This window comes from Ostrea edulis, chromosome 4, assembly GCF_947568905.1.
Source record: "Ostrea edulis chromosome 4, xbOstEdul1.1, whole genome shotgun sequence".
Lineage (NCBI taxonomy): Eukaryota > Metazoa > Mollusca > Bivalvia > Ostreida > Ostreidae > Ostrea > Ostrea edulis.
The window spans coordinates 7,654,154-7,726,242 of record NC_079167.1 but is presented as its reverse complement, the minus strand read 5'-3'; the positions used below and the strand labels follow the sequence as shown (position 1 = coordinate 7,726,242).

The following is a 72,089-nucleotide window of genomic DNA, read 5'->3' as shown; positions in this document are numbered from 1 at the left end:
CACAATAAACTATTAACCGCAGATACATAAAGTAAAATGCCAAAGAGTTTACAAACAATTTGTTAGTATATCATTCATTCCTGTATTGTACATTGTGTATCTCAAGTCCACGTAATTAACCAGTTGTTTTCACAAACATCATACTCTTAAGTGCATGAACTGATTATCTGCCCTGAATAACTTTACCTAATTAAAAGCTATGGCGATCACATTGAAATTCGAATCGTTCCAAAGTCAATATAATCTCGCCGAGACAATGTATATCCGTAAAACTATTGTCATATCCCCGGATTCGGGGTCGTCAGATAGCATAGACTTTTTAGCTCAATAAACTGAAAGTTCAAGTGAACGAACTGATCTAAGTTAGTCCATCGTTTGTCTTTCTGCTGTCTATCTGAAAATTTTCCACATCATCGAATTCTTCTCCCCAATTTTATCAATGGGCCAACTTCAACTTAACTTGTCATAATCATCGTTGGGTAGAGACTGTTCAAAGGAAGAATCATGCCCCCTTGCAAGGAGAGAAAATTAAGGAATACTAGTAATAGTCCATTGAGGCCAGCTTACAGAGGCCTTCTTGGTGAAAACCGGAGTTCGTCAGGGGTACTTGCTCTCCCCTTTTCTCTTCCTGCTCACTATTGACTGGATAAAGAAGACGTCTATGGCCAACACGACAGGACTCTAGTGGACACCCTTCAAGCACGATCTCGACTTTGTAGACGACCTGGCACTACTGTTCCATACTCCACAACAAATGCAGAAAAGGACCAATAACGTAGCATCCATCTCGGCGTAAGTAGGCCTAAACATCAGCGAGGGGAATACCTAAATCCTTAAGGTCAACACCATCAGCAGCGATCCAATCAAGCTGGAAGATGAGATACTAGAAGAGATGGAGTCCTTCACATACCCGGGAAGTGTTGTCGACAAGCTGGGCGGAACTAAAGCTGATGTGAGAGCAAAAATAGAAAACCCGGAGCAACATTCCTACAACTGAAGAACATATGGAATTCTAAAGAGCTGACTCTGCAGACTAAGGTCAGGCTGTTCAACTCAAACGTCAAGTCAGTTCTCTACGGGCTGAAACTTAGAGGACAACAGTGGCAACGGTCAAGAAAGTCCAGACTTTTATAAATTCTTGTCTACGAAGAATACTCCAGATCAGCTGACCAAAGGATCTTTGGTAGCGAACCAACCAATTCCCAGCAGAAGACGAGATTCTGGGACGACGTTGGAGGTGGGTTGGTCACACACTCCTTAAGCAGAGAAACAGAGGCCGGCCGAGAAACACCTTGCACCGAGACTTTGATGCTGATACCAAGAAAATGGGATGCACCTGGAGACAACTTGAGCAGAAGGCCCAGGACTGAGACGCCTGGAGATCTCTTTACGGAGACCTATGCCCCAGGATGGGTAGCAGGCATGAGTAAGTAAGTAATTTTGATATACTATAAGAGTGTTTAATCTTCTCCTTCAACAGCCTCTAAACCAGAAAAACCACAATATATAAAGATTTAAGTTTTTTCAAACCCTGAGACCCGGGGCAAGGGTGGGACCATAATAGATGTATACTTTTACGAAGCAATATATAGAAACATTAAAATATTTTTCTATGGAACCAAAAGGGTACAAATAAACATGCAAGCATCTTCGTGTAATTTAGAAGCAATTTTTTCATATCATGAACCTTGGAGCTAGGGAGGTCGAAAATTTACGAAGTAATGTATAAGAAAGTTCTTGAAATAATAACTTCTTCTGAAAGCCTAAAAGGAAACCGGTATGGGTATGATAAGAGGGTTTTGAGGTTTTAAATAGGAATATGTGTTCACAGGACAACTCTACTCCGCTTCATGTGATAGTAACCGTGGTAGCCTAGTGATTAAATTGATCGCTTTACAACTGGGAAGTCCCGGATTTGATTTTCGACGCCGCGTCAAACTTGAGACGTAGTGAATGTTCCTTCGCCAAGCGCCCGGCATTAGAACTGAGAATGAAGGATCTTTTGGATATGGCCTTAAAAGCGTTGATCCTGTGTCCCAGTAGGTGTTAACACGACAAAGAACCCTCACTGCAATGCAGCCCTGAGAATAATGCATAGGTCAAAGTCAGTGGCACTCCACCTATACAGTTGGTGACGTCTCGATACGAGTCGAATGTAATGTAAAACAACAAATGAATTCACAAAAGTATTCGAATGTATTTTGTAATTTGGATTTTGTTCTCTAAATCCTGGAAGGGGCCACAGTTAAACATTTTACAAAGGAATATACAATCTATCTCTCAATAATCACACGAACACGTTATGTCAAACGAACATGCAAACTTCCGATTATTTTACATCCTCACTTCCATCGCCAAAGTGAAACCACAATTAAGGTCTAATATTTTACATGGGGAAAATGCAACTGCTCAAGTGAGCGATGTAGCCCATGAGTCTCTTGTTTGATTGTTCCTTTACCAAAATCAGTTTACCCTACATGATTTCAGCCTTGTAGATGATGTGTCTGTGAAAGCAAATAAACATGGTTCTGCTGTTGCATATGATTTGCATTTTCCAGATCAATGGACAGGTTTTAATCAACTTGTACAGATGATGCATTATCTGATGCATACGACCATTGACAATTCGCATGCTGCATCTGATATATATTTTTCAGATGAGTGAACAACAGGTTTGTAAGTATTTATGTAGTTTTAAGTCTTATTCCAGAATTTTTCACTCATGAAGTGCCTCAGCATGGCGCTCAGCGCCGCGGTGCGTGTTCTTCTAGTGCCAACGCCTACCGTGAGAGAAGACTTCAGTTTTAGGTCATATCAGAAAGACCCGTAACTTTCACTTCTAATACCGGGCGCTTGGTGAAGGGACAGTCACTACCTATATATTAAACGTCTTAGGTATATGGCAGCAATGGGATTTCAGAACCTCTCATTTGCGAAGCAAGCGCCCAAATCACTAGGCTACCAAGATATTTTTCAGTAATGTCATGTACTTCTAAGTATATAATTTTGTTTTTAAATAATTTTATTAATTATTGAAATGATTATTCAAAATTAAGTGAGACAGTTACCTTATATTGCTTTTTTATTAATGAAAAATATTCCATTAGTATATTAGCTGTGCTGCCTGTGACTGGTTCAGCAACATTACAGCTCTCTCTCTCTCTCTGTCTCTGTCTCTCTCAGAGAGAATGGTCCAGTAACATAAAGGCTCTCTGTATAACTAGTACAGTGTAACATTACACCTCTCTTATATTGAGATAGTTCCAGTAACACTCTGTAACCGTGAGATTGGTCTAGTAACATTTCAGCTCTCTGTGATATTGAAATTGGTCCATTTACACTATCTGAAACCTTGAGATTGGTCCAATCACATTACAGCTCTCTGTAACCTTGAGATTGGTCCATTAACACTACAGATTTCTGTAACTTTGAGTTTGGTCCAATAACACTACCATCCCATGGGGATCCAGCTTAGAATAGGTTAATTAAATCTCCCAAACAAAGTTTGGAGACTTATTGTTTTTGCTTGGTTCTCGTTATTCTTTCGCTTCTTCTTTCGCTTTTTTTCTCGCGCCTAAAACTGTTCGACACCGTTCTCCGTAACCAGTTGATAAAAGTATTAGATATTCAAGGATATGATAGGCCAATGTATCTAGATGCGCAGAAATGTTTTATTTTCAGATTGAAGGGGGTTAGGATACATTTTGGGGGGATCAAATGGGGTTGGGGTTAAACATAGAACTCTGTGCTCTGTGGGGAAAAATTAATTCCAAAATTCAACAGGTATAACTTGGTAAATATGATAGGTAGAGTCATGGGTTCTTCAGAAGAGAAAAAGAATAACAGGGCCTACAAATTAGTATCAAGGTCAAGTGACTCCAGTGACATTGACCTCTGAACATGAACATAAAAACTGGTATAACTTTAAAACCGGGACTAATCGCAACATGGGATCTTCAGGAATGGCAAGAGGATGAAAGGACCTACAAACTAGTATCAATGTCAAGTGACTCAAACGACCTTGGCTTCTGACCTTTGAACATAAACTTGGCATTATTTAAGAACCAGGTCTGATAGAGATATGGGACCTTCAGGAATAATGAAAGAATGATGGGATGACTATAGTGACCTTAACCTCGTACCTTGGATCATAAACTTGGTATCAAGAACTAAGCCTCATAAAGAGATGGGATCTTCGGAAGTAATTAAAGGATAATGGGATCTACAAATTGGTATCAAGGTCAAGTGACTCCAGTGACCTTGAATTTCGACCTTGAACATAAATCTGTTATAGCTGTAAAACCAGGACTGATAGAGACATGGAATCTTCAGAAATGATGAAAGGATGTAGTGACCTACAAACTAGTATTTCCAGTGACCTTGACCTTGATTATAAGAACTTGTATAACTTTAGAACCGGGACTGATAGAGGCATGGGATAATCAAAAATGATGAGAGGATGTTGGGACCTACAAACTAGAATCAAGGTCAAGTGACACCAGTTTTACTACAGGAAAAACGGCGATTTTTTGAAAAATTTCAAAATCAATGTCTTTGTGATCTGGATTTTTCAAATCAAGTTGAAATTGGAATGGATTTTGTCACGGGAGAAACATTGTAGTACTCAGAAAAAGCCACTTTTATACAGCCAGCACTTTGTTTGAGAGACTTTATAATCGGTAGATAATAATCATTCCTTGTTGGTTGTATATGGTTTAACGTCTCGCTCGAGAATATCTCACTCATATGGAGAGTCAACATTGCCGATGAAGGGCTGTGAAATTTATGTCTATGCTCGGCGCTTACGACCTTTGAGCAGGGAGGGATCTTTATCGTGCCACACAGGACCTTGGGGTGTTTTTTTTTGCGGTTCCATCCCATTTATAATATATAGTCGCCTCTTACGACAAGCAAGGTGTACTGAGGTGTTTAACGTTTCTTTAGAATAAATTTATAAAATCTCTATTGCAGAATGATTAATTTGTTTCGTTAAGATATACTTTTGACTACAGAGCGACTTCCAGTTTACTGTTATGGAGTCTAGGATGAGCTGTCCAAGTGAGACATAGCTGGAAAACGGTTTTAGTTTGATATACATAGTCGCTAAATCGCCCAGCTAAAACCAGGATTATTCTTTTTTAGATTCCGTTGCCATCCTGTTGGTTTTCTTTTGTTTTTCTTTATTCTTTATTTTATTTTATTATTTTTTTTTTGTTGGTTATTTTAATAGAGGACGGTGGATAGTTTTTTCCGGATTTTTATTTCCTCTATGACATTGAGATTGGTCCAGTAATTACAGGTTTCCAGTAACCTACGTTATGACATTGAGATTGGTCCGGTAACTACCCTATGACATTGAGATTGGTCCGGTAACTACCCTATGACATTGAGATTGGTCCGGTAACTCTACCCAATGGCATTGAGATTGGTCCGGTAACTCTACCCTATGACATTAAGATTGCTCCAGTAACCTTACACTATGACATTGAGATTGGTCCATTAATTAACACTACAGCTTTCTATGACATTGAGATTGGTCCAGTAACACTAAAGCGCTCTGTGACACCTATTATCTTCAGAGAAGCGGACAGGCATAGCCTAAATCCACTTCTCTTCGCAAACCTTCAAGTTCTGTCCCCAAAAAATTATTCTGGAAACCATGTAAATGCCGGAACCGGTGACGGTTTACGCTTCGACCGACGTTTCGATTCAAATATGCCTGGATTTGTACGTACCAGAAAAATTTCTCAAAATCGAGGTCGATTACCTACATTGATTTTTTAATATGGTGTATATCAAAGCTTCACCATAAACATATATCAAAATTTAAAAATTCAATGGTCAATTTTTTTAGTATCAACCTATCAATCTCTACCTTAATCCATTTTCACATGTTCCCTGTCCCGAGTTTGAACTATTGTTGTACTTAAACTAGTTTTAGTTTCGAATCAGTTTAGTAAACTATTCATTTGTTTTTCGAACTGGTTTTGAACTAGTTTAAAACCAAAACTGTTTTTTTATTTGTTTTTACCAAAACTTAAACCAGTTTGTTAAACCAACTAAACCACCTCTGGGGGCAGTTTATTCGGTTTACGAAAGAGGCGGGAAATCAATCCAGCATGGCGATGTTGGAAACTTTTTCACCAACTGGCCATTTTATGTATTGCTTAGAAATTCTCAACAAACAATATTAGCAAGACGTTTCACGATACCAAATACTGTATATTCACATACTCCAAATTGGTCAGCAATGGCTTGTATTGTCATTTGAGTTGTTAGGTAGCGTATGAAAATGAATAATTGTTTTTTCATTGATATTATTGTTTTGTCTTTAAATTCTTCAAATATTGACAAGAGGGATGTAAAAGTATCTTGACTCATTCTTTGTCTGAAATGATGCTTGGTATACTGAGGAATTACTTCCTCAACATAAAAAGGAAATATAGGGACTCTGATCCGACGTTGGGGGACCAGGCTCATCAGAGCAGAGCAGATGGATGTTTGCATTTGGATTTGAGATAGCCCAACTTCAGGATCTTCCGTATCATCGCTTTCTAATAATGTATTATGAAGGATCAGAGATACACATGCTAGTTTTTGTCTTCTAGACGCCATATTTGTGATTTGAACTGTTCATTTGTTTCTTCGCTGTAAACCAAAGTGAATCCTAAACTGGTTTGAAAACTAGTTTCAAACTCATAAACCAAAACCTTATCCAGTTTATGAGCAACAAATTCGCCCATCTATCTCTATTGGCGGTAGAAAAATTCGAAAATCAAAGTCGGATAATTTGGAAAAATTCGTAAACTCTCGAAAAGCCTTTTGTCGTAGTTTAAAAGGTTCCTCTGGTTGTTATAGAACATGTTTGAATAAAAATGTAATGTCTTTCGGGAACTTAAATGCGTGTTTACTAATTTTTCAAAATTTTCCGACATCAGGTTTTCGATTTTCTTCAACCGCTAATTGAGATAACCACATAATTCAAACCCGGGACAGAGAACATGTGAAGATGGATTAACAACGAGTAAGTGTTGATTTGCTTGTGGCAGATGCATACATTAATGTTAAAGTTGTGGAAATAATTTGTCTGTTACGTAAATCCAGGCATATTGGAGTTGAAACGTCGATCGAAGTGTAAACTGTCACCGGTTCCGGCATTTACACGTTTTTCACAATTAAAGCATGAACATTTGCGAAGAGCCGTGAAAGTGGGCTTACTAACAGTCTGATTAAAATCAAACCTCTCACTTCGCTCGATATACGGATAGTCGCAGCGACTATCCGTATATCGAGCGAAGTGAGAGGTTTGATTTTAATCAGACTGGCTTACTAAATAGAGGAGTGGACTGGCCTAGCCTTCTTCAACTTCTCTATGTGAAATCGAGATTCGTCCTGTAATATTTACAAGTAACTGTAACGTTCCTATTTGATCCAGTCATATTAATGTTTAACAATGTTTTGTCTGTGATTAACACAATGCTTTTTCAGTGTATTCTATTTTTGATTTTTACATAAAAAAAATTAGCTAATAAAATATCTAAGTTGTTTGTATTATGGGAGGTATAAAAAAAACAAGAGGCCCATGGGCCACATCGCTCACCTGAGTCACCTTGGCCCATATCTGAAGACTTTCCATATATATTTGCATGTAAAACCTTAGTCCCTATTATGGCCCAAACTACCCTTTGCAAACTTGAATCTACACTATGTCAGAAAGCTTTCATGTAAATGTCAACTTCTTTGGCCCAATGGTTCTTGAGAAGAAGATTTTTAAAGCTTTTTCCTATATTTGTATGTAAAACTTTGACACCCCCCCCACCACTTGTGGCCCCATCCTTTTCTGACTCAGTGGTTATTGAGAAAAAGATTTCAACTATATATTTGTATGTAAAACTTTGATCCCCCTTGTGGCCCCATCCTACCCCCGGGGGCCATGATTTGAACAAACTTGAATCTGCACTATGTCAGAAAGTTTTCATGTAAATATCAGCTTTTCTGGCTCAGTGGTTCTTGAGAAGAAGATTTTTCCTATATATTTGTATGTAAAACTTTGATCCCCTATTGTGGCCCCTTCCAACCCCCGGGGCCCATGATTTGAACAAACTTGAATCTGCATTATGTCAGGAAGCTTTCATGTAAATATCAGCTTTTCTGGCTTAGTGGTTCTTGAGAAGAAGATTTTTAAAGTTTTTACCTATATATTTGTGTGCAAAACTTTGATCCCCCTTGGGGCCCCATCCTATCCTCGGGGGCCATGATTTGAACAAACTTGAATCTGCACTATGTCAGAAAGTTTTCATGTAAAAATCAGCTTTTCTGACTCAGTGGTTCTTGAGAAGAAGATTTTTAAAGATTTTTCCTATCAATTTGTATGTAAAACTTTGATCCCCTATTGTGCCCCCATCCAACCCCCGGGGCCCATGATTTGAACATACTTGAATCTGCATTATGTCGGGAAGCTTTCATGTAAATCTCAGCTTTTCTGGCTTAGTGGTTCTTGAGAAGAAGATTTTTAAAGTTTTTCCCTATATATTTGTGTGTAAAACTTCGATCCCTCCTTGGGGCCCAATCTTATCCCCCGGGGCCATGATTTGAACATACTTGAATCTGCACTATGTCAGAAAGTTTTCATGTAAAAATCAGCTTTTCTGGCTCAGTGGTTCTTGAGAAGATTTTTAAAGATTTTTCCTATCAATTTGTATGTAAAACTTTGATCCCCTATTGTGCCCCCATCCAACCCCAGGGGCCCATGATTTGAACAAACTTGAATCTGTATTATGTCGGGAAGCTTTCATGTAAATCTCAGCTTTTTGGCTTAGTGGTTCTTGAGAAGAAGATTTTTAAAGTTTTTCCTTATATATTTGTATGTAAAACTTTGATCCCCCCTTGTGGCCCCATCCTACCACCCGGGGGGGGGGGGGGGGCATGATTTGAACAAACTTGAATCTGCAATATGTCAGGAAGCTTTCAGGTAAATCTCAGCTCTTCTGGCCCAGTGGTTCTTGAGAAGAAGATTTTTAAATGACCCCACCCTATTTTTGTGATTATCTCCCCTTTGAAAGGGACATGGCCCTTCATTTGAACAAACTTGAAAGCCCTTCACCCAAGGATGCTTTTGGTCATGCTTGGTTGAAATTGGCCCAGTGGTTCTGGAGAAGAAGTCGAAAATGTGAAAAGTTTAACAGACAGACAGACGACGGACTTAAAGCGATCAGAAAAGCTCAATTGAGCTTTCAGCTCAGGTGAGCTAAAAAAAACCAGTGGAAAATGGTGTAACTTCAGCATATATATAAGTATATATATATATAGAGAGAGAGATAGATAGATAGATAGATAATCCCCGGGTTAGAATAAAATAGGTCCTCAATGCCCCTTACTTGTCGTAAGAGGCGACTAAATGGGGCGGTCCTTCTCGACCGCAAAAACCGAGGCTCCGTGTCGCAGCAGTTGTGGCACAATAAGATCCCTCCCTGCTCAAAGGCCGTAAGCGCCGAGCATAGGCCTAAATTTTGCAGCCCTTCACTGGCAATAGTGACGTCTCCACAAGGGCGGATACAGAGGGGAGTGGGGAGTCCAGGACAAAAAAGTTATGTATTTATTAAAGGTTCTAATAACACATGTTCGTGTTTATTTGTACCTGTAATTTATTGGGTAGTCTAATTGTCACCTTGTCAGGTGACATCTAAATGTTCATTACACGGATTTTAACTGACCACCGTCAGTGAGTAGAATTTTGAAACCATTCGAAGGCTCTTTTTAGTGCAGATAACTTATGCCCTACCCACCCGCCCTTGCCTTACTCGAGTATTTTGATTTATCATTAAATATTGTTTTATTTTGTAAAAAGGAAGAGAATACTGTGTGAAGAATTGTTTATGTGTATCAGTGTTTTTGAAATGAGTAAACTGCACGTTCAGAGCGCTTCATATCCTAAACTACGTGTTTGTGTTTATTTAATAAATTATTTATGTTCGTTAGAGTAGAACGAATAAGAACATAATAAGAGTTATTAAGTGAATACTTGCATGTAATTCCATCATTCAAATTTATGAACACTAGTATATCATTAATTCTAGGATAATAGTAGACAATTTAAAAGTGAAAAAGAAGTAACAGGAAATGCTAAGAATGCAGGATTTTGTACCATTTACTCCAGAGCTTCTGGAGGCCTGTGCGGTCCCCAGACCCCCAACCTTTAAATCAGCTTCTTTGTTTATCATTTCATTGCGAAATCAGGTCTCAGTTTGACGATTAGAAACTTGAGGAAACTAGTAGTAAATAACTAAACATTTTCATGCATAAAACTGTCTCAAGATCTCCCTATGATGTTATGTACACAAGCAAAGGGTGTAAATGGGTAGGGGTGTAGGCTGTGAATCAAGTGCTAGCCCCCCCCCCCCCTTTCACAAATTCCTGGATCCGCTCTGCTCCATATGAGAGAAAAATTATCGAGCGGGATGTTAAACAATATTCAATCAATCATACGTAATGAAAAAGACCAAGACACACTATGAACAGACTTCTAACTGATTTAACATTACATTACACACTATGAACAGACTTCTAACTGATTTAACATTACATTACACACTATGAACAGACTTCTAACTGATTTAACATTACATTACACACTATGAACAGACTTCTAACTGATTTAACATTACATTACACACTATGAACAGACTTCTAACTGATTTAACATTACATTACACACTATGAACAGACTTCTAACTGATTTAACATTACATTACACACTATGAACAGACTTCTAACTGATTTAACATTACACACTATGAACAGACTTCTAACTGATTTAACATTACATTACACACTATGAACAGACTTCTAACTGATTTAACATTACATTACACACTATGAACAGACTTCTAACTGATTTAACATAACATTACACACTATGAACAGACTTATAACTGATTTAACATTACATTACACACTATGAACAGACTTATAACTGATTTAACATTACATTACACACTATGAACAGACTTCTAACTGATTTAACATAACATTACACACTATGAACAGACTTCTAACTGATTTAACATTACATTACACACTATGAACAGACTTATAACTGATTTAACATAACATTACACACTATGAACAGACTTATAACTGATTTAACATTACATTACACACTATGAACAGACTTATAACTGATTTAACATAACATTACACACTATGAACAGACTTCTAACTGATTTAACATTACATTACACACTATGAACAGACTTCTAACTGATTTAACATTACATTACACACTATGAACAGACTTATAACTGATTTAACATAACATTACACACTATGAACAGACTTATAACTGATTTAACATAACATTACACACTATGAACAGACTTATAACTGATTTAACATTACATTACACACTATGAACAGACTTCTAACTGATTTAACATTACATTACACACTATGAACAGACTTCTAACTGATTTAACATTACATTACACACTATGAACAGACTTCTAACTGATTTAACATTACATTACACACTATGAACAGACTTATAACTGATTTAACATAACATTACACACTATGAACAGACTTATAACTGATTTAACATAACATTACACACTATGAACAGACTTATAACTGATTTAACATTACATTACACACTATGAACAGACTTATAACTGATTTAACATTACATTACACACTATGAACAGACTTATAACTGATTTAACATTACATTACACACTATGAACAGACTTATAACTGATTTAACATTACATTACACACAATGAACAGACTTCTAACTGATTTAACATTACATTACACACTATGAACAGACTTATAACTGATTTAACACTATCCTTTTATCTGTCCTTTTGGGTTTACTACCTTTTGTTCTCCCCGCACGCGGAAGGTCAGGGTTCGAATCCCGGCCGCGACAGACCTAAATCGTTAAAACAGGTAGTGGCAGTTCCATCGCCAAATGCTCGGCTTCTGGTGTGAATGTCACAGGTCCTCGGAGATGACCTTAAAACTGGATTTCCCATGTCACAGTAGGTGTGGCACGCTAAAAAATCCTCACTGCTTAAAGGCCGTTAGCGCCGAGCATACAATGCACGTCTGACATTGAAACCCTTCACCGGTATTGGTGACGTCTCCAAATGAGTGAAACATTCTCGAAAGGGACGTTAAACATGATACAATCAATCCATGACGTTTTTCTAATAAATGATAATAATGACCTTGCCCTGTAATCTTTAGATCCAAAATCAATATTCTTTTTCATTTTGTTACGCGTTTAAACAGTTTTCACTCTTATCGTGAATCGTTGCATAAATGTTCTCAACCTCGCACTGAAAAAGAAAATTAATGAAAGATAGCTGGTTACAGAAGGCAAATACTAACAAAGTAAATACGCGGAAAGAACATTATATTTTAATTGCATTGATTGTACTGCAGACAAGCAGTATTATAGTGCATTGATGGCTTGGTTATTTCTTCAGCCAACCGCAGTCATTGAAAACGTGGCTTTTTGGTATCTCTGTTGTACGTGTGCTAGTGCTGTATAATTAATGATAATTTTTCACGACATTTCTAATTCTGACAGTGTCAAATTGAATGAATCCAAATAATAGTTTGCTATCGTAGTTCATCTATGGCTTACCGAGTTTGGTTTTGAATTTTAATAATTTGATCCCCGTTAAAACTATCTGCTATTTGAACTAGGCGTTGTTATATTTCAAGTTCATTTCAAGATGAATGTTGGATAGGGTTTCTACACTCTCCGTGTCTTTTTACACCGATAATTAATTATTCATTATAAACCATAGGGGAACTTTACGCTCTTCATTGGAGCTGTTATGACATATTGAATCATTGTTCATTGCAAGTTTCGCCCCCTCCACGCCTATTTTTATCCAGACATATCTGGTGGTCGCAATGCATTTCCACATTATAATGCTAAGTCATTAGATCCCAGGGGTCATCCGTGGGGGTCATGGTCTTTCAAACGTCACTAGATAAATCATAGCACCCTGATAAAATCAGACCATTAAAGCGATTCTGTCAAAGGAACATATTTGTCAAAAAACATTGCACAATATGACAATATTATCTGTCTAATTGATATCACAGTCCGTCAGTGCAATCAAACCCTGTCCGGTAATGAGTATCTTTTCCTCACGCGAAAAAAGAATAACTCGAATTAGGCATGCGTGATCGTCTACCATTAAGATAATTGTAGCGCGGAATCCAGTAGCTCTATCAAATTTCAAACGAATTTTTATCATTTGTCAAAGAATGATGAATGGAAATAGATAAAGTCCGTTGTCGCATGGTCTTTATCAGTATAAAGATACCAAAGTTTTGTTTAGAACTGTGAATATTATTATCTAACGAGTCATAACGCTCGATCGCACTTTAATCAATAATTTTGGCAAACTATGCATTGTTAAAATTTCAAGAACCCCCTCCACAGACAAAGTCTCTGCTTTGAACGTTATTGTTGTGCAAAGATAATGCCACGTTTTTACTCAACTTGTTATCTACCCTTGAAGAGTGAAACGGAACTGACGTGGTGAAACGAACTGTCTCGGACTGACGTTGCACTGAGTGATGGAAATATTCAAAGAGTCTGCGCGTGCTCATCTGCCAAAGCGAGGCAGGTAGCAGACCCGTGCACCGTTTGATGTTTGCAACAGAGCGATGACAGCTTGCCATACAGAAATGATGTGATGACAACACACAGTTTTATTTAATTGATATCAGAATCGCAGATGTAGGTAGAAAAGCAGAAAACAAAAATTGCTTGCAGAACTCAGTAAGACCCATGCTTCTGGACGTTGCAGGATTAGAACCTTCAAACAACTTATTGCTGATCGTAATTCACGTAAATTACGCAGAATTTCTTTCTGGGGAAAACTAGGCAGTCAATAATTTTGCTTTAATGCTACACGCATTTGTGATTCATAATTTATTGAATTCTATTAGCAGTAAATCTTCTAACACATTTATTTAAACACCAGCGTATCATTTACCAAAGCAGTAACTCATTCAGAACTCTTCATTAAAAGGGGAAAAATTTTCATTGAGTCTGTCTAAATTATTGACAAAACGCCCGTGTTTCTCCAAGATAAAAACCATTTTTCGACATTTTGATAGAATTGTAAACGTGATATCGGGGGAAAAACTAATAAGGATGATTTAGGCGTCATACAGTATCGGCATAGCTCTCCATCGTTCTGCGCTTCGTGGCAGGCCGGTGAATTAGAACTAGACATTTATGGGCAATCCTGATAAAATTACAGACATTAAAAAACTTTCCATTTGCAAACGGCGGAGTGATAAAAATACGTAGATCACACATTCTCCGACATGGAAGCCCTGACGCCGAGAGGGCGGGCTCCCGACAGAGGCCCCTGTCATTGTATATCATGCCGGGGAACAGAGTGTGGTTGTAACAATGAGGAAGGACTGTATTGCTCACCAGAGTTAGGACTGTACTTGTTGACGTGGTTAGAGGGTTGGACAGATATGTTACTGGATAGGACTCGTGTTATAGATTTATTCACACCGGCTATATCCTATACGTTCGAATTCGTCGTTTATACTTGAAACAGAGGCCTTGCATTAGAAAAAATCCTGTGTATTAAATAATAAATATTTATTGGAAAAAAAAATCCAGTCAGATTTACAACATCACCATTTATATCAGTACTGTATTCTAATAGAAAAGATCCGAATTTTTGCCGTAAATGTAAATTGAATGTACCCTATGCCTACTTTATTTATTACAACATATGATTAAATTTAAACTGAATGTACCCTATGCCTACTTCATCTATTACAACATATGATTAACATTTTCGGGTATTACTCCGGTATGATTTGGTGGAACACCTGCATTCTCCTTGAAATATTTTGAGCCTATTGATATAAAAAGGACCTAAATCCTCTCTCTTGATCCGCCTTTGTAGTGGTGGATCACAATGCATATTCGTCTTTAAATGTTCAAAATTAAAGGTTTAAATCAAACATACATGTATATGCTTTTGTATAAGAATACTAAAACGGTGTTATGTCGACAATATTATTTTATAAGCTGGTGTATTTCATAACTTGACAGCATACTTTTTGAAAATAACTTTTAAATAATTGATATATACGATGAAATCGGATTCGCCTGATGCCGGAATCAGATCGTGTATGTCCTCTTCTGTATCCAGTATCCATATTTTCATTTTTTAAAGTCATTTTACACTCATGTTAAGTATTCAAAAAGTCGACTTATAATCTATAGTAGGGTATGTGTTACAGTCGACTTTAAACAAAACCCAACAACTTCACATTGACCACTGATTAGATTTGATCGTTGTTTATTAACAAAATGGGCTTACTTCTAAATGCCGATTGTTTGCGGAGCTGTTTACGTCTGAGGTTGACGCAGCTAATGGCTGAGCGGGGCAGGAACCCACGACCTCCAGGTCATATCACTGAGCAACCGCGACTAACAATAGTGTATTAGGAATTTTCCTGTCGTTTCAGAAGTGTGTCAGGAGAAAAGGTGTGGACACAATTTTCATTGTCATACAGGGTGCAAAGGTGTGCAAGATGTCTAGTACATATCAGGTCAAAAGTTTATTGTATCAAGGGTATAAATGCTGTGAGTATGCTGCCAGGGTTGCTGTGAATATGCTGTCAGGGTTGCTGTGAGTATGCTGTTAGGGTTGCTGTGAGTATGCTGTCAGGGTTGCTGTGAGTGTGCTGTCAGGGTTGCTGTGAGTGTGCTGTCAGGGTTGCTGTGAGTGTGCTGTCAGGGTTGCTGTGAGTATGCTGTCAGGGTTGCTGTGAGTATGCTGTCAGGAGTTGCTCGTTTTTTCTCTGCCTTGCTACGTTTTATTTCACAATATAGAGGACGATACAAATGTAAGCTTGATTAACACATATAGAGAATAAAACTACGATATTAGCCAGTGTGAGAATTGTAATGTATACCTAATCATATGCCTTCCGTTTGATTATATCATGATAACGGTTGTGTTCATTATAAGTACTGTTCTTACCATATTCTGCCCAAAATGTCAAGGTAAAAGCGTCAAAAAATAATTCTTAACAAAATTATGCTACAATGAGTTGAAATCAGTGCATTTTCCGGCAAAATATCCATTATGATTCACCATTTAATTATGACATCATAAATAGGAGATTTATACCATATGAATGCCCATCTCGCAACATTGATCAAAAATTCAAAATAGATGAAAAACGGGTCTTGCATGATTTGGGAAAAAGGTAATTCCATAGTGTGAACAATTGGATATAATCTAAAACATATCTAAACATATCTAGGATTTCAAAAATTTCGGTGGAGCATCACTGAAGAGACATTATTTGTCGAAAAGCGCATCTGGTGCATCAAAATTGGTACCGTATAAGTTTTACATTATGACCCCAGGGTCGAGGCCTCTGCTGGTGGACTGTTAGTCCCCGAGGGTCTCTACAGCCCAGTAGCTAAGTACTTCGTTACTAGCTTGAAAATACGGATGTATATTTAATTGCTGTGATAAAATTTAGAAATTCATTTCAAAATGAAGAATTATCTCCCTCGTGCATAGCTCTTATCCTTAGACGAATTTGACTTCACTTTTTGTCACTCTGTTTTTCCCTAAAATAGCTCTTGCAAGTTTATTGTTATTTCGGATTTCAAAAATTTCGGTTGAGCATCACTGAAGAGACATTATTTGTCGAAATGCGCATCTGGTGCATCAACATTGGTACCGTATAAGTTTTACAGCTATAACATATCTAAATACCTAAATATATCTTAACATATCTAAATACCTAAATATATCTTAACATATCTAAATACCTAAATATATCTTAACATATCTAAATACCTAAATATATCTTAACATATCTAAAGAACACCGACTGCTGAAGTACGATGCCATACGTAACTGCATGTATTCTTTCATCAGTCTGCAGTGGCGGATCTAGGATTTGTTAAAAGGTTACATTTATGCCCGGTTTTGGGTTATTCTAGTGATACTTTATGCATAAAAAATCAATAAATAGCAACAAATAATTGATTTGTTTTCTTTATGTACTTATTTGCATATATAATGTCCAATCTTATACCTCTGCTGTTGTTCTACTGCAGAACCTCACAACGGTGTACAACAGTCGACAGGGGATGCTTACTCCTCCTAGGCACCTGATCCCACCTCTGGAATATGCAGGGGTCCGTGTTATACCAACTTTTAATTTTGTATTCCTTAACGAAGTTGAGATAGATCACTGTTCGTTATCTTCATCTTTTCATAAATATCAGAGGGAATTCTTTCTAATGATGCTCCCTTAAATTTTCCAGTGGGGATTTCTCAATGGTCTGATGAAGACAAAAATATACTTGATCCTAAATTCTGAAAATGTAATGTCACAATATAAGCACTGAACTTTATACTACAACATGCAAAGAAATATTCATCAAGATCAGCTACCAATCTTTTTATCATAGCAAGAACTGTAAGGATGCAGAACATTCACTTTGAAGATCTGGGACCAACAAAGATATTTTCAAAAATCAATATCTGAAGCTAGACAATCGGTGTGCAACCAACTATCACAGAAATCACACTGAATCCATAGTTGTTCTATTCCTATTGCTTCTTCATCCTCCACCGCCTCCGTGTTGTGACATGCCTGACATTTTGATGAGTCAACGCTCCTTTTTCGATCAAAGTTAACATCTTTGCTTATATCATGTTTAGATTTCTCCGTTACTTTGGATTTTCTTTTTTAATGGATTTCACTTTTTACTTTTAGTTATGCATGTCTTTTCCTTTCTCTGACTAGACAATTTAGATTTTTTTTCTTTCAGATATTCAAGCTTTGCTCTTTTTTTCCTCTCTGCAAAAGGTTGATTTCTTCCCAGTTCTTTTAAGGAAAACTGTCTGGTGTTTTCTAGTGATGTTAGATTATCTGGCAATGAGTCGATAATTAAATGGCGTATCGGTTTTGAACTTTCTGCAGCCATTGTATGTATAATGTCTAGTCTTATGCTTCTGCTGTTGTTCTACTCATCTTTTTTATTTTTGGTCATAAAACACCCCCTTTAAATCCGCCACTGGCCTGAATGCAGAACCTCACAACGGTGTACAACAGTCGACAGGGGATGCTTACTCCTCCTAGACACCTGATCCCACTTCTGGTATATCCAGGGGTCGGTGTTTGGCCAACTCTTAATTTTGTATTCCTTATCGAAGTTGAGATTGATCACTGTTCGTTATCTTCATCTTCTCATAAATATCAGAGGGATTTCTTTCTAATGATGGAAGCCAGACTAAATATGCATATTCATCTTTCATATTTGTATCTCTGTTAGTACAGGGAACACAATAGCAACATCCCAGTCTGTCTTCTTGGATAAACTAGATATACTGATGTCCAGAGACATCTTCAGTTTCTTCATTGGTGGCCTGTTAGCAGGTACATGCTAAGATTTAGTGCTGGTGCATTTCTTTCATCTTCTTTATCTGTATACAATGTGTAAGTTTTACAGTGGAGTTTCTTATTCATGTAGATATTAAAAGGGAGAAATTCCTTCATCATCATATCTTCATGTATACTTTGTGGCGCTCACAAACAGGGGTATTTAGACTGCTCTCAAATACTTTCAGGGCACCTTAGGTCATCCTTTGCTCGTCTGTGGAAAGTTTCTCTTGAGGTTCATTGTCGTTTCTGTTCTGTATCCATTTCACAATTTGGTGCAGTATCAAGGTAAAATAATGATGGTTTCAACATGTCTTTGGTGACAATTGTACTATCTACAGGATAGATGATTTGAGTGCATTTATAACTGTTAAGATTTTATAAAATTGCAAGAAAGCGTCTACAAAATTTTCTTTTCCAATGGACTTCCCAGGATTTTCACGCACATTTATTTCCTCGCAGTTATGTGTCACTTGGTTTTTAGTGGGCTGAACACATTTTTGTCCAAAGGATGAATGAGGTGTGTGGCATTGGGAACAATTCTGTATAGTTCTATGCCCTGAGACACCGTGATCAACATGGCTACTAACACTGTGTCAAACAGGAGGACAAATTGATGTTAATTTTCAGCGCGTTTGTTGAAGTGGTCCATGAATAGTGCGATCTAGGTCTATCCAACCAACTGTTAGGTGTATATATGCTATCTGGGTCTGACCCATTCAAAGGTTTAGGTTCAGGATATACAAAATATGGTGGCATAATTTAATCTGCTGTATTTCACAAAGATGACAGTTAGGTGTTGCTTTCCACAAAATATATGAGTAACTTTTAAGTCTCTCTTAGTTGAGCCAGTAATTTTTGACTTGTTTCCTTTCATATCAAATCCTGTCTCATCTGCATTACAAATGTTGGTCAAGTTTCTCTTTTATAACTTGTAATATCTTCAATTCTAAAGAAGTTTCCACTCTGGGGCTAATGATATTGGAATTTCTTTTCATGAAAGAATAGTATCATTTTTTGCCAGGCCTACCTACGGTCTATCGTTTTTTGGGGTTTTTTTTTAATAAAAGATAACATGAAGTTAAAATATTCACACAATTACAGTCCCATACCTCTTTGTGACATTTCAGATAACCTATTCACTGTGGCTACTTCCTCTGACTTGGTAAATACTGCAGACTGAGATACTGAACCTGAAATCCCTCTTTGTAAGAAAGAATATGGCAATTTATTCTCTTCTGCTGCTTGTCGTGTTCATGGTTTGTTTTTACTTACATTGTATAAAGCACTACTAAATATCCCTTTCCTCTGTAGCGAGTCATGCGTTTTTCATATTTCATTCGAATTTTCTTTGCTGATTGGCGAATTACATGATCCACGTTTTGCATTTGATTTCTTGGGGCCTATTTCTAAATACAGATAAAAATAAGTTTATGCCAAAATTAAAAGTACTGTAATAAATTCAAGTTCAAAAATAGATTTTTTTTTTACAAAGTAAATAAGATTTTTTTCTAACGAATATTATATTAGGTACATGTAAGTAAAAGACACGATTTCTACTAGGTCTTAATCAGTGAGCTTTGACATTCTCTCTGTATCAAGAATGCTTCGGGTAAATGAACCGCAAAATGCAATTTCCGAGATATCTGCTCATCTGTGATAGAGGCATACAGTGATTCAGTATTCTAATAAACGCTTGGGTGGGTACAGGGTGTTACATACATTATAGACTGGTTATGAGAAATGTTATGAAAGCGTGTATTTTGTTTATATTTCGAGTTTTGTTTGAGCTACCTTATTCTCAAATACTTATAAACTTACTAAATTTGAATTTCCTTTCAGTTCGGGTGTTTGAATAGCAGCTGATAAGCATCCTTTCAGCAATATATGAATGCAAGGATAAGCATTAATTTGTACCCATCGCGTGTGGCATTTTCTCACCAGAGGGCGCGTTACGCAAGCTTCACTTACACCGATCCGATTGCACATTCGGCAAACCTCGGCCGATTCCGGTGTAGGGTACCGGAATCGGCCGAGGTTTGCCGAATGCCGATTGCACTTACACCAATCTCTCACCAGAGGGCGTTACGCTACGCTTCACAACACGCGTAGCGCGCCCTCTGGTGAGAGAATGCACTTACACGAGTAGCGCACGGAACTCTGGGTAGAGAATGCGCATGTGGATGAAAATGTGTTTTGCGCCTCACCATACACAAGAGTTTAAAGACCGAAATTTTAAGTTACCACCTCCAAATTTTACCTGTTTCCAGATCAATTGTAAGCCGCCTGTCAATCAAACATTTAACAATAAGATCTCAGGTGGAGTGACATCTGCAGAAACTGTGGTCTGAAGATATCCCAGAGAGGTCTTTTGATAACAAAAACAGCCAGTCTTTAGATCTTGAGGAAACCCAGTATACCCGAGTTTTGATAGCATCGTCCTGTCCACAACTGCTATTTTCTCGTAATTCAATTTTTTTAAAAGTCCCCTGAACAATGGAATTTTGATATAATTACATTTTCCCGTCTATCTACGTGTATTATAAATTACACCATCAGAAATCAAACAATAATTTGCACATTAATTTCTAAACCTTGTAACTTATTGAAATAATTTATATTATCAATTTATGATAGCTCTATATTCATAAAAGAAATTGTTCATTGAGCCAATGACTGAGAGTAAGAGAGAGAGAGAGAGAGAGAGAAAGGAGTTGGGTGTAGACTGTGTGTCAGCTACGTTTAGGAATACAATCACTATGACCACAGAAACCCTGCAAAAGGCCCTGAGATATGTCCTGTGTATATCAAAAGTATACACAACACCCTGATCTCTTGGCCAGATAAATTCCATGTAAATAACAATAACCATAGATGAGCTCCGCCCACATCCAGTGATCCGTGAAAAAAAACCTACGGTATTTTTGTTGGGTCTTTAACAAAGGGAAACAACTATTGGTTAACTCGGAAATAGCGTATTGGAGACACTGCTACATGCAGTTTGATTTATTCGAACAACGATCATTTTGAATGATTCCTGACTTATAAATTAATACACGTGTCACTTCACAACTAGCAATGCTTACCCACAACTTTATCAGTCACGCTGCCGTGTACAAAACGAAAGTATGGCCGAAGTATAAACGAAACGTGAACATCTCTATTTTTGAAAACGCGTGTTTCATAATTCTGTATGTTTGGGGTTTTTTTTGGGGGGGGGGGTGTCCAACCTATTTTTTATGTGTCATTCCTTTTTATGAGTGAAAGATTTTCGAGTGGGACGTTAAACAATATTCGACCAACCAACCAACCATTTTACCAGGGACCTATATACTAGTTAGTATATAGGTCCCTGATTTTACTTCGTCATTTATTTTCAATGTAAGCTAGAAGAGCTGCGTGAAAAGCATGGTATTGTGGATTCGATGGTCCTGGATAGTTGTGATTGTAAATCAACATTGTGCCTGTTTTGAATAAGTTAATGATATAAAGTGTTATTTAATCGGCATATAATTGATGTTTGACTTTCGTTTTCGTTTTAAAAAAATTTGTCCAGAAAAGGGTAAATGCGTTGATCAACAGGAGCCATCTTCTAAAACTTCTGAATCTAAGAAAACCCTGCCGAGAAATAAGCGACTACAATTCAGCTAATTCCTGGATTTGGACCCGTGAATCAGCTCTAGGATCTTTCTTGGTTTTCCGAAGTAAATCATAACCACATCGCTATTCTAGAAATGCAATCATATCAAAATTTTACAAGGACATAAAACACGGACATGTCATGCTGTTTCGTCGTTCCACTCTACAGTCAACACCTGCACACGTGAGCATGATCCATAAGCATCAAACACGTCAAAAGCAGGAGCTTTCTATTCATTAGATTAATTATCGGTAACAACTGGCCAATTTTTAGGTGTTTTTTTTTTCCAGATAAACATTATTTGGAATTGTTGAAACTTTAGAATTTAAGTGTCGTGTATATGTTGTCTAATGGAGGACTTGGCTTATTGCTGGACCATTATCAGTGTTGAAAACATTAGGTATGTGTCTGACCTTGCTTGAGCAAGTTACTCAGGTGAGTGGTGTGGCCCTTGAGTGTCTTGTGTTCAGATGAACAAGTATCTTTATACTAAACGCACCTTTAAAGCTTCAAAACCAAAATGACGAGACATTTCGCGTTCAGTATTAAACGGAAGGTTTCCATCAAATCATTGGCACAATACTTTCTGTTTCTCTAACAAACGCTTTGGAATGGAGGAGTGCACTGAATAACAGCATCTGTATGGCAGAGATCTATTCCTTAGACACCTAAATATTTACAACGTCACTTGATTTATACCTTTCTTATCAATTTTAATACAAAATGATATATGATGTTGTGTTAACAAACGCATTGAGATCCAACACCTCAAGGCAGATAAGCCCTCCATTTGACAACCCGTCTTAAATATGGTCCGCAAGAAAACACTACACATTTTCAAGTGCGTTTATTAAACACCATAATTCATGCTTATTAATCAACGATAAATCTCTTTTAAATGACTTTTGTCGTTTCATGAAAGTTATAAATTTTAATTCGTCGAGACGCGGTGTCATAAATTTAGCTCGGTTTCAATGATGCTGTCAGTTAAAAGCTTTCTCCTTGTGGGTCTTGATTTATGTTCACATAAACGCACATTTTGACAAGCCTCTCTTGAGCACCGTAAGTTTTATTTATTTGTGGTGTCATGTGACAGATCTTGTCGTGTGAAAACTCTATATACTTTCAAAATTTGAACATCTCATGTAAAAGAAAGCTCGGTGCAGTCAAACTATCTTTATGCACTGAATAATTTATGTGTAAAATGAGAAATTATCCATGCTATCAAGAGGAACAGAAGGGGCAGTGATTGTTGCCCGTTCAAATGGAAGTAATTAAGGGGTAAATTCGTGGTTCTATTGCAAATTGAGCCGTGCGAAGTCACAGAAACTGGATAAAACTTGAAAACTTGAAAATCATATATATATACATGTATCATGTATATATATTATATATATATATATATATATATATATATATATATATATATATATATATATATATGGTTTTCAACTTTTGGCATATATATATATATATATATATATATATATATTTATATTTATATTTATATAAATAAAGTTTGTTAAGTTTGTCTTGGTACGGCAGTATAATTTTAAAAATTCCAATTCCGTCCTGAATAAACATTACAGAGTACGTATGTGATTCACCAGACAGTTATGACTGAAAGCAATATACATGTACAAATTTAAATCATATGATAAATTACGTAGTATTTTGGAAAGAATTTGTGTTTATAAGAATTACTAGGAATGAACAAATCTGTAACAAATGCAACTCCGGTTCATTAGGTGAGGAGATTCATTTTTTGATTAAATGTGAAAGTTTGTTGATGAAAGAAAATCTTTTTGTGATGTTTAAGAAAAAACAGTAAAGAATTCATTTCCATATTATGTTCTGGACGGAAGAGCCATCTATTATAAATATAACTGGAAAATTTATTTTGAGCAATACATGTATATGACAATGTATTTACATGTAACTATGTGTTATGTAATCACTTCTTTCTTTACTTATACATGTATATGTATATATACAGTATTTGTATACATTTTCATACTGCCCCTTGAGGGGCCCTTGATTGGAAAAATAAATATGTCATATATAAATATATATATATATGCATACCCTTTATATTTATACCCACAAGCAATCAAACAGGTGTCGAATATGGTAGTATTCGGGTCACGCTTTCAGACTGTCCGAAGATGATCCTTTGTCATTCACTGGCTCCTTGGCATCCAATAGTGGGAGTAGATCCGTGAAGGGGATGATAAGTAATGTAAAGAATTGTTGATCAGATCAGGATAATCATAAATTTCAAACTTCAGTCTGACAGGATCCACGCAATATGAACTTTTTGCTGTGACAACCATGCGTAATGGAGTTTTCATCGACTTGATCTCACCTCAAAAGATTTGTGGTTAACTTTCAAAACTGGAGGGATGATTTTATTTGACATTCTGGATGCCTACTTTTGTAAACAAGATTATGTTGATGAGGTATGTCGACGATATTTGCCGCTGACAGGGTCAACACCGCGCTGAAATTATGAGCCCACTTGGTGATAATTCATGTCAGAATTTTTAATTGTTCCTGTTATAATTTAACAGGGTCACCGGTCCCTCTATCATCTATTATTTTTCGTTGTCTTACCTTATGCCCCTCATTTACACCATGCATAAGGAAATAAGGTGCATTCGGGGGCAAATTTTTTAATTAATTTGTTAAATTCGGTATAACAGTACAAATGACCTAGCACAAGGCGAAAATAGAATTCAGGCGTTAACATCATTTGACCTTTTTGTCGCCATGGCGGCGAAAATGTTTGTCGTGTTCAGTGCCCAGTATGTAAGTGGTAGTCAAATGGATCCTCGATGATGTTATGTTGGTTTGTTGATATACTCCAACAGGACTGAAGTGTCACATCAAATCAAAATGGTTTTTGTCAGATTATAAATGACACAGTTTGGACACGCCATGATGCCGAGGAGCGTACTCGTCAGACCATCACTGTCAGACGGTATACTGATGTCCGCATTAGTCGCGGTAACGAAGGCCGTGTCGTACAGGACACCCGCGTTCATTAATCAGCCACAAACTCCCTAAAATGTCGCACTTGCCTCGTTAAGATGTATGGGCGGTCGCAGGAATGACAGACACTTTGTGTTAGACAATTTCATTTTGTCATCACAAAAAAGATGATGCCTGTCTTTAATGCTACCATAAAACAGAAAGAGCGCCCCACCAGGTGCTAGAGATCCTTCGTGTTATATTTATCCGTCCGTGTTGGCTATTAATGAGCGGAATATGTAATGAAGAAATATCTCCATTACATTATGCTAAGTAGGTAACAAAGTGACTCATCCCTCCTACATTTCGTCCACCTCTCACACATTCATTAATTAGCGCCGTCGGAAAATTAACTCCGCAATTAATGAAAAGTGTCATGAGTCGATCATCAGTACAAAATAACAACGCGTCTGATCAGTCTTTAACAGCTGTGTTACCTATCAGCGATGGTCCCAGAATGCGCAGATAAAATATCCCTAATTAGTGTTCTGATAGATTAGTGTCACAAAAAATAACTGTTTGTGTGTGTTTTGTAGATTCGTGTTAGTTTATTACCACGTTTCCGCAAACATTATATATTATTTGTCTCAGATCAATAATAATATTCTATGAAAATAGTGACAAAGTATCAAATTTTCATTTTGGTCTCCCAATATTTTTTTTTTCATCGAAAATGTTATATTTAGTACAAATGGAATTTTCAAATCACCCTGGGTTATTAGTACTCTTAGTACTTTGATTACTGTCAGGACACAAGTACATGCATTTACTATGGTTTAACGATTTCTCTATTTTATTTGGGTATGTGAAGATATAAACCCATTGAAGAATGCAATAACTCGTGACTTAATAACTCGTGACTTGAAACAGATAATTCTCTTATGAAACATATTGTGACCCTGACGAAGAGGAATGGAGAGTCAACATTTTGCATGGTGGATCTAAGGGGTGGAACATATCACTCATCCCAACCAAGATTGTACCTTTCATGTTGATGTCTCTATCAATAGACAGTGTTTACTTTAATGCTGATTTAACAAATCAACCACTTTCAAATTTGAAAATCCATCATCCACGTAATGATAAATCTTCAATACTTCACGTATTGGAACTATTATATTTTTATATCTACAGAAAATGATAAAAGAAAGAAAGAAAATTTGAACTTGGACGGACAGTTCAAATTAATAATTTAAAGAAAATGAAGAAAGAGTTCATTAATACGAAATGTTTGTTGTTCTGTCGCTGCAGAAATCATTAATGCGAAATGTTTGTTGTTCTGTCGCTGCAGAAATGTTCCGTGTTGTGGTGAATCTGAAAAAAAACCCGGTACGTAACCCATCATACTAGTAGCATGTCAACCTAGAATTTATTTCTCACTCTTTTGTGAATGACATCGCAAGGTCAGAGAATGTATGGTTTGTAAGGAGAGGTAACTCTTAAACCAAAGAAAAGGGATTGAGTCTGCACAGAGCTTTAGAACTCTGCAGCATGCTTACTTTTTATAGCAAAATTTATGAGTGGCAGACAATCAGCAGTGGATATACGATAATCTGAGTTTGGTTACATTATCGCCTGCTCTGCTAATCACAGCCACGTTTGGTATAGCAATCCACTAATTCCTCCGATTCCTCTATTTCCGTCAATCATGGTGTCCATCAATCCACATCTACTCACTGTATCAATTTGTTATCGACACGAGCGGCGTCTACAGACGTGCTACGAATCACTGATAGAATTGAAGAGAGAATATTGTCTGATGGACGTCTGCTTCCCACACTGGAATCGTTTAACAGAGACTCGGCGCGAGTCTGTCAGCGGGAGCAGAATATGTGTTTTGATGACACCCAAGAGGGGACTGATGTAAGACTGATTTTTCAGAGAAGACAGGGACCCAGTAATTCTGTGACAGCTATGCATTAGAGGGGGATAGAAAAAGATTGGAATCTAGATTCATTGATGACATCTTTTACTCCGTAAATAGCATGTCGTAGAGTTATTGATGTTTTGTCTATCCATAAATGGAGAGACATAAAGATCTCAAGGGAGATAACCAGTGAATTGTAAAAAGGAATTTAAACGAAGTGCTAGTCCTCAGGATATATACCGTCTGTACAATGACAGCCACCGCCAGATATAAAAACCCATCTAATAGCTTTGTTTGAACTTAACGTAAATCTAATTCAAATTCAGCGTTAAAGAAGTGACAGCCAGAGAGATTGGTCTTTTGATTCATCCTATGGTAGTGTAAAAGCATGAAAACAGAGAGAAGAATCGCATTTATATGCTGTCCTAAGAGAATTGAGCACATTCATGGTCCTTTGAAAATAAATTTGACGAATGAGGAACATACATATTTCCCTACCAATGCGCTTCCTTTGTGTATTTTGGAACCACAAGCAGCGAATCAGGCACATGTCAGTCGTAAACTTCGGCTTACAGACCGTTGATTATAGTTAACGATGATAATCTATATTTTACATTTCTAAACCATGGTTTACAATTACCATTCTTAACGAACTATCAGATTAAGTTTCACGATTCGTTAACAACTATAGTTAGGAACTATAGTTAAAGGATGTTAATTATAGTTTACGACTCTAAACTATGACTCATGGCATCCAGACTAAAATTATCATTAACTTTCGATTAAATTTGAAAACTCTACTTCACATAAGATAATGATAGTTTTATATGATAAATAGAGTTTCACGACTCATACCAAAAATCGTTAGGATTCAAACTGTAGTTTGATAAGTTCGATCGTTAATCATAGATACGGTTAGCTGCAATAATGTAGCCCTATCCAATTTTTTTTTTTTTTTATTCTGACGTTTTCGGGATAGGGCTACAATTCCATAGGATCTCCGTAATGGTGCAAAATAATTTTATGAATAACCGATAATAAACTCTGTGTATTAGTCCCAAATGTTGTTTACACCAAAAGGAGTACCAACTTTGTGCTCGGGCATGTCTAATAAAGGTGTTTTTCATTAAATATTTTGTACAGCATGCAAAATTCTTCGTCTGCTCCGCCATGCTTGTTATCGCGAGATCTCGTAGGTGGATCTAATGAAAAACCTAAACATTGACAATCAGCGCGAAAATGTAGTTACTCGAGCCACTTCGACAAAGAAAGGAAAATCATATTGTTGCAGAAAGAATTTACATTCTGCTGTTCGGTTTTTAACTTGATATTAAATTCAAACCTTTTCAATACCGACGAAATAGCTTTCGCCTCCATACTTGTCCATTGATGTAAATACTACCTTATATGGCATATGCAAATGACTTGACAATCGGAAGTTGAAACTTCAGTACATCAAACATGGCGCACAAATATGAATCGAGAAATTGGAATTTATCGAAATTGTTGAAAACGGTAGAATAGAGCCTCACAAATCTTAAGTTGCAGGTTGTAAATTTATATATTGACTAAGAAACATAGAATATCATTTTATTTACGTAAAGAAAGTCAGGAAATGTTTAGAATGAGCGCAAATGTTGCGGGAGTGAATCACTCCCGCATTTGCAACATTACGGAGATCCTAAGGAGTTGTAGCCCTCTCCCTAAAAAAAAAAAAAAAATCAGAAAGGGCTACATTATTGCAGCTAAGATACGGTGATCCCGTAGCACTACTGTGCTGATATTGTAACGTTCATTTTCATTGGTTCAGAATATATAACAACATTAATTTGATATGTAAATATTCATTGATTTAACTGATTTCAAACAGACAAAAATGGTATATCTATATATTCATTAAATTAGATAATTAAAATTATATATATATATATATATATATATATATATATATATATATATATATATATATATATATATAATCATTACTTAATCGTATTATGTTATTTATCTATCTGGATAGTATTTATTCTCCTGATGCATGTATGAACGGACAGTAAATTCACCCATCCTTCTACGGAGATGTACATCTTGTATCAACTCTTGCGATTGGTTGAGCTCCAAATTTTGAGTGATAAATATAGTTACGAGTGGAAATCATAGTTACGTCTCTGAAGTTCTATAGTTTACGAGTGTGAATTATAGATTACGACGTTAGACCTGGATTAACAACTGCTAATGATAGTTTTCTTTCTAAACTATGGTTTTGGCTGTGAATTATAGTTTAAGTTTACGGATTGAAAATATTGGTAACTACAGATAAAGTTGTAAGATATGGTTTCAGTATTATAATTTTTGAAAGAGAAGTCGTATAAATATAGGATTTAAAAGGTCAATCATAACACACTTCTGTAATCCTTTTAAAATTAAAAATATGGCTAATAACGACAGCAAAACGGATTGAATGAAAGACGAATGTACAAATCTGCGACGGTATGATGTACATGTATACTGACTGGATTTTAAAGTCTTTTTTTTCAAAATACAAAAAATTTATGACATTTTTTTTCAAACTTATCGCAAAATTCCCCCATCATACATCGTCCTGGTGTTTAAACTCCTCTACAACTGTGTTACTCGTGCTAATTGTCTACACGTGTGAGTAGTATTGCTTGAAGTTGTCTAAACGCCATTCAAAAGCAACGAAAAAGTAAAAACCAGTTTTATTATCGTGAAACAACAGAGTGAAACAACTCTGTTGTCTATGGCAAATACACTTACAACTGAAAAAAATTTAAAAAGTTAAACAATGCTGCGTTTAAGCTATGATTTGCAAAATCAAGCACTCGGTATGGTGCAAGCAGGCGTCGGTCAGCGAGAAGTAGCAAGACGTTTAAGCCTATTGATACGACGTCACCGCCAAACAGGGTCCATAAATGATCGCCCAAAACCATTTAAGGTAGCTCATTAAACCAAAATTCTATTTAATGGTTAATGCTTAAACGAATCATTGAATAAAATTTGCAGAAGACCTTACAGAAGACCTTACAAAGGTTCACAACTTAAACCCAATCATCGACGTTACAGAGTGCAGTGCAATCGTAACTACTCGGCTATTTCCGTAACCAGTTACAGAAAAGAACAAGCGCGTGATCCGATTGAGTGCAGTGGGCCCTATAGCGGTTAAAAATCAATGCCAAAAAATTGGACAGGGGTATTGTTTTCTGACGAATCAAGATTCAACGTCAGTAATTTGATGCGGACGACAGAATACGAGTTTATCGACGTGTGCATGAACGCTGCGTTGATTTGCTTGAACGAGACAGATTTGGCGGAGGTAGCGTCATGGTTTGGGGCACGATTAATACGCATTTTCGCTCCGGCGCTCCCAATTGGTCATTTTCCACGGAAGCTTAACTGTTCAGCTGTATATATAGAAACGACGTTCTGCAGTCTGCGTTGGCACCATCAGACAAGGCAACCGATTAGTTTTTCAGCAGGACAATGCGCGTATGCGCGTGCACACACTGTAATAATTACACGAACCCCCCCCCCCCCCAAGAAATGGCATAAATTTCTTTTATTGGCTCGCCATGTCCCCATACCTTAATCCGTTAAACATGTTTGGGACGTGCTTGGTAGACAGAGTGTGCACAGCCCCCAGTGTCAGCATAATCCACGAGAACTGGGTAACATATGAAATTGTCACCCCGCGAAAAACCATTGTTAATCGAGGCGAAACAATTGTTTCTCAAGAGTTACAATTTCACATGTTACCCTACAAAACATGTAATATTTTTTTCTTTCGTCATATTGAATGTGCTAAACTACAGTGAACCGTACGCGCAAACTTTCTGCGCAGTTAACAATATTTATATCCCCGTCATCATGCATTGTCAACCGTTGCTATGTGCTTTTAACCGGAGGGCGTGGTTTATGCACGCAGTGGGGTAACAGTACTTTTTTTATGCAACAACAACCCCCCCCCCCCTCAAAGAAGCGGGGCATATTGCTTTGCACCTGTCGGTCGGTAGACCACATGCTGTCCGCTCAATATCTTGAGAACCATTCACTTGATCGTAATGATATTTCATATGTGGGTTGGCTATGAGAAGAAGAGGACCCCTATTGATTTTCAGATCAAAGGTCAATCCACTCTGGACATAAGAAGATACTTTCCGCTCAATATCTTGAGAAACCTTTCCTTGACAGACATCAAACTTGGTACACTTGTACATCTTAAGGAGTAGATGACCCCTATTGAACTTTAGGTCACATGGTCAATCCACTTTGGATATAGGGAGATATATTGTCTGCTCAATATCTTGAATTGGATTGGCACTATTTTCATTTCAATGATGTATGTGTATAACTCTTCAATTTTGCACCATGGGGGCATATATATGTTACAAACATTTCTTGTTATCAAATGTTTCTAAACCAATCAAATCGTCTAACATGAAAGTATAACAGAAGATTTTATTTATCAAAGATTATATTATACCAGAAATATGATATACATGTATTTCATATTGATGATATAAAAATTAATACCAAAGAAAAAAAAAATACCCAGTGTTCCGTTCTGGAAGTCCCTCAATATATTTATGCTTTCGCTAAAAAGCTGTTCAAAAACGCATTATTGCAGTCAGGAGGGGGCAGTCACAATGGGATAAGCAATTGCCGGAAGCTGCGATAGTACTCGGTAAACAGTCGCAATAACAGAGGCAGTAGGCTGTGGCAGTAATCAGTAGACAGTTACAACAATAGGAGTGGCAGTTAGCGTCATAGATGGAGTGGCAGTTGGTGGTAGGCTGTGGCATTTAGCCGTGGAAATAAAGAGTCTCGTGGGGATCCGGGTTAGAATAGGTCCTCAGTACCCCTTGCTTGTCGTAAAAGGCGACTAAATGGGGCGGTCCTTCGGATGAGACCGCAAAGACCGAGGTCCCGTGTCACAGCAGATGTGGCACGATAAAGATCCCTCCCTGCTCAAAGGTCATAACCGCCGAGCACAGGCCTAAATTTTGCAGCCCTTCGCCGGCAATGGTGACCTCTCCATATGAGTGAAATATTCTCGAGAGGGACGTTAAACAATATACAATCAATCAATCCATACTGTGTTATTGTCTTCAACCTAAGCATTCTTCTATGTTTTCACCTTTTGGAATTGAATTTGGTCGACTTTCCATTCAGTAGATGTAAATGTACATTTTCACATCTAAAAAATTAAAGCAGGTCAATTTCCACGTTGAGAGCTATTTCCATGTTGAATTAACGTAAATAATAGGTCAAATTTATTTTGAAAAGTGCTTGTATATTGAATGTCTCACAAGTGCATTTCATAAATTTCACTTACGTAGTACCTGTTACATAGTACAGGTGCAGAACTGTAGCTCTCTGAGAAAATATTGGGACAGATCAGATCTATTCCAATACCGGTATTTTCTCAGAGAACTGCAGCTAGGCATAATAATACCCAGTGACCATAATATGTTTTATGTTACCCTACCACCAAATTCTAGTTCGGTCGCCATTGCTTTAGATTGACTGAGACGAAACAGAACAGCTTCATGGCTTGTTACCACATGATAGTTTTATGAACGATTTTCTGATCGTCTTTTCTGAGTCGTTTGATGTCGAGATAAAATCGACTTCTCCAGAATGGCTGCATACCCTGTCGCACAAGTTTACCGAAAATATTTAAGTATAGTATTGTTACTTTTCGGAGTGATCGAAGTTCCAGCATGGCCGCTACAACTTTGATTTCTTCTTCAGAATGACTGCATGCCATGTCACCATAATTGATACAAATGTCCATGGAAATGTTCCTCCGAGTAGATAGATAAATATTTATTCATTGGCAACTTTAAAAGTTGAAAGTACAATAACTAAGTTAAAAAAAACACCATAAGAATATTAGCAAAATATAAACGTGATAAGAATGTACATGAAAAGGCAAAGAATAATTTTAAAAGCATTTACATACAATAAAAATATTTGGAGAAAACTATAAATAAACGGACGTCCATAAGGTAAAAGAAAACAACCAAATTAATGAGTCTGAAATAAGGATTAAGTCTGCTGACTAACTTTCAGAATACAATGTATGCTTAAGTATGCCTTTGGTTTAGTATACACCAGGGTATAAAACTGTTCTTGCAACGGTTTGTTTTAAATTTTGGTAAATAATATTTTGAGGAGTTTCTTAGATTATATAGGTTTTCGCGAATGTCAGGAAGGAGCCAGTGGAGTCGATGGGATGGGTCTTCCATATCCTTGAAAAGTTTTAAACATATATTTATGCGTCTATCAGATAGGGTTTTAAAGTCGGGTATATTCCAAAGCTTTTTTGGTAGGAGTCTAATGGTCGTATGATCTTGAGAGCACGCTTTTGGATAGATTCGATTTGATCTGATAGAGTAGATGTGAGGCCCGTGGACCACACCGGGCATGCGTATTCACCAATCGGTCTTAAAGGGACTTATAAACTCGAAGAAGATCACTCGCGCTTAATCCAGAGTATTTTAATTGGCGTAGGTAGAATAAACGCTTTGAGGCCTTTTCTGTTATGTATTTCGCATGTAGTCCCCATTTCAGATCTTCACTTATTACAACTCCAGTTAAGTAGTTCACTCACTGACACACGCTCTATTTCTGTAGCCCCGTATAGTGGTTGTTAGTTTACTCACTGACACACGCTCTATTTCTGTAGTCCCGTATAGTGGTTGTTAGTTTACTCACTGACACACGCTCTATTTCTGTAGCCCCGTATAGTGGTTGTTAGTTTACTCACTGACACACGCTCTATTTCTGTAGCCCCGTATAGTGGTTGTTAGTTTACTCACTGACACACGCTCTATTTCTGTAGCCCCGTATAGTGGTTGTTAGTTTACTCACTGACACACGCTCTATTTCTGTAGCCCCGTATAGTGGTTGTTACATTGGTCTCTAGCAGTGAATTGAATTCCAGTATGGCCATTGCCGCTTGAATTATGGTTGACTGAAATAAATCATTTTTTCTCCAGAATATGAAGTTATTCTACTACAAGGGAGCAATATTCTGGCTCGTGATAGCTTCTAGTTCCTACAGTATGGCTTTGGAACATTGATTGTAAACTATTAAGTCGAGATGACATCATCTTTCGCTTATGTTGTCCAAAGACTTTTTTCTACACAGTTGTCTTGCATCCTTTGACTGCATCTTTCTCTCGAATTCTCCATGTACAGCACGTAATGCAAGCTCCATGTGTAGTGCCAATCGGCAATCCTTGGATGATTCCGTTGTGATTCAGTGTGCGAGGTACGAGCTACACTAGTCTGGCGCATGCCTGACCCACTTTCCACTACGCTAATGTAGCATGCACCAGACTACAAGCCACGCGAAGGGCTTCAAGTGTGTGTAGTGCCCGTAGTGCAAGTAATTCTGGGTAGAGGTTAAGTTCCCAGACTCTTGCTTTCGAGACTTAACACGTCTCGAGAGCGAGAGTCTGGGAAAAAAGAGCGTTCAAGATCGTAGCGGCTAGCCTAGTTGTTAGGCTAAATATCTAGGTACATGTATATTGAACGCACTGTATGAATTAACGCTTGTTATCCCTACGTAGGGCTAGTCTAGCATATCGTTCAAGATCGTAGCGCTACCGAGCCCCACGTAGTTGCTACGATCTTGAACGCAGCCTAGTTAAGGTTGCACCACAGTCGTAACTAATCGGTTATTTTCGTAACAGCAAATAATCTCACGTACTTAGTATGTTATAAGGGCTGCGTTCAAGACCGTGGCGGCTACGTAGTGCTATAAAATTAAACGAACAGCTAAGCTAGCCCTACTTAGGGATAACAAGCGTTAGTCAACAGATATACATGTATATATATATAGGCTATATATATCTAGCCTATCCGCTACGATCTTGGCAGCCCAGAGTCTGTTGCTAATTGTACACAATGTAACTGACAGCACAACCATACATTATATATATGAAACACGAGCTAATGTATATATTAAAGTATATCATGGAGGGAGTCAGCAGCAAGATTCCAGTGCCTATTCCCTGAGGCTTCCTCTCGGGGAACTGGAATCTTGCTGGCTCCCTTAATTTTACTTGTATGTGAGGTAGGACTGCTCGAGCATGATGTAATTCCATTGTATAATTAATATTCATGTCTTCATTCGGAAGACATCATAACTTTCCTTAAGATAAAAAGAAGTTGGTAAGTATTCCGAATAGGTGTGTATCAGTTTCATTGAAATGACGCATCTCTTTGCAGGAAATCAGTCATGTTACGGTGATTTACAGGGAATCAGCAAAATATGTTGATTTACATTTCTGTAGTGAAAAATTTCTAGAGTGTAATAAATGCAGTCTAGATATCATATATAATTTTAATGAATCTCATAATCTTCCCTTCGTTTAAACAAACTTAAATCCCCTTCACCCCAAGAATATTTCATGTCAAGTTCATTTTGAAATTGGCCATGTGGTTCTTCAAAAGAATGTTTTTAACTCCCTTTGAAAAAGTGTAGCTCTTCATTTGAACAAACTTTAATCTCCTGAATCCAAGGAGTTTGGTTGAAATTGACCCAGCAGTTTCTGAGAATTATATAAAAAGTCTAGGCAGACGATGACAGCTGACAAATTTTGATTAAAAAAAGGCCTTCTCGACTGAAGTCATATATTTTGCAGAAGAATAATTTAAAGCACATTGGTGTTATCTACCTTCCCTGAATGTTCATACTCGACAGAAAGAGAAATTCACTCGAAACACTAATCATATTTTGCTTGCACATGGATGTAATGTAATTTTTTAATATATTTCCAATATTGTAAGAATAGCAATTTGATTGTTTTAAAGCAACAACTAACACATAGAATTTATTCAGTTAAGTTACGAATGGTTGCAAACCACGTATTTGAGTTCTTATACTATGGAGAATTGACAAGAAGCATCCGTGGGTAACCGACGTTAGGCATAGTTTTGGGGGAAATCGATTTTTTTTCCTGTCCGGTTCAAGAATCTGATATTAATTGTTGAAAATGATATTGGTACATTCAGTTGGATCTCGCTCATCCTTTCTCGTAACCGCAAGTGGATGAGGTTAAAAGGCTAGAATGTGTTATTTTTAAGATTAATTTTCATAAATTCAGTTTTGGCACCATTAAAGTCTTTATCTATCATATAAACATACAAGTATATATTGATGTAAATCTTAACAATGTACTTTCTCAAAAATCTTATTCTCAAAAACTTTGTTTTCAGATTTTACCAAAGAAGATGGGTGAACTTGGCGAACAATAAGCCAATTCATGAATGGGCACAGAGTTTAAAATCCGCATTGATGGTACCTGTATTTGCAATAGATACAGTACCGTACTAAAACGTTGTCCAAAATATTTAGAATTAAATACAAATATATAGATCATATTTCAAAGAAGAATATTTAATCAAAATCATCATCAGAATTTGTTTCACAGGCAGCATCATGTATATCAGACATTAAGCGGTTTTAACACACACATAATTACACTGATGCCTGGAGTACCTAAGGTACCATATTACACTGCATACAGGGCCGTAACTGCCGATGAGGCAGACGAGGCAACTGCCTCGTCTGATTTTTTGGCAAAAAAGAAAATAAAATTATATAAATGTTATATTATAGGATATATGTTTAAAATGAAGACAAGCACCTTTGTCTTTGACACCATATTACGATTCTTTACATAGTACAAATGAAACACAAACATGATAAATTGGGATTTAAAAAGTGTCATTTTCAGTCGTAAAGTCAATCGGCGGCCCCCAATCCCCTGCCTCCCCTGATTTAGAACCCTACTTACGGCCCTGGCATAAATATGCTCTAAACATCCAACAGTACGTGCTCCGCATTTCCATTGACATATTTTAAAACTGATGTGAATGAGAAAACTCAGATGTTTTGTGGTGTAAATCAAATGTGGAATAGCGTTTTCTGTGTGGTGCAGTTTTAATGCTTTGATTTGGATTTAGTTTTCTGTGTGGTACAGTTTTAATGCTTTGATTTGGATTTAGTTTTCTGTGTAGTGCAGTTTTAATGCTTTGATTTGGATTTAGTTTTCTGTGTGGTGCAGTTTTAATGCTTTGATTTGGATTTAGTTTTCCCTGAACAAATGTTTTGAACAGCATTTACAATCTACTGGTACTACTATAAAGGCATCAGTTCTCGCCTCTTTTGGTACAACTCGGAGGCCAGGTTACATTTGCTGTTAGATTTCCCAGCAAATACAAATGGGACAGAAACATACGCTTGATTTGCTTTGTTTTTGTACTGAAATGTAGTTCACTGTGCCTTTTAGACAGTCTGCACTGGTTGCATATTTGGCTTTTGTCATGGTCTCTTCAAGTAACTTCTTAAGAATTGTTTTCTTTAACTTTCCTTTAAGTTGTCATTTACATAAACAACATCCATTCTTCACAGACCTCTTACTTGTTTACATTTATTCACTAGCAGCATGTTGGAATCAATTACTTGTGATCGTCATTAAGACTGCATGCTGTGAATAACACTTAGCATAAAATGTCAGAGACAAATAATTATGGGAAGTCTAATAATTCTTATGAAAAAAAAAATGGTAGGAAAAATTGGTATTCGAACCACCGATATGCAATCTGGGCCTGTCCAAAATTTCATTGAGACTGTCGCTATACCACCTTGGCTATCCATCCCATGACGACTTTACGAAATTCAAGCTATCTAAAGTCACCCGACGTGGACATAGAAATTTTCTTGATAATACGACAAGTTATACACAAGAAGTAAGTTTTTTTTCATGGAGTGGGTCAAGTCTCCATACTTTTATTTACAAAACATATAACACCTGAACATGTACTAACATATTTTACTCAGTTCACAATAGAGATTTGGCCCACTCCACATGAAAATCTGCTTCGAAGTCAAATTCACTGTTATTTTGTGCATTTTTCATGTATACTTGATTTTAAGTAGGATTTTTTCAATGTTCCTTTGAAATTGACACATTGAAGAAGCATTTTTGGAAACTATGGATTGTTTTAACTAGAATGCATTTTATTCTTTTTCTGGAGTTTCAATTTTGACTTTGATATTTGTCCTTCTGTGGGTTCTCGGCTTGATAAAGTCACCAATCTTCTTTACGTAATCTTAAGAACATTTGACTCTTTAAATTTTTTTCAAAGTTAAACTGCTTCAGTAGCAAATTCATAAAAATGTTGACAAATAACAAGTGGGTACTTTTACTCTCCTTTGGTTAATTTTCACGGTATCTTCAAAGACTTCATAGAAAGGAAAACATGGTATTATTTTATAGTACACAAGAAATTGGAAATATGTCTCAAATTAGCATGCGATGTATTGGGTTACAATATGTCCTGGTAACCTTGACTTTTTGACCTCAAAAACAATATGGGTCATTCTTTAGTCATAAATTTCTTCATGCGAGTCATAGGAACTCTTCACATAAAGTTTAACTTTTAAAGCTTAAATTATATTCAAGGTTTCAAGTAGAAACTAAGATTTTAACGATAGATAGTCAAAAGTAAATTAATATACCCCACTTTCACTTAAGCAGGGGACAAATTATGAACCTGGTTTGCATGGGCATCTGGTCATGTCACTTTAATGACATTGTATTCAAAGACAAAAAGTGTGTGTGTGTGTGTGTGTCATCTTGGCTCCCGTAAGTGAGATACTACCTCTAGAATTAAAACTCAAAAATAAAAAAAATCAGTTTCAAGTATGCATTGAAAAATTGTATTTATTCAACAATGTACACATATATACATACACATTTCAATTCCATTCTTTATACACTGTAAATTGTGAAAATCCACCATAACTCATTACAATGAAACGAGATAAAACTATTCTGTTAAATAATGCACCCATCTCACTAACAGACCAGTTGTTACAATGCATTACAATTTACTAGTGAAACTTCCTTATCATTCAGACATTTCAGCTAAAACTACAGACAAATAATATGATGATAAGATTGACATACACAAACAACTATTGCTCCAAGTTTTCTTTCAGAAAATATACAAAATATTAAACAATATAAAAATAAGAGACCAGTCTAGATGTAACACAGACCAGCTGATTCCCATATGAACAACCAGGTAAACACTGCCAGAAACTCCATGTATGATTAGATGAAAATGCATTTATAACACATGCTATATTGTCATGACAATCTGGGCAATTGAAGTTTGAATTCTTTGAATAACTGCATTGTGATGTATACATTCTGTTGGTTTCAAAATTATGAAATACAAATCCATTCCTTTCTTTCAGAATCACAATGTAAGCTGACTAAATAGTCCTGTAATAATGTCAGTCTGTGAGTTTTGATTTCATATGTGCTGTAAACTTTTCCTTTTTCCCGCTAGCAGGCCTCTAGAACTTCAATCACATGAGCTATTGACTTTCCTCCAGTACTTCCAATTGCTCGCTTCAAAAAACAAATAACAAAATAAACAACCCTACCTTGAAACTTATTGAATCAACAAGCATGGATTTGCCAACTAATCAAAATTATTCTTAGTCCCAAGTTTTTCTTCTGACTTAAATGACATTGCACTGTGGTAAGCTCAGAACCATTTTGCAGCCCAAACATACCATTGGAACATTGATTTGATAAATCCTGGTCCTGCTTGGGAAAATATTTTTTAAATATATATTTTGCTATGTAAAAATGATGATCTCCCATTGTGATCCCCCCCCCCCCCCCCTTCTGATTTCAAGGGACTTTGCAGTATGCTTGAATATTAAAATGACTAACCATGACCCTGCTGTTCTTGAGAAGATTAGAAAAATATTTTCCAGGTAAAAATGATTAATCTAACCCCAACTGTGGCCCCACTCTACCCTCAATGGCCATGATTTGAATCCCCTTCACCCAACGATATTCTGTACCAAGATCGAGTGAAATTGGCTTCATGATTCCAGAGAAGAAAGTGAAATTATGAAAAGTTTACAATGTTGCCAAAGACACCGACAGACAATAGACAAATTTTGATCAGAAAAAAAAAACACTTGAGCATTTGGCAATGACAGATACATCCACATTTTTTACAAAGATGAAAACTTTCTTTCAAAATGATTTCAAAACTCACCGTTAGATTCATAAATCCTAAGAATTTCTTCAGAATAGTGATCAGATCTTCAAAACTTCCAGATTTTAAATGTCCCTTGACTTGACTGACATAAATCTGAATGAGAATATGAGAGATGCATTAACAACAATATATGAACGAAACAAAATGTGTTGGTTAAATACTATGCCTTTGAGTGTGGCCTTATTCAAATGTGACATATTTGACCTTCATTAGTCACACACCTTTGACCTTGACTTTTCTGTTCGTTAAATACAGAGTCTCTATTTCGTATAGTTTTGACCTCGGTGAAAGTTGCAAAGAGACGAGCCAGTAACAATAAAATAAGAAGCCTTTCCAACTTCCATTGAGGTGGGGTGATGAAAAGTTTAATATGAAAATGGACCTTAAAGACCCAACTTTAAGTTAACACCCCCAAATTGTTAGCCATCTGTCAATCAAACATTTAACAATAGATCTCAGGTTGAGTGACATCTGCAGCTAGAGCTACCCCAGAGAGGTGTTTTGATAACAATAACAGCCAGTATCTACAGACATTCTTTAGATCTTGAGGAAGCCCTGTATTCTAGAGTTTTGAGAGCATTGACCTGTAGACAACTACTATTTTCTGTAATTCAATTGTTTTTAAAAAGACCCCTGAACAACGCAATTTTAATATAATTGTAATTTCCTCCCTTTATATACATGTATTATGAATTAAACAATCAGAAATCAAACAATAATTTGCCAATTAATTTCTAAAACTTGTAACTTATTGAAATGATTTATATTATCAATTTATGATAGTTCTATATTTATAAAAGAAATTATTCATTGAGCCAATGACTGAGAGTAAATAGAGAAAGAGGGGGTGATGTAGACTGTGTGTCATCTAGCCATAGGGATACAACCATTATACAAACACTATGACCACAGAAACACTGCAGACAGCCCTGAGACCCTTCCTGTGTACATCAAAAATATACACATCACCCTGATCTCTTGGCCAGGTAAATAACAATGACCATAGATGAGCTCTGCCCACATCCAATGATCTGTGAAGAAACCATACAGTGTTTTTTTTGGGGGGTCTTTAATTGACATCCTCATTTCACACATTGAGAAACTTAAATTAGACCTAGTAGTATTGCTTGTCACTGGTGACATTTCATGATGATTGAAAAATTTCAAAGGGGTGTAAAATAATTTTCTTCATCTCCTTGATAAGAAGAGTTCTTGTATGATAAGAGACTACTCACAGAATTATCCTGTATAAGACAACCCAACAGTAGAGCTACATAGGATGCTATCACACTGTTCTCCATGTGTTTCCCAGCCCGATGTAAAGCTGTAAATACAAAACAACGTCTATCAGCAACAATATCATTGCATTAATCTCATAAAATTTGAATCCCTGTTAAGGCCTCCTCCAATTTTGAACATTCTGACTTTTTGGTAGGGCTGCAATTTAATTTTTTAAAAGTAAAATCTCCATAATTGTACAATAGAGGGAACAATTCACTCCCACGCCAGTTCAGCCTCTTTAAACTCATTCACTTTTACTCTATGTGATACTTTTACCTAAGGATGCTTTGAGCCAAGTTTACTTGATATTGACCTTTATGCTTCTCGAGAAGAAGTTCAAAATGTGAAAAGGTTTATAAACGATGGGTCAATTTTTGTCCGTTAAACCTAATCTCTTTAAAACTTCAAACCCCTTTTCTAAACCCATCCAAACTCCAGAGGTCATGGCGAGAACAAAACTTGAATCTTCATTGCACGGGGATGCTTACATACAAATTTTACATATTAACAACCATTCTAATTCTTTTTGCCCTGTGGGGATCCCAGTTAGAATAGGTCCTCAGTACCCTTGCTTGTCTTAAGAGGCGACTTAATGGGGCGATCTTTCAGACAAGACCTAAATAACCGAGGCCCCATGTCACAGCAGGTGTGGTACGATAAAGATCCCTCCCTGCTCAAAGGCCATAAGCTCCGAGCATAGGCCTAAATTTTGCAGCTCTTTACTGGCAATGGTGATGTCTCCATCTGAGTGAAAATTCTCAAGAGGGACGTTAAACAATATACAATCAATAAATCTTTTAAAAGGATCTCCAATGTAATCGAAGTACTTGATATCACTAAGCCTGAGAGACGTTTACATGAAATATAGCTTAATTTTGGCAACCTTTACAAGGTGTACTAATAATGTTGTATTTACCAGCAGTTCTAAAGGTGCAATCCATCACAAACTTGTTAAAAAGTAAGAGAGCAGTTAACTGGGATTTAACAGTTTGAATGTTCCTGCCAATTAAAGGGTAAAATCTTGCTTAGAGGGAGATTTATTGTAATATGAGAACTTGTTTACAGTAATGGATGACCTCTGAGATGAGGATTTTAACAGTACTTCCAAGTGAAAGTGAAAATAGTCAAAATAATCGTGATATGAGAGAGATGAACTTGAATATCGTGCTGGGTATGATGAGGAACTTGATACCATTATACAAATCCTAAATGAGGAAGAAAATAATGAAGAATTCATCGGCTTTTTGTCTGCATATTATTGTGATATTAACTTTCAATTCAATGACACCATATCATGCACATGTATCTTCTAATTTAAGAAAAGGTCTGGGCTGCTAAGAATTATTGATGGGAGCTCTTTTTCCATGTCTTTCACAAACAAAATGTGACTGGGCAGATAAAAATGCACAGGAAATTATTGTTTGTTGAATAAATCTTTTGCAATTATTGAAGTTTTTAATTAGGGTTTGAAAAATTCAGATTTTACCCGCTGATTGCTTTTTCATATCTGATAATTAATCCATGATGACCTTGCAAACAGTTTGAATATACACCTGAACATGTTTTCTATCAGCTTACCAAATTTCAATTCCATATCTTATTTCATTAAAAATTATGACATTTAAACATAACAAACATTTTTGTCAAATTTCCTCACAAAATCCATCATCCTAGTATCATTTGTATGAGAGAAAGTAATTGGTGAAAGGGTTAAGAAGCCACCAACAACAATTCATTTGACTAATACATTCAGCACTAGACGATGTTGGACTAGAAGTACCTGTAAATTGATAGATGTCAATAGTGCATTGTCGCTTGTGCAGTGCTTAAAAATGTGAAGACGTATTGTGGCCACGAGGCTCATAGTTTGAAATTCATATCATTTTGGCTTTTCTCATTAAGTGGTTCTCATGATGATATTTAAAGTATTCCATCATATATTCATTATTTCTTACTTTCTTCTCTTGGAAGGGGGGGGGGGGGGGGGGGGGGGGGGGGGGGGCATGACCCTTCATTTGAACTAACTTGAATCCCTTCAACCTAAGTATTAAGCTTCAGTATTACCAAAAATTCCCAGTTTTGCCAGGATGGACTAATGAAAGTAAAGATGGTCCTATGAGAACCGGCATTTTATCAGTTCAAATGTCCAATATCATTAACAAGAGTACCGCAAACGGTACATAATACATCCATGAAATGCTTACATAGGGTGTTTTTCTTGTGCTATAATTTGTATAACTTTGCTTCAGGTAGTATCAACCATCATGAGGCTGTGACAAACTTTCATATGAACAAAGGGCCTTAGCTTAAAAATCGAGATTTCCTCAAAATGGACCAAGTTCAACAACCTGTAATTTTTTCAAAAATGGAAGAAAATCAAAATCCTTCCCCAGATACACATCTTCAATACCCATACAAACACTCCACAAAATAAGATGGTCCTCACTTGAAAACTGTGGGAGGTGTTGGGCGGACAAATTATGTACCCTCCATATAATAATTATTTCCAAATAAAGGGGCAAAACTCCTTTAAAAAAGGTCGAAATTGATCAAAATTGCAGTATGATTTAGAGTGACCCACAAAGAAGCTACACAGCAAGTTTCAGCATGATATGTGAAAGGGAAATGAAATTATAAAGAGAAAACCCCGAACGGACGGACGTACAGACATCGCTGTACCATAATATGTCCCGTCTAAAGACGTGCGTATAAAATCTGAAAGATTCTTCCAGATTCACATAATGATGGTCTTGCATGTTAAAACATCAGAATCATAACATTTTCTTTACAATTTGGCATTTTGTTTGCATTTTAAAGTGTTTATACGATTTATAACATGACTTCTAAGTTCTTCATTGTCAATAAAATTTCACACTGGTGCAAAACCATGGGTAAAATGGAGAAATAGTTACTGGTGAGAACAAGGGAAAATAGAATTATTTGTAGAAAACAGATTCAAGAGGAAATTTTCCTGATCATGTAACATTAACAGCATGATGAGTTAGGTATGACATGTACCATTTGTCGTGATTATCGCAAGGAAGTTATTGTTTCCACTAAAGAACTACAAGATGTCAGCAGTCACATTTGGATGCAGTTACCAAAAGAAACTCCACAAAAGAAGCAGAAAGTCAGATCAGTAAAGCACACAATTCTGTCATAGCACTTCAAGAACACAGGAGGAAACGGTTAAAGTTCAGAAACAGCCACACCAAAATAAAACAAAAGGACCATGGGCCACATCGCTCACCTGAGTCACCTGGGCCCATATTTAAAGATTTTCCCCTATTTATTCGCATGTAAAACTTTCATCCCTATCCTACCCCTTGGGGGGGGCATGATTTTAACAAACTCAAATCTGCACTATGTCAGGAAGCTTTCATGTAAATGTAAACGTTTCTGGCCCAGTGATTCTTCATCAGAAGATTTTCCCCTTCATTTGAACAAACTTGAAAGCCCTTCACCAAAGTATACTTTTTGCCAAGTTTGGTTCAAATTGGCTCAGTCGTTCTGGAGAAGAAGTCAAAAATGTGAAAAAGTTTACAGACGACAGATGATCAGAAAAGCTCACTTGAGCTTTCAGCTCAGGTGAGCCAATAAAGCTGCTTTCCTTATAATATATATACCTTTAGTAAATGTTTCTTCATCATCCAGGTTATCTATTTTGTCATTCTCTGGTTCTTCCATACCACTTGCGTCTGCTTTTCCATCCTTGTCCTTTGTAGCGGACGACATAACCCACTCAATTCCTGAGTCAGATTCCTTCCACTCCCCACTTTTGTTTGGAGATGCTTGGGGGGTTGTAGGTTCACCAAAGTCTTGTTCTTCCATGTTCTTGGCTATTTCAAACCTTGTGCAAAACACCTGTGTTGACAGAATGATGAATATGATTGATGAAAATATGGACTACCTGTACAGCCTGAAGAAAGAACCTTTATTCCAGGACAAATGATGGTTTACATTAATCTGGTTTGGTTTCAACAACAATGTACATGTACTAACATAGGTACTCACAGAAAAAGTATTTTCATTATGCCCAGTGAAAACCTCTGAACCTTCTGTGGTCATACATACCTCACAGAGTGCCTTGGTAGCTGGAATTTGCGATGCTAAATTTTCTGATGTTACTTCGTAAGATCTGCAGGTTTCAGCTTCTATTAGTTTTCTTTTGTTAACACCACAATGTTCCACCATGTTAATTAGCAAACCCAAGCTCTGAAAACATTTACATGCATGAACAACAGTTTTTTCAAACCATTAAAGGACACATTTCATGTTTTCAAAGTATACAAAATTACATGCATTTTGTCTTCTTTATGCTTATAGTAATTAATGCCAAAATTTTGCGATAATTAACCACAATACAGATTTAAATCTTCAAGATTTCAAAAAGTCTTGTTAATTAGTTTGGTAGTCACATGGTACAGTGATGTCACATGCGCCCTTCTTCGATCAACTGATTGTGAAATTAGTGTGAGATATTAAAAACTCTGCTTTTAGGGGCCTAATTTATTCACCATGGGCAACATTTAAATCGATGTTGACAAATTTTCCGAGTTTTATGTTTTTTCCACCAGTGCATACATATAGCAATGTAAATACCCAACTATAGCAAGGAAAGCGTGTATGAAATCGGCAATATTGTGAGTAAATAATTTTTATATGGGTCGCTGTCTACAAACTGTTTGGTAATGTTATTCCTTTATACATCTGTAATTGGCGCTGTTTTTCTAAAATATATTTATTTTTGGATTAGATAAATTATAATATGTTACATTGTTGACAACTAGGCCCTAGGCCAAGCTACTGTCACGGGTGCATTTTGGAAAGAAAGAAAAAAGAAACAAGATGTGTTTGTGAAACACAAATGCCCCCGATAATGGCCAATTCCAAAGATGGCCAAGGTCACAAGGGCAAATATCTTGGTACCAGTAGAAAGATCTTGTCAAAAGAAATGCTCATGTATAATATGAAAGCTCTAATATTTACCATTTAGAAGTTATGACCAATGTAAAAAAAAAAATTAAAAGTAAGTTAAATGTCAAGGTCAAAAGGTTTAATACCAACGGAAAGGTCTTGTTACAAGGAACACTCATGTGAAATATCAAAGCTCTATCACTTATTGTTCAAAAGTTATTAGCAAGGTTAATGTTTTCAAAAAGTAGGTCAAACTCCAAGGTCAAGGTCACGGGGTCAAAAATGTTGGTACCCACGGAAAGGTCTTGTCACAAGGAATACTCATGTGAAATATCAAAGCTCTATCACTTACTGTTCAAAAGTTATTAGCAAGGTTAAAGTTTCAGACAGAATGACAGATTTACAGAATGACAGACAGGACAAAAACAATATGCCCCCCGATCTTCAATCTCGGGGGCATAAAAACACACATAAATCAATAAAAATAGTCAAATTTAAAGTGGAAATCCCATTATTTTATTTTGATAAAGCAATCTTATTAGTATTTTTGAATTGTGTTCTGCACGTTGTTAGGAAGTGGGAGCATGGCGTTATACTGACGCACTAAAGATGTTCAATGAGAAATAATCTTATAATTCAATTACAAGTTTAGGAAATACAATATTCTATCATTTATATAATTAGAAGTTCAATTATTATGTATCTTTAAATTTTTTGTAGATCTACCAGTTGGTAGAAACTGAAAGCACAAGTTATAACTAGTATGTTGTTACAAGGACAGTGAAGGTCAGTTGATCCGAGTGTATTGAATTTGAAGACCAGAACAGAATTATGTGGTGCTTAGCTTCTATATACCCATTTTCTCACAGTTTATCAGGGTCTCTGTCCAAGCGGTTTTTGAAAAGGTGACTGGGTGTTTTTTAAAAAGGTAAAGTTCTTGCTCCAACAAAAAAATCATCCACGTCTTTTTTATCTTACTTTCCTTCGAAAAATTGAAAAATACTCAGTCTAAACCCTTTCTACCAACAACTAGTACACCCGAGCACGGCACAAAACATCTTAATGCAATATTATTTACAAGTCGTTAACGTGATAATTGGTTTTTTGTCGATTAAATCTAATCTGTTTATGAAATGGCTAATAGATGTTTTCAAACCTGAGGGCGCATATGACGTCACATATAATGGCGCGTAAACTAGCGAAAGAAAATATGCATATGATGTCACACATTATGGTAAAATAGTGAAAGAAAATATGCATATCACAAGATTTGAATTTCATCACTTTCAAACTTGAAAACTATGCAAAATATTTCATTTAAAATACATTTAAAGTAGTTCTAGGCATGAAAGGAATTAATTTTGCTGCAAAAATGAAAACGTTTAGAAACAAGCGTTGTGTCCTTTAAGAAAGAAATACCGTACAATCAAATATTCATAGGGGTCCAAAAAATAACATTCATAGCATCATGATTTCATAGTTGTAGAGTTGTAAAACTTTATGGTAGTTTACTTTCCCCTGTTCATGGTGAATCTTAATTCATGGGTATGTCTGCATCACGAAAATTATACACCCCAAAAAATTGGTCACTTAAAAAAAATACATTCTTCCATCAGGGCTGGTTCACGATTTTTGAAAAAAATATTCTGCATTTTTTATGTTAAACATTAAAAATATAACTCATTTATTGTTGACAGCCAAATTTTTTACCTTCTGAATGCAAAAAAAAAGAAGCAATATTTCAGCCTTAAATCTGTGTTGTGTAAACAAAGACTTGAGTCTTTATGGATACAAACATACCAGTGAAATATCAATTTTGTAATATAAAGCATCTTAATTTTGCATAGTTACAAATTTTAACTTTTAGATTATACATTTTACTCAAAGAATGCTTGAAATGTGAAAGATATAATAAACTTAGATCAATATCCATTTCTTTTGAAAATTTCGTAAACAATAACATACTGCAATCTTTGTTTACAAAACAAATAATAAACTCACTAAAATGAGCTTCTGTGATAATGTATAACCTTAATTTTTATGTGAAATCTTTTAACAGTAGATTTTCATCATTAAAAGTAAAAAACTGAATTTTGGGGAATATCATGAATCAGTCCCTTTCAGCACAAATTTTCTCTAGTCTGCATTTTATCAAATGTACTTACAAGAACAAGCATGTCAAATCTCATATCCACTGGGACATAGTGGGGGGTGTCCAGTATACAAATTAAGGCGGTCTTTATGAAGTCTGCCTGGTCTCCCACTTTTGTGCATCCAAACTCTACAAATCATAGGAGCATTTGGTGCACATTGAGCATATAAATACATCATTTGAAATATATCAACACATATATTTTTTTTCTCTCACCATTTTCATGCGTGATGTTGATGAGGACCCGTAACACAGCCAATACTAGACTGTAGATAATATAGCCTGTGGATTCTTTGTCTATGTCATCAGAATTATTAATTCGGTACACAGGGAAGTATTTTTCACAAAGATTAAGTGCTCTGGAAAGAAAAAAGAATTAAGGGATAAATATCAAATTGTTTGTATAATGGAGGTATATAAATAACTGAAGCATATGGTATTTTACCCATGCTTCCACTATATATATACTTTGGAGCCTTGTTTATCCGGATGCCTTTGTTCCCAGTCAAAATCTTCAAGAAAAGTGAAGTGTCCGAATATCTGAATTTCCTTCATTTCTGTTATAACCTGTATGGCTTTTCATACAAATCGCAATAAAGAATGCTGCATTATATTAATGCTTTATTGTATGAAATACTATGATATACATAAGGATTACTGTGTAACACTTGTTCACTATAACACTGGATATAGGTAAACGAACACTATGTATGCTGAGAGATTCCTTGTCTAGGGTTCTAGTGGCTGATCTGCTATACAATGACACAGCTTTTTCTTCCTCTATCAGAAATCCCAACTCATACTTAATCAGCAGTGTAGATATGATTGCAACTGAAGAGCATGTGACGACTGGATGCAATGTTATTTATATGGCCATATCAATAATTCCCAAGCTAATTTCTAATGACTGTACTCCCCCAACCCAACTGATAAGCAATCATATCTGGTACAGCTTTGAATTTTTCCAAGCAAGCTGTCAGTAGTCTCATTTTAATCTGAATAATCTGACACTAACGGAACATGCACTATTCATCCCAAGCAAATTCACACACACTAATGCATGTGTAAATTTTATTCAAGTTACTGATTGAATGTGCTTTATAATGTTATCTAATTAAATTCAGGTTAATAAAATACTAATTTGTATGTAAAATATAATATTGTGCATAGAGAATCATAAGGAAACTATGTAGCCAGGTTTTGCCTATAACTTTTTTAACTTGTTGATATGGAAAATTATTTTCCCTTGGCAATACAGTCGTGCAATTCAACACGTCACAGGAGTGAGTGTTACAGGAGTGAGTCTCGTTACAGTGAGTGTTGTTACAGGGGTGAGTTTTGTCACAGGAGTGAGTGTCACAGGAGTGAGTGTTACAGGAGTGAGTGTTACAGGAGTGAGTCTTGTCACAGGAGTGAGTGTTACATGGGTGAGTTTTGTCACAGGAGTGAGTGTTGTTACAGGAGTGAGTGTTACAGGAGTGAGTGTTGTTACAGGAGTGAGTCTTGTCACAGGAGTGAGTGTTGTTACAGGAGTGAGTGTTGTTACAGGAGTGAGTGTTACAGGAGTGAGTCTTGTCACAGGAGTGAGTGTTACAGGAGTGAGTGTTTCAGGAGTGAGTGTTTCAGGAGTGAGTCTTGTTACAGGAGTGAGTGTTACAGGAGTGAGTGTTACAGGAGTGAGTGTTGTCACAGGAGTGAGTCTTGTTACAGGAGTGAGTGTTACAGGAGTGAGTGTTGTTACAGGAGTGAGTGTTGTTACAGGAGTGAATCTCGTTACAGGAGTGAGTGTTGTTACAGGAGTGAGTCTTGTCACAGGAGTGAGTGTTTCAGGAGTGAGTGTTGTTACAGGAGTGAGTGTTACAGGAGTGAGTGTTACAGGAGTGAGTGTTGTTACAGGAGTGAGTGTTACAGGAGTGAGTGTTGTTACAGGAGTGAGTGTTGTTACAGGAGTGAGTGTTACAGGAGTGAGTCTTGTCACAGGAGTGAGTCTTGTCACAGGAGTGAGTGTTGTCACAGGAGTGAGTCTTGTTACAGGAGTGAGTGTTACAGGAGTGAGTGTTGTTACAGGAGTGAGTCTCGTGTTGTTAACCTATAATTAATCTCACAGGGAGTCACTAATAACAAGGTCACTAGTGATGTCTTTTAAAGGCCAGTTTACCCAGCTCAGGAAAGCTGAGCAAAATCAATAGATCAATTAAAATAAATGAAAGTATAATGGAAAAATGCACTTTTCCAGATAAATTCAAAAACCCAGGATAAAGACAAAGTAACATTTAAAAAAATCTGTTCCCAAGAAAAATTGTCTCGAAGCTGAAGTCGGCAGCAGGATATCTGAAGGTCCACTATACCTTCCATAATACAATCCCAGACATTATTCCTTACATTCCAATTTTATAAGATGAAAAAGATATGGCATCACAACTTTATGCCAAGGACAACCAACAGCTTGACAACTGTAGTGAGGATTAACACCTTTAGAGATACAATGCATTTCAGCATGTGATATATATATCTCATTCTATAACCTCCAATCCTTACACACAGGTCATAAATTTCATAATTCAGATAGAGGCCTTCCAGCTTGTTTAGTAATAAGCATTTTCAAAATTTAATGAATTTTAGCACATGACCCATCCATAAATCCCCACTCTGGGGTCTGAACCCCAATCTCCGAGGTCATAGCCTCCTTGCTCAATATATTTACATGCACATTTTGTAAGGTGTAAAAGATTAAAGAATAATTTATTTATGGATATAACTATTTTCAGAGGGACATTGAAAATCAGCCATTGGAAGTTCCACTACCCCAAAATGCTACATATATTTCCATTTTCAGATGTAATTCACAATATAGTTAAGAAGATGTAGAAGTTCTCTTTTGATGCTCCATTCAAGCACCAGACATTGGAACCACAAGATTGAAACAAGCTTACTTTAGATCTTAGATGCACTTTTCTGCTGTGCTTCTTTTATAACATGAAAATGAGAGAGCTAATTGAAATTCATGGCCCCAGAGCGAGGACCTTGATTTAAAAGCAAATTTCATCTGTGTCTCGTGCTTGCTATCATCAACTACTTAACATCGGACGAATACGGTCGCTCGTCACAGAAGATGCCTGCAACACCCTAGTATGTGCCCTTGTAACATCTCGGCTCGAATACGCCAATGCTGTTCTTTTTGGTATTAACACAACTGACTTGGCAAAACTGCAGCGGATACAGAATATGGCAGCACGAATCATCACTTGTACCAAGAGAAGTGATCACATAACTCCAGTGCTGATTTCTTTACACTGGCTTCCTATTGACAGGCGCAGCCAATACAAAATTATCCTCTATGCATACAAGGTGATTCAGAAGATGGTACTAAAATACTTGGAGGAGGTGATCACTGTTTACCAACTGAATCGTTCCCCAAGATCTGAAAATTCACTGACATTAGTTAGACCTAGATGTCGAACCTCCACATATGGAAACAGGCGCTTGGATGTGGCAGCACCTACACTCTGGAACTCTCTGCCTGATACCCTCCGCCATTGTCAGAATTTGAACACTTTTAAAAAACATTTAAAAACACATCTTTTTAGACTTGCATATTAGTATTATAGGTGGTTAAATCTTTATGGTTTCTTTACCATCATTTTAACATGACTTTTTGTATAATTTATATTTATTTCCACTATTGTATTTAATAGCATTTGATTGTACGGCGTGGAACTTTCTTCATGTACATCATGTTTTAGATTTCAGTAATTTTACTTCACATTATTGATGTTTTTCTAGCATTGTTTTGATATTATCTGTCTTAGTGCTATTATAATTTCCTTTTACTACGTTTATAACATGCTGTATCATTTTTATTGTGTGCAGCGCTTTAGAGTGGTTATTTATAGCTATATAAATAAACATTATTATTATTATTAAATAACCTGCACCTAAACTTGAAGATAGTGTTATATCAAAGAGCTTTACACTGGACGTTTGGTTTTCTAAAACAAATAATTCTTTTAAAGGATGCTATCCTGTTTTCATTTCACCTTTCAAACCTCTTTATCAATGGATGATTTGTGCAAAATTTCATAAAAATTCCAGTGGTGTTTTAGTTGAAAAGTTGGAAAGTGTGAAAAGTTTACAGCAAGACAGCAAATTGACACATGACAAATTTTGAACAAAACGATCATTTGATTTGCTGACTTTCGTTTCATTACCTATATATGTCCTCTAACAGTTACCCAATCACTGATAAATCATGTAAAAGTAGATCACTTATAATGAAAGTTCAAGTTGATCTATAGTTGTTCACTATAAAACTACACAGCAAATGAATGTAATGCAAAGGACTGCAACTCTTGTAAAACTTCATCCTGTGGTTATTCATTAGAAAGCAACACAGCCAGTTCTATTCATTATTTCAAATCACAATGAAACAAAAATATCAGTAAAACTAATGAATGCTGCCCAAATTGCATCTAACCAATGAACTACTTCATATGACAAATGAGACAATGATCAATAACTGTTGAAATATTGTTAAAATGAAGAGGGCTTTTTTCATGCATAAGGTACCATGAGTGACCTTTGTCTGAAAGCCATTTGCCTATTATCTATTTGTATGATATGTGATCAAAACTGTTGAAATAAGGAACTTTTGTATGTTCTGAGTGACCTTGACCTTTCTAAAATGACCTTGAGATACCTTGGTCCAAAAGTTCTTGTCTCAAGGAACATTTTTGATCAAATATCATCAATTTCTGATGAAAGGTTTAGGAGACATGAGCTTGGATGGACATACAGACATGACAGCAACTATGTGCTCCCTTGAAATTTTTCGGGAAGCATAAAAATTTATAGCAAACTGAGATTGTAGGGAGATTAAAGCATATACATGGTTGAAAAATTGGCAGGTTTATCTGTGACTAGGATGTTTAAAACACTTGTGAAAATAAATGCTTTGTTTTGAAAATACATGCATTACCAGATTGTTAACTTACCTGCATAAAGAGGCCACCAGAATGCCAGCCTTGTATGAAATCAGATACAGCTGATTATCGGTGTTCACAAAGGACACCTGAAAAAATGAAAATTGTCACAGTTTCAAATACCTTATTTCATGGACAGCCACCCGAATAATACTGAAAGTAATGCTCTCTGAATGCACTTTATACAATTTCATAAAAGGCAATATTTAGAATATTCATTGCCAAATCAACTCAATGATTGTTTTACTGTTTTCCGCCACACTCAACAATTTTTCAGTTATCTGGAGAGGCCCAGTTTTTTATTGGTGGAAGGGAGAACCCAGATACAATGTACCTGGGAAGAGACCACCGACCTTCCGAAAATAAATTGGGAAACTTTCTCACTTACTGGTGCGAGTGGGATTCGAACCCGCGCCGACCAGAGGTGAGTCAACTCAATGAAGACACAGAACTCAAGACAACTGAACAATGAGTCTGACTTCTGTATTTTAATACATGTATTGAGTATACACTCAAAATTAAGGACATTGCAGGCCAGGAACAATATGGTACAATGCATTGTTTTGTGGAGCAAATTCTCTCCATTTTATGGATAAAAATCAGTATATGCACCCAGGGGTGCATGAGCCGAGTTGCATGGGATACATTGTAAAGCCAGGAATGATGTGGCATATTTATAATTGTGAAGAACTAATTTCAGTTTTAAACTTTTCGAGTTACTGTTCAGAAACCATATTTGTCTGAAGTTTTCAATCTATATTCAGCCAACCCGCATCACCAAACCAATAGCCGAGTTCAACTTTGTTGCAACTCGGCTAAAAATTTACATATTTAGGCACTGGTTATAAATAAGTCACTTTCGATCGGATCTCACCAAAATATGAATTTCACTAATAAAAATGTGTATATCAGATTCAGTTTCCTGCATACACTGTAAATATACAATAAGTGACAGAGTTAGCAAAGAAACAAGAGGTCATAGACCATATTGCTCACCTGAGTAGCTGCACTTTTCCCTCATAAAACATTTTTATAAATGAATTTTCCTATGTAAAACTTTGAACCATGCAAAATTAATATTTTTACACACTACATTCACCAATCTGAATTAAATTGCCCCAAACATGCAAAATAATTTCTTGATTTCACTTTTGTCAAGTTGTACTTTGAAGTAATACAATGTACATGTAGATAAATTCATGGATGTTTCTATGAACGAGTTGTCCCAAGCAGAGTATTCTATCAGCAATCCTGGGATGATTTCTTTACACTTCACACAAAGCCACAGGACGAGTTCCGAGTTAGTATATATATAAAACGTGCATCTTCAGCTGCAAATTCCTTGAATGATCTGTCTAATTTGCGACGCTTTCGTAATACAGTGACATTACACCATTATAAATGACAAACAAGAGGCTCATAGGCCACATCGCTCACCGGAGTCACCTTGGCCCATACTTAAAGATTTCCCCTATATATTTGTATATAAAAATTTGATCCCCTAATGTGGCCCCATCCTAGAAGATGATTTTCTGTATATATTTGCACATAAATCTTTCATCCCCTATTTTGGCCCCATCCTACCCCCAGGGGCCATGGTTTTAACAAACTTCAATCTGCACTATGTCAGAAAGCTTTCATATGAATTTCAGCTCTTCTGGCCTAGTGGTTCTTGAGAAGATTTTTAAATGACCCCATCCTATTTTTGCATTTTTGTGATCATCTCTCCTTTGAAGGGGGCATGGTCCTTCAGTAGAAGAAACTTGAAAGCCCTTCACCAAGGATGCATTTTGCCAAGTTTGGTTGAAATTGGCCAAGTGGTTCTAGAGAAGAAGTCGAAAATGTGAAAAGTTTACAGACAGACGGGCAGACGACAGACAACAGCTCACTTGAGCTTTCAGCTTAGGTGAGCTAAAAAGGTGAAGTGAAAAACATGGATAAGAATAGTAAGATAATGACATTTTTAAAATCTGCTGTTGATGCTAGTTTGAATAATCAAGATATTAGGCCTAATCATGTAAATGTTTCATTATAACTGAATATGGAATTAGGAACAACAGTTTTCATATCCACTGGTCAGAATGGACAGTAAAAGTTATCAACTGACCAGTAAAAATTTAAGTTGATAGCCCAAGTGACCAGTGAATAAAAATAATTATTTCTAGTCATGCCCAAACCACCACACATAGTCAATTCTGGAAAAGCTTTAAAATATTTCAAACCAGGTGTAGTTGTTTTGAACTGATTTCGATGAGATTACGTGTAAGTCTATGCCTGCTGTGGATGCAATTCCTATAGCTGGCATATCATGCTGCACACCGTGTGAAATCTTACATTTTCTAGCACCCTCAGACACCTGTCAATCTTCTTCATGTTTTCCACCATACTGTCTGTCACCAAGGTTGTGTCATCTCCCAATGCTTCAATACATGAACACACTGAAAAAAAGTTTGTCACAAATGAAGATGAAATACTTTAAAGGACACATCGCATGTTTCCCAAGTATACAAAATCATATGCATTTTGTCTTTCTTGTGATTATAGTAATTAATTATAATAGTTAGTTCACCGAAATCTAAGCCCCTATTTCAAAAAGTCTCGTAATTAGTTAGGTAGTCACATGGTGCAGTGATGTCACATGCGCCCTTCTTTGATCAATTGATTGAAAAGGTAGTGTTAGATATTTTTGAAAACTCAACTTTTAGGGGCCTAATTTATTCCCTGTGGACAACATTTATTTCGATGCTGAAAAATTTCCTGAGTCTAATAGATATTTTAGCCATCAGTGCATACAAATAGCAATGTAATTCAGTGATTCATTTTGAAAATGGTTATCATGAGTCCAGTGGACTCCCCTTGATTACAATAATGAGTCCCATGCTAAAATCAATGAGTCCAGATTTCATTCTTTCAAAAAAATAGCCTGACAATCACAGGTATAAACAAACCAATTTAAGGAAGAAGCTTACTGTTGACACCCCCCTTCTAGGGAATTTATATTTCGCTGTTTATTACAAGCCATCAGATAATTCATTTGCAGAAAATTCTTATTCATAGTTCATATTGCAAAATGATTTTCAGATGAAAAATTTCTCAAGACCAAGTTCATGCTACAGATCAATCAATGATTTGAATTTTGAGAGTGGTGCAGTGTAAATTTTCTGAAACTATCTAATCCACACACACACACACAAAAAAGTTTATAATCCGCCAAGTTCACGAGTCTGCTTAAGGTTGATCGATCCTCATATGACGTCATAGGTTTTTGCAAAAATCTTAATAAATTAAACTTTGTGCACGATAGAAATATATCTTTCTGAGGGATATTATTCACTGGATATAATAAAAAACCTGGTAAACTATTATTACTGAAAAAGTTTATATTTTCCATAGATAATCAATTATTTATGATTTTAAAAATGTTGTCAAGGGCAATAACTCCTATGCTGGAATTTCCTCTACTGGATGTCTATTATACATTGGTTTCCCTAATATCCACAATTAATCTATACATATTTATGAAGTAGCAGTTTTTTTAAAACTGTTGATATTTAAATTTTGTCATTTCAACAAGTTTTTATCTATTTTTATTATTTTATTTAACGAAAATGTGTGATTTTCTGATGTTGATATATACTTCTGTTTTTGTATGTCTGACAGCTTTAAAAAGGTGGCAACATATACATTTTCTTTGGTTATTAATTGAATTAAGCTATATTGAGTGGAAATTAATAATTTTTTTCCACTTTTAACCATTAATATTGATAAGTCACATGAGGATGGAGCTACCTTAAAGTTGAACGCTGGAAGTTTTTATCCCTACCGTATATACTCGCCTATAAGTCGGTCCGCCTATAAGTCGGTTGTATTTTTTAAGGTTATTTTGTAGGAATTTGTCATTGACCCACTTATAAGTCGGTACAAATTTTTGTCAGAATAGGTTGACAATTTCAAGTCAATTCTCTAGTGTTTTAACCTATGTTTCAAAAAATATTTTGAGAAATTAATAATTATGAGGTGCTCAATATCTAAGTCATATCCGTTTGGGGTTTAAACGCATCCCTTGATCTATTATGGACAATGATCCCTTGTTTACCTAAGCAATTATGGTCTCCTAATGACCAGTACCTGACACCGTGTTTACTTAGTGGCACGCGCCTCGCGATTATTGTGGGATTCCGGTATAATTCATTGTATCAACAATAGTTTTTAAGAGTCAAGAATGATGATCTAATATTCAATCTTTTAAGAAATATATTTCAGCCGGTATACATATGAATATTTCAATATTAAATCGAGTTCGTAATTCAATTTTACCGATAAACGATAGATTATTTTGAAAGTATTACACTGTAGTTACCGGTATGTAAATAATTTTAAACTAGATAAAAATATGTAAATACTTGTACTTTATACATGATTTTAAAATACATAAACAATACGTCTAGATATTTGTGAACAATAATCATTTGTGTGGTAGTCCATGATAATCATCGGAGTTGTTTAAAAACACTACATTACGCCACCCAGAAAAATACCAATCTTCTTAGGACGCGCCTATAAGTCGGACATAGAGTTTTGGACCAAAAATTGACTCCCAAAAAACCGACTTATAGGCGAGTATATACGGTAGCTACTTTGTTCATGCCATTTAGTTTTTCTATGTTCTGTGCAAATGCTGCAATAAATAAATTTTTCTCCATTTTCTTCATTTTTCTTCAATCTTAACAAAGAATAAAGTGTAAGCCATTTTTGGTGACATTTTTTTTCACCTTTCGAATTTTCTCAACCTCCACTTCATTTTCAGGACCGACGTTTTATTTTTGGAGGACTACGCGGGTTTTTTTTGTGGCTTCTTTTTAACCCATAGTAACTGGCAATATTATCATTCATATCACTTTGCAAAAATGCTGTTAACTTTCCCTGATTAGGATGTTTTATAAAGTAAAAAAAATTGGTGGAATCGGATTATGTGCGAGGAAATTCTAGTTCCCAGTTTTGTTAATCCACCATATATATCATTTAGTTTTATTGGTTAATGCAATGCGAGTTGACCAATGAAATATCATAATTCTTAATTCGGAATATCTCGGGTGTGTAGTATGTTATGGAGCTTAGATTTTGTACGAATTACCAGAGGGGAAATGAAAACATTTTCATATAATTTGAAGTTTTTATGCGTCTGCTGGGATGTACAGTAATTGAAATAATGCGTCCTGAGCAAATTCAATGCGTAATTTATGCAGGACGCATGCCAAAATGAATCACTAGTAATTAAAATTATCATTACTGCATGCGCACTAAAATAACATATGTATATGAATGAAAATTCAAACAACTATGGATATTCAAACTTGAAAATCTAAGAATGCAACCATATTCTTTGTTAAAATCACCTCATTCAAGACTGACAGTGCTATAGTTCCTGTACTGTGTACAGAACTATCACAAATGTTCTACCATATACATTGCTGTCAAATGTTATTACAATTAAGCAATAAAATGCCTAGAGCGAATAGGATATAACATTTTGAGCCAATATGACATTATTGTTATTGAATTACCTGTGTCCACAATATGATCAAGAGCACCCAAGGTCCTTAACTCTTCCTTGAACCACTCCCCTGCTCGACGAGATGTCAGACTCAGCAGAGATTCCATGGCAAGATTTCCTGTCTAAGAAAGTCATAAAAATATAAATTTGCTTGGAATCAGCAAAAATTATTTGCATTTTTAAATCTTTAAATCACATTCTAACAGTGCATTATTGTCAACTTGTGTGATAGTACATATAAACTTGATCTGAATAGCTTACTGAGACATCTTCTATTTCTGGCTGGTTAGTGCCCCCACCCTCGGCCTTCCACTGTTCATACACCTCCCGGGCCCTATCTTTGTTACGGTTTAAAGTCCTCTTGCCCATCAGAGTGACACTATGTTCCTCTTGATAGTCCACAGCCAGCAGCTTCAACATCAGATCCAGGCTTTGTCGATCCAGGTCCATGTTCAATCGATCTCGACTCAACATAAACATCAGCAAGGCAGTGCACAGGGATAGACTCTAAAGGAAGGATACTTTTGTTTATCAAAACTATTCGTTATCAAATCCTCCTTCTGTGAGAAAAAATTTGAATTCATGTATTGCCATCCCACTCAGAGAATATTTTGCAGATGCTATGTATCTTCAAAAGACTTCATCATGAAATGATCAATCACATTAAAGAAGGGCAATAAGGTACCAATTTTACCCAATATATTTAAAATACTCAGGTCTTGATGAAATATCATATAACTAGAACTGTCCTAACGGGACTCAATATACTCCCAAGGATCATGGTTTGAATAAACTTGAATTTGAACTACCTGGGGATGCTTTCATATAATATACGACTAATCTTGGTCCTGCTGTTATTAAGATTTTTAAACGTGTTTCCCTATACATGTACATAAAACTTAGATTCTCGATCATGGCCCCTCCCTACTTCCAGGGACCACAATTTGAACAAACTTGAATCTGCACTACCTGGATATACTTACATATTAATAATTAATTGTTCTTGAGAAGATTTCAAAAGATTTTTCCTATATATCAGGAGGTAAAATTTTGATCCCCTATTGTGGCCCTATCCTACCCCCAGGGGCCATGATGTGTACAAACTTGAATCTACTTTACGTTAGGAAACTTTCAAGTAAATTTCAACTTTTTTGGCCCTGTGATTCTTGAGAAGATTTTCAAATGACCTCACCCTACATTAACCTTTTCTTGAATATTTCCCCTTAGGCAGAGGCATGATCAAACTTGAACTTTACCGAAAGATGATTAGTGTCAAGTTTGATTGAAAATGGCCCAGTGGTTTTTTAAAGGGACTGGTTCACGATTTTTGATAAAAATATTTTTCATTTTTGATGTTAAACATTATAAATATAACTCATTTAATGTTGACAGCCAAAATTTTGACCTTCTGAATGCAAGAATGAAAGCAATATTTAAGCCTTAAATATGTGTTATGTAAACAAAGACTCTAGTCTTTTTATGTAAACAAACAAACAAGTGAAATATTGATTTTGTAATGTAATGCATCTTAATTTTGCATAGTCACAAATTTTAACTTTTAGATGACACATTTCACCTCAAAAATGCTTGAAATATGAAAGATATAATAATACTTTGATCGATATCCATTTCTTTTGAAAATTTCGTAAACAATAGCATACTGCAATCTTTGTTTACAAAACAAATAATAAACTCTCTAAAATGAGCTTCTGTGATGATGTATAACCTTAATTTTCACGTGAAATCTTTCATACACATTAGACAGTAGATTTTGATCATTAAAAGTGAAGTTGAAAATGTTAAAAGTTTTCGGATGGATGACAGACAAAAAGGTGATCAGAAAAGCTCACTTAAACTTTCAGCTCAGGTGTGCTAAAAACTGTCCTGCAACACTTTTAGAGTCAATTGAACAAAATCCAAGTTGTGATTTCATCATATACACAATCAAAGTAATTGCCAAAATCACCCATTTTCATGAATGCAATTTTCGTAACTTTAATTAGATATTGATATCAAGGAATAAATGAAATCACAATTTTTGGTAATTGGCTAGTCCTTTACTGAATTTTACAAAACTGTTTCAATAGCATATCAATATTCTCATTCTTTCACTTTCAGTATGTATAATGAATTTATCTCTAATGAACAAATGATAAATATCTATTACTGGGTCAGAAACAGCATCCTTCAGATGACCGAATATCTTGGCCACAGTTCCATGTGCTCTTAAGTGCATTCTAAATGCTGGTAAGATACTCTTTTGGGCCAGACCAATACAACTGCAAAACAAAAATCACAATAAGTACAGGCAATGTCGATGAGAGCAAAAGAAGTACCAGTTGTTATCATTGCTGGCCTTTAAAAATCAAAGGCTTTATTTACAAAACTTAGAAAGACATTCAATTGCTTTGGATATAGATGTTGAGCAAATATCAATGAAGACCCTAAGAGTCAATGTGTATTAAAACAAACTTTGATCTACTATACATGATTGAATAACTGAATACTGATTTGACAAATTGTATATTTGTGATTCCTAAGAATGTTTTTGAGGATTTTCCAAAATATTCCTATGTAAAACTTTGATCTCACCCTGGCCTGGGGCCATGGTGTAAAGTAACAGGAATCTACACTACACGAGAATGTAAAACTGTGATCTCACCCTGACCCCGGGGCCACGGAGTAAATTAACAGTACACTATACGAGAATGTAAAACTTTGATCTCACCCTGACCCCGGTGTAAATTAACAGGAATCTACACTACATGAGAATGTAAATCTGTGATCTCACCCTGACCCCGGTGTAAATTAACAGGAATCTACACTACATGAGAATGTAAAACTGTGATCTCACCCTGGCCCCGGTGTAAATTAACAGAAATCTACACTACATGAGAATGCTTTCATGTACATATCAATTTGAAAAATGGAATCTTGTTGTTCTTGAGGAGCAGATTTTTAAAAATATTTTTCATAAATGTTCCCAAGTAAAAATTCAAACCTCATTGTGACCCTGCCTGGTTTTTGGAATCATGATTTATTGATAAATAAACAGTCTTCACGAAAAACTTTGTGAAGCACAGGCCCTTCGGGCCTCCCAGTATAATAATTTTGCAAGCCCGAACAATATTTTACAGGCCCAAAATCTTTTTTTTTCTAATTTGATTACTTGTCATTTGCAAGGTGTTGCATGCTGATTCTACACTATAGATACATGTATGTTCTACTGTAGGAAAATATATATTAAGATGATCATAGTTAGAGAACAACTGAAATCAAAAGGATTATCTTATTTTATTTTTCAACATATTAATCTCGAAGATACCAAAGCAGCTCATGTTCTACTTTGTTTTGTAAACACCACATACTAAACATTTTGTTTTCTCCAGAATTAAATCTTAGCAAAGGCCCACCCTTGGTCCAATGGGACATGAATTTTCGTTTCTCTTTTCTCCTTGTATGACCGTGTTTTTTTATTTGGATCTGATGGTTGTGATTGCGAAATACGCTCGTGAGGTCTGGAATTTCACGGATGAGCCCCTTCCCTACACCGAGACTGGAAGTTAATATAAAATATAGTACGTGTATTTTTTATACATGCACATACTATATATTTACATTAACTTCCAGTGCCCTTGCCTCCCTATACTTCAGAAAAGGCAGCATGGTTGATTGTTTTTCGATGCGAATCCTGACAAAGTCTGAGTCAATCTCAAGCTTTATTTGTAATATATACAAAACATACAATAAAACATTTACAGGCCCGCCGGACTCCTGGGTTAAATATTTTTAGAAGCCCGATCCCGATTTTACTGGCCTCGGGCCACCGGTTAACGTCGAAGACTGAATAAACTTTAATCTTCATATCACATAAGGGAGCTTTTGTCCATCCTACTTTTTAATTCTAATTAATTAATTTAAGGGGGATGCAACCATACATTTGAATTTCCTTGATTCTTCTTCATCTAAAGATCCTTTATGCCAAGTATAGTTGAATTTGGCCGTGTAGTTCTTAACTTAAGAAATTTACAACAGCAGACAAATTTTGATCAGAATAACTGGCATGAGCCTTTGGTTTAGGTGAGCTAAAATGTTTTGATGATCATTTAATACAGTTGAACTGATAAGATAAATAAAAATGTACAGGCAATAACAAAATAATTTTCGTCAAAAAGCTCCTTGTAATATAAATATGTAGGTCATCAAAAACAGATTTCTAGCAGAGTAGTAAAACCAGTCAGGTAACATGTGTCCAAAAAAACGATGCCGAAGCCATCTGGTTGCAAAGATGTGAATCCCAACATCAGCCAAAACAAATGAAACACAGAAAAATTTGACCTGTGGCTCCAAACGTAGCCTTGGTTTCAATACAATGGCTTTAAAATGTTCTGAACAAGTTGTATTGACCATGGAAAACACAACCCATTCACTATTGATGCCAAACATTTTTAAAAACATTCTCAAGACTAGCCTGTGTTCACCAGTAATTTGAATTGTAATTACTTATTGAGTATGCCCCATCAAAACCCTTACAAATCCATCAAATTTCAAAAGGGCTGTTTTAAATTCTAATCAATGGGGCCATAATCCAAAAGATCACTCTGACATTCTAATCAATGAGGCCATAATCCAAAAGATCACTTTGACATTATCACTGAAAATGTTGTGAATATTCAAAAAATTTAATTTCATACACTAAGAGATTGCAAAAATCAGACAGTACTGGTGACACACTAGTTAGACAAATCGATCGATATAAATAATTTTACAAAATATATAAATCGCCATCTTTTGACGAAGTGTCATAAAAAGTATATGTCTTGGTGCTATGAGCCACCTTAAATCTAAATCTTTCTCTGAAAATGTGTCCCATCCCTACCTCAGACACCTGGTGGACATAGGCTCTCCTTCCTGTATCCCAGACAACAAGTACTCCACATCATCAGCAAACTCCTGGGTCTCTCCATGTTCCTGACACTCATGTGCCTCCTTAACATTCCTCACCACTGTGTACAACTGCAAACAACAGTATCCTGTTTAACAGACTACTTTAATTATCTACTTAGGATTCTGCAATTGATTGATATGAATTCTTTTCTCACAACAGCTAGATGCATTTTCTTAAATCTTGATGGAAGTCGGTTTTTAAAATCTATATTATCTGCATCTGAATTTCAAGAAACTGGAAGTTTTTTTTTTTAAATTTTAAGTCTACTAAACAAATGTTACATTAAAACAGCAATGTAAATCAAATCATCAAAAAAGCTGTATGTATTCCTTCACACATCACTAAACTACCTGTTTATGCTCTTTATTGATGTGAACTGTATGTGTTCCTTCATACATCAGATAAACTACCTGTTTGTGCTCTTTATTGATGTGAACTGTATGTGTTCCTTCATACATCAGATAAACTACCTGTTTGTGCTCTTTATTGATGTGAACTGTATGTGTTCCTTCATACATCAGATAAACTACCTGTTTGTGCTCTTTATTGATGTGAACTGAAGTATATGCTTCATCCCCATCTCTGTCTGGCCAGTGGACAGCCCGAGTCAGCTTGGGGGGTTCCTCGGGTAGTTTCCTGTCTTCTGGGCCCGACTTGGGCCAGGTTGAGAAGCGGGTGAGTTTGGGAGGACCTGGCTGTGGACCATTTTCACCTCCAGGATTCTGTTTATTCTAAACATATAATGAGATTCAATTCAAACTTTGGAATAAAGCAACAGAAGTCATTGGCAATACAAGCATCTGTATATATAGAATACTTATATCAAGGTGCTTCATATCAGAAGTGATTTCAAACATTCAAGTTAAATGCATATAATATTCATAAAATTACTTTTTATAATGTGGATGCTGCAAGACATTAATAAGAGGCCCATGTGCCACATCACTCACCTGAACACCAAGAGGTCTGGAGTGAACATATAGCAGTTTAGGCTTCATGAGGTTACATACATATAAATTATGTAAATTTGTACATATTGAAAAGATTTTAATGATCAATGTTAACCACTGAACCCATTGTGGCTCTGCCTTGGCCCTAAAGATCACAACATAAACATATCTTAAACTACACTACATGCATATGCTTTCACATCTATTTGACAATCTGTACCTTTAATGGTTCTTAAGAAAAAGATTTTTAAAGATTGCTCCTATATATAACCATTTTCAAACGTTGAACTCGTATTGTGGCCCAGATCTGGTCATTTCTTAATATCTCCACTTTGAAAGAAGCATGTCCGTTCACTTGAACTTGAATCCCCTTCACCCAAGGATGCTTCGTGACAAGTTTGGTTGAAATTGTTCTAGAGGTAGTCGAGAAGAAATTGAAAATGTGAAAAGTTTACAAATGATAGACAACTTGATCAGAAAAGCTCACTTGAGGCATTGGCTCAGGTGAGCTAAAAATAATTTACATTGTAACATCTTTTGTAATTTGAATACAAAATAGAGATGTTTATGCATGTATACACAAACACAATAAATATATATATGTATATATATAAGCACAGAAATCCAAATACATCCTACTTTCTTAAAATGTCAATCTAAAAAAATACAAGGCCACTAAAAAAATGATAGACACACTGATTGTGCAAAACAAATTTGAGATTTAAAGTACCATAAGTGCCATGGCCTTTCCAGTGCTTCTATATAAATACACATATATATGTGTGTGTGTTTGTGATATAAGTAGTGTTAATATTTCATAAACATGAACGGACTTCAGCTGGAGAAACTGAAAGTTTAAACTATATGATAATGCATGCCATAACAGAAATATAGTCTCAGTCAAATTTTGAAGAAGAAAAAAATAAATGTAATGCAAAATGCAGATTATGCAACTAAAATCTATACATGTATATCAAATAATAAAAGATGAATGTGGGAAATTACACCAATGCAAGTTTTCTTGCTTTATGCAGTTGTTATTATGGGTTAATAACTAAATTACACATCACATTACAAAGCACTGATATATAACATTCATCAATAATTTTTAAATTTAGCCAAGGTCGAAGAGACACATTCCAGACATGTGGTTATTTTTTTGAGATTGATTAAATTACAAATACTTTTTCTAGGTAATCATGATTACTTTATCAAACAATTCTTTTAATGAAGTTTGACATTTGAATTACATTTTTGGTATCGAAGTTGCTGAAATGTTTTATCATTTAGTCTGCATCTTTTCTGAATGAAAAGTTGCCCCAGCAATACTGAACAGCTATTCAACTGACCATACTTGCCAACTCTTGCTTGGATAGCAACTCATGATTTGGGAAAGGTGAAAACATTTAATTCTATCTTTGTTTAGAAATTAGATGCTTTGGTACCCCTGTGTGCATTCAGCATGGAACTAATTATATGTCCTTATCATTGAATCATCAAAATTTTGATTATTTATAGAAAACATAATATGATAACAGAAACAATTTTTACAGTATGATATTTAGACAAGAGTACCACAAACGCTACATAATACGCTCATGAAAATGCTTGCATAGGGAGTTTTTCTTACGCCATAATTTGTAGAACTTTGCTTCAGGTAGTCTTAGATGATCAAAACATATTTTTTTTTTTTAAAATAATCAAAATTCAAATAAACAGAAAATAATCATGATTACAGTCAAATTCTTAGCTGTTATTAATCAAATTATAAGTAATCAGTCTTATCATGATTACATCTAATTACTTGGAAAATTAATCAATTACAGTTATTGGAATTAATGATTACCACATGTCTGAGTCATATTCTATGGAGTGCATGTATTCCATCTTCCTTGGTCAAGTAGCAATGCAAGTTTTCAACTAAAGCCAATTGTCTCTTTTAATGAAAATTTCATTTCTTAAACCCCTCAAAGAGTTTTAAATTACTTTGTATTAACATGATTAATTATTGCTGCTTTAAGCCTAAATCTTTACTTCATATCCACTTTTAACACAATCATTGTGTACATAAATCTTTACAGTTCTATCATATTTACATGATGCCCACAAGCCTCAACGGTCACTCGAGTATTAGTTAAAAGTATCACTAGTCCAAGGGCTGCAAAATCTATAATAATTTTCCTGCTCTGCATATCTACGCTAAATTCTAATATTCCGCAGCAGTATAAACAAGAAGTGTTCTTAAAACACAAATGCCTATGAAAAAGCCTATACTGATAAAAGACTTTACATAATATATTTGACATTAACACTAAATATCTATTTTGGACCTGCTCTCAAGTCAGAACCCTGGGGTGGTGAAATTCACAATTTTGATCCATTTCTACTTTTCCAAAATATCAAAATATAAGTGCTGTCAAGGTTAACTGAAAAGTTGGTTATTTGCAGTAAAAATATTTTATATGGTTTGATATGGTTTGTATTTTCCGGATTTTGGTTTGGTTTTCATCAAAGAATATCCCATTTTGTTTGCTACATGCACTATGATTGGTTCTATAACTTTATCAATGATGTTTAAACCAATGAAATTCCATGTTACATCTATAATAGTAAACAAAACATGACGAAATGTGGAAATAAATCGCAAATGTGGGAAATCTTTAGTTTTCTAAAAGAGAAGACAAAAGGAAATACAGTATCAAGATATGCAAGTGTGAGTGCAAGTAAGAAATCAGATCATTATCAGTGTTATTTTGTTGAATAAAATGCATTAGAAATTCATGTTTGCATATGTGTCCTCATTATTGTTGAATTTAGTAAGTTATTTCATTTTATGACACAAAATAAAACTGAACCAAAAATGAAAAAAAATAAATTAGGCTTTGCTTCCTGAACTGAACCAAAACAGCCCTAATAAATATACATTTAGTTTTTATATATCATCAGCATAATTAAAGAAGTCTTTCAAATGATAAAGGCATTCAATCACTATGACTATTTTGGCCCCACCCTAGTACAAAAATTCCTACCCCTTCTGAATATACATTTAATTTCAATTTAGTATCAATAGCATAAAAGAAGATGTTATCTAAATGTTTTACATAATAAACACTGTAAGTCAAGTTAAGCCCTGCCCTGGAGTCAGAACCTCTACCCTGGGGATCGTGAAATCTACAATCTTGGTACAGGCCTTCCTGCTTTACATCACTATGCATTTAGTTTTTCTTACAGATGTGCAGTTGTAGAAAAGAAGTTTTGAAAATTGGTCTTTATTCAGTTTTTACCCTGCCCTCCAAGGCCCTGAGGATGAAGAAGTTCCAAAATTTACAATTTAAGTCCCCTTTGTCCTCAAGATGCTTCATACCAAATTTGTAAAGAATTGGAATGGTAGTTACCAAAAACAAGTTAAAAATGCTCAATTGTTAACGCACAAAGGACAACAACAGGTGCAGACCCATAGCAATAGATTAGAGGTTACTCGAGTGACTCAGGTGACCTAAAAAAGCCTCCTTCCACGGGAATAATTACAAATAGATAATCCATCCTTAGAAATTTTCAATATGAAATTATCCTTTTCTTGAATTTTTAACACACAATGAATGTGTCATTAAGGCAAAGCACACAAAAGCAATATGCACATTTCTCTGCATCATCAAGGTTACCCGTTCCTCTTCATCAAAATCTTCTTGCCAGGACCGCATGTTATATTTGGCTTTTCCTGGAGACTGTAAAACGAAAATTCATTATAAATTTTGAGTGTACAATAGAATGTGTGTGTATGTGTGAAACAGTCTTCACGAAAACTCAGTGGTCCGAAGACCGAGGCCAGTGAATTTTTAAGTTGGGTCAGTGAAAATTAAAAATCAGGAAGTTTGATGGGCTTGTAGACTTTTTGTAAGTCACATTAAATATAATGTTGGGTTTAGATATTCTAAACGTCTTATTTGCTTAAATTTACCATCAAAATAAAAATAAATAAAAAAAATAGCACATAAAGTAAGTGTTTGGACATCGTCACTATTCGTGGTTTGTTTATTTCGTAAAGAACGATAACTATACTGGTAATTGTCAAGATAACTTGTACGTTGATCACGTGAATATTAAACGAACAACTTGCTGAAACAACAAAAATGGTTCTGTATCGCACCGCACACCGGTAATTACTGCTTTATTGCATTGTCCAATTAAAATGAACTTCGTCAATTGCAGTTATCTCCGATTTTATGCAATTTCTATAGTATACAGAATTAATAAATCGTTTACATCTGATGTTGGTAGAGAAGGCTAGTCTGGCTACTTCCTAAGGTGCACTCGGGCTGTTTTCATGTTTGTGAAAATACGTGAATTTGTAGTCTTGTTGTTTGTGGGCAAAAAGAGAGAAAATGCCTTGTACGGTGTTGTTTTTCTGGTATCAACAGAAAGGATGTCTTAGGGTAGATATGAATACGAGTAATAACCATAGTTCCAGTAAATTAATTGTATAATTTTACAAAGCATTCCATAATGATGTGAAAATTTAGGGGGCCAGTAAACTTCACTGTGGGCCAGTAAATTCAGATAGTTCACTGGTCCGACTGGCCAGCAAGTTTTAAATGTTTTCGTGAAGACTGGTGAAAGACAGAGAAATAGATGGTTTATGTACGGTACCTTCTTAGGACTTGGAGACACCCTTTTCTGTACTACCCTAGTATTCTTAGATTTGAATATTTTGCGTTCTTTGTTTGGTTGTTTGAATTCATCTGTAGATTCTTGAGAACTTGGTAGATCTTGTGAATTTTCCAGTTCCCCCTCTGATGACTGACTGTCCCCATTATCTTCCTGCTGGAGTTCATCCACTCGTTTGAGTTTTACTGGGATTTCTTCAAAAGTTTCAGTATCCAAAATTTCCTGTGTACTCTCAGGAGTCTCATCAACATCCATTTCACCAAAGCCAAAAGCATTATCCTTGTCCTCAGTGCTGACAGATTCTTCTTGAAATGCAAGAGTATCCTCCACCTCCTCTTGCTGTAGTAGTGGAGCTTCTTCACTGGTATCTGTGTCCTCTATTGTGACACTTGTCTCTTTTTCCTCCTCTTCCTCCTCCTCAATTTCTACCTTGTTTCTGGATTTGAAGATTTTATTCTTCCTGGGTTTTCCATCTTTTGTTTTGTTTGAATCTTTTAGAGGTGCTGGGGTGTACTTTGGTTCTTGTTTAAGGTTGATAAGGGTCTCTATTGGAGGGACAGAAGCTTTAGGTGTGTCTTCTGCTTTCCTCTTCAGAGGCCGCCTTCTGTTTCTGATGATGATTGGTTTTGCTGGGATGGCTTGATACAGCTCCTTTTCAGATTTTTCTTCCCCATCATCTGAAACTTTCTCATTTGGATCTCTAACTTTGTAGGTCCTGACTGGGTGAAGTTTTGATGATCCTTGAGCTGGTGGTTTTGGAGAGCAAATAACAATCAATGTTGACCCTTTTCCATGTTTAATCTCGCTCTGCTGAAGAACTTTGCTATTATTCATCCTTCCAACAGGGTCATCTCCATGTGGTGTATACTCAAAATTGCCATACACTGCAGGATCCATGTAACGACTGCGGAAATTCAAAACAGTGGCCCCACTACTTTCTTCATCTTCAGACTGTAGAATATGAGTTCTAGAAGTTATCTTTTGTGATTTATTTCTGCTTTTTAAATATGATGAATTTCCTTCTTCATCATTTTTGTCAGAGAACACATCCGTCTTCTGTGAAAATGGAACAGAGGAATCTTCAGCTTCCTCTTGAGCATCTGCACCTTCACAGGATTCCTCCTCTTGAACCTGCTCTGGCAGTTCCTCTGGTGCTTTTTCTTTCTTAACAGAACGTGAATAAGTTCTTACTGGTCTTTTGAACATCACTGGTTCCATGTCATCATCATTATTTATTGAATCACTATCCTCATTCTCTAGTTTTGGGAGATTTGAAGGAGGCTCTGGATGACCCTGTTTCTTAGGATTCTTACTTACATTAGCAATAGCAGGTCTGCCTAATCCAGTAGAAGCACTTGGAACACTGCTGTTATTAGATGGAACTTTCTTTTTGAGGCTCTCATCTTCCTCCAAGTCAAATGAAAATTCATCCACAGTCTCATTTTCCACTTTCACTTTATTAAATGTCACCTGGAAAGGGTCATCCTTTCTTACTCGAGTGAAAGATGTGTCTCCCCATTTAGTTTTTTCTGCTTTAATTGGAACTGGGGGAGCAGATTTGTTATTCAAAACATCATCAAATGCCCGGCTAGCAGCAGAGTCTTTACTGCTATACTTACTGTAAGTTTTATAAGTTTTGCTTGTCATTCTGAAAGAAAAAAAATCACAGTATTAAATTAAAAACCCAATTTCAGATACTGTCACTAAGTTCATCAGCATAACTGAACAGTGATATCAGAACTGACAATTTAGAATCATTGAGTGACCTGATCAAAGGGGAGTAACTTTCACGAGCACAACATTACAGGTTAGTTTCGCTTTTAGTCAAGTTTAAATACCATCTGGCTGGAAATGCACATACAAAATCAATGTTTTAACAAAACTTCTATACATCATGAAGTTTCATAGGTATTTTCATTGAGATATAAATCAAAGCTGCACTCAGTAAAACTGTCACTTACCTGACAATGCAATGTACTTTCAGCTTTGTTTGCCACTCTATCAAAACTTTGTCATATTATGATTTCTTTAACTGCAAACCCCCAAACGATTCAGACATATCATTCGATTGTGTCCTGTGGTCAAATCTGCTACGTAATAATCAATTCACAAATAAGACATCGAGATGATAAAGAATAATTGTTATCACCCTTTTCCAACTATTCACATGTGCGCCATTTTGGTGGATATCAGTCAGAAAACAAATTTTGCGCATGCGTTGATTTTTCCTTTAAGTAAATTGAGCTCCAAAAATATAGGCAGATTTTCGAATTTTACTTCATTTTATTTCATTCAATTTCGTTTGTTTGTTTTTTAAGCATTCAATCATGATTCTGAAAAACAATTTTGTCGGAAAGTTTGTACATATCTGGGTCGTTGATCCATTGTCCCCTCGGCTAAACCAAAATCAAAGTACTGATGATACTGATAGACGGTAAAGCTGAAAGAGGACAAATCTCATGTTTTCTACTGACTGTAAATATACTTAGATATGTATTTTTTAT

General features: G+C 35.9%; 1 protein-coding gene across 2 annotated transcripts; it reads right to left on the bottom strand.

Annotated features, from left to right (window-relative positions):
* Nucleotides 1-38,749: 38,749 nt before the first annotated feature.
* LOC130053969 (wings apart-like protein homolog) lies at nt 38,750-71,802 on the bottom strand. 2 transcript variants are annotated; one of them, XM_056161812.1, is made up of 17 exons: nt 71,547-71,802; nt 69,568-71,233; nt 68,559-68,645; nt 64,501-64,701; nt 63,902-64,038; nt 61,190-61,301; nt 59,284-59,529; nt 59,033-59,144; nt 55,803-55,906; nt 53,481-53,557; nt 48,706-48,848; nt 48,503-48,618; nt 45,495-45,635; nt 45,047-45,284; nt 41,375-41,463; nt 40,137-40,232; nt 38,750-39,472 (listed from the first exon to the last, which is right to left on the bottom strand). In XM_056161812.1, the coding sequence occupies exons 2-17, from the start codon at nt 71,230-71,232 to the stop codon at nt 39,407-39,409; spliced, it is 3,630 nt and encodes a 1,209-aa protein (XP_056017787.1). In that variant the 5' UTR covers nt 71,233; nt 71,547-71,802; the 3' UTR covers nt 38,750-39,406. The 2 variants fall into 2 exon arrangements, with proteins under 2 accessions (XP_056017787.1, XP_056017788.1); XM_056161813.1 differs by having other exon boundaries at nt 68,583-68,645.
* Nucleotides 71,803-72,089: the final 287 nt, after the last annotated feature.

Coding starts and splice junctions, on each gene's coding strand:
- LOC130053969 (XM_056161812.1), bottom strand. CDS start 71,232: ATGACAAGCAAAACTTATAAAACTTACAGTAAGTATAGCAGTAAAGAC. Junction 59,530..61,189: donor AGGATGCTGTTTCTGACCCA/GTAATAGATATT, acceptor TCCTTCCTTTAG/AGTCTATCCCTGTGCACTGC. Junction 48,619..48,705: donor CAACATCACGCATGAAAATG/GTGAGAGAAAAA, acceptor TATGATTTGTAG/AGTTTGGATGCACAAAAGTG.